This window comes from Ovis canadensis, chromosome 14, assembly GCF_042477335.2.
Source record: "Ovis canadensis isolate MfBH-ARS-UI-01 breed Bighorn chromosome 14, ARS-UI_OviCan_v2, whole genome shotgun sequence".
In the NCBI taxonomy this organism is placed as follows: domain Eukaryota; kingdom Metazoa; phylum Chordata; class Mammalia; order Artiodactyla; family Bovidae; genus Ovis; species Ovis canadensis.
Window position 1 is genome coordinate 72,778,085 of NC_091258.1, and position 72,089 is coordinate 72,850,173.

General features: G+C 41.6%; 1 protein-coding gene and 1 pseudogene across 7 annotated transcripts; one reads left to right on the forward strand and one right to left on the reverse strand.

Annotated features, from left to right (window-relative positions):
• Positions 1–17,474: 17,474 nt before the first annotated feature.
• On the forward strand, positions 17,475–55,946 carry LOC138419202 (zinc finger protein 665-like). Of its 7 annotated transcripts, XM_069551622.1 has the most exons (8): positions 17,475–17,594; positions 18,383–18,469; positions 25,346–25,404; positions 36,939–37,014; positions 37,484–37,570; positions 38,303–38,385; positions 43,565–43,691; positions 52,669–55,946. In XM_069551622.1, exons 6-8 carry the CDS (start codon positions 38,371–38,373, stop codon positions 55,113–55,115), a joined length of 2,589 nt encoding a protein of 862 aa, XP_069407723.1. In that variant the 5' UTR covers positions 17,475–17,594; positions 18,383–18,469; positions 25,346–25,404; positions 36,939–37,014; positions 37,484–37,570; positions 38,303–38,370; the 3' UTR covers positions 55,116–55,946. The 7 variants fall into 7 exon arrangements, with proteins under 7 accessions (XP_069407723.1, XP_069407721.1, XP_069407722.1 ...); XM_069551620.1 differs by lacking the exons at positions 17,475–17,594; positions 18,383–18,469 and adding an exon at positions 23,074–23,208; XM_069551621.1 differs by lacking the exons at positions 17,475–17,594; positions 18,383–18,469; positions 37,484–37,570 and adding an exon at positions 23,077–23,208.
• Positions 42,331–42,728, reverse strand: LOC138418518 (ATP synthase F(0) complex subunit C2, mitochondrial pseudogene; annotated as a pseudogene).
• Positions 55,947–72,089: the final 16,143 nt, after the last annotated feature.

Here is a 72,089-nt window from a genome sequence, read left to right on the forward strand (position 1 = left end):
TATCCTCAGATATGCAGATGACACCGCCCTTATGGCAGAAAGTGAAGAGGAACTAAAAAGCCTCTTGATGAAAGTGAAAGAGGAGAGGGAAAAAGTTGCCTTAATGCTCAACATTCAGAAAACTAAGATCATGGCACCCTATCCTATCACTTCATGGCAAATAGATGGGGAACCAGTGGAAACAGTGGCTGACTTTATTTTGGGGGTCTCCAAAATCACTGCAGATGGTGATTGCAGCCATTAAAGTAAAAGACACTTGCTTCTTGGAAGAAAAGTTATGACCAACCTAGATAGCATATTCAAAAGCAGAGACATTACTTTCCCAACAAAGGTCCGTCCAGTCAACCCTATGGTTTTTCCTGTGGTCATGTATGGATGTGAGAGTTGGACTATAAAGATAGCTGAGCACCAAAGAATTAATGTTTTTGAACTGTGGTGGGGAAGACTCTTGAGAGTCATTTGGCCTGCAAGGAGATCCAACCAGTCCATGCTAAAGAGATCAGTCCTGGGTGTTCATTGGAGGGACTGATGATGTTGAAGCTGAAACTCCAGTACTTTGGCCACCTCATGTGAAGAGCTGACTCATTCGAAAAGACTCATGCTGGGAGCGATTGAGGGCAGGAGGAGAAGGGGACGTCCCAGGATGAGATGGTTGTATGGCATGACCGACTCAATGGACATGAGTTTGGGCGGACTCCGGCAGTTGGTGATAGACAGGGTTGCCTGGCGTGCTGCGGTTCATGGGGTCGCAGAGTCGGACACAACTGAGAGACTGTACTGAACTGAACTGCCCGCTGCGGCAGGACGCTTTGCCCCCTGCGCCGAGTCGCCTCTCCTCAACGTGCCGCGCCGTGCCCTGTCGAATCTCCCGGCCCCGCCGGCTGAGTCGCAGTGCCCAGGCGCGCCGGAACGCTCCGCCCCGCCCCTCCTGCCAATCCGAGACGGCCCGCCCCTCTGCTCATGGGGTTCCGCCTCACATTCCAAAGGTCCGGCTGGTCAGGCTTCTCTGTACCACCTACTCCCGGACGGCCAGGCCCTGCCTGCAGGCCTTGCAGCTATCTTTCTGCGCGTGCGGCACCGTGACCCACGCGAAAGCGGAGAGCGGCGAGTGGAGGTCCCAGAGCAGCGTGAGTTTCTGTCCTTGGAGTCAAACCTGCCTCTCGCAGTCTCCTTTCTTTGTACCCCGGCTCTGAGGGTGGTACTGACCCTAAATCCCCGCTCCCGCCCCACCACGCTCAGCAAATTCGAACATCTCCGTAAGCGGCGAAGGGGCGCCTGCCTTTTGGTTTAAAGTCCGCACTGAAGCCGGTTCCTGCTTTTGGAACACTGAAACCCTGCGTTTCGCATTTTTTCTGGCTTAACGCTGTTTACTGACCTCACGGACCCCTCTATCCTTTTTGCACTACATACAGTTCTATTAGGCGAGGTGGTTTATTCGCTCCAAGTTCTTCAGCCTCTCCTCGGGCCCTGGAGGCCTCGCCGGCCGCCCCGCTCCCGGAGAGGCCGCGTTCTCTCCCCGGTCCTGGGATTCTGGAGAGCTCTCCCCGCTCTGAGACCCCTCTTCCCCCAGCCCCTCTGTTCTCAGGTCTCCTCAGGCCGGTCCTTCTGCGCTTCAGAGTGACCTTTCCCCTGATCCCTGGTAGGGGGAGGTGACCTGAACCAGCCACGTGACGCCCATGGTTCTTCGGCCCCAAATACCACCCGCTGGAATTTGGCTCTTGCGGGAGGGCCTTTCTTATTCAGTCTCGTACCCTGTTAATAGTGGGCGGAAGGCGGGATCAGAAGAAGCAGAGACAGCGACTCCTAGAGAACTGGAAAATTGAGAATAGCATGTGGGACAAGCGATGGCAATGAAGAGGATTGTGAGGAACTTGAAAGACAGCTTCATGAAAGAGAATGAGCCTTGAAGGGAGCGGGTGGGGAAAGGAGAGAAATTCAGAGAAAAGTAGGATCTCCAGAGCGTTAAGGGTGAGCAACATAGGGAGGTGTGGTTGTTCTTTCCGACTCTGTGAGTCTTGTATCTCCCAGAGTTTTCTCAAATCCATGTCCGTTGAGTCCAGGGATGGTATCCAACCATCTCATCCTCTGCCGCCCTCTTCTATAGCCTTCAAGGGAGAGCGTCTGTAAATCAGGGCGACAAAGAGGGCGACAGTGGAGAGGCAGGTTACACAACCCGCAAAGGGGACACAAGAGTTGGGACCAGAGCCACAATATCCTGCTGGGAGAGAAAGGGGACTTCTAGAGATTGGAGGAGCTGAGAAAAAAAGCGAGCTGAAAGGAAGCATAACCACTTGGGAGTGCCAGAGAGTTGGGAGGGAGGGAGGGCAGAGGTGGAAGAAGAAAGGCAGAAATACAGGGAGATTGAGGATCATCAGGGAGGATGAGAGAAAGCAACTTGAAGGCGAACAGATGGCAGAGAGAGGCGGGATGGGAGGCAGGGAAGAAGTAGAGAGGAGAGAAAAAGAGACAGAGAAAGAAGTAGGGAAACAGATCAACCAAATGGAGTGGAAACAGCTAGTGTGCAGGTGATGGTGGGGACTAGATCCAGAAGAGTGCTGAGTCAGTTGAGTAAGAATTATTAAGTCATTATGCATTGATTTTTGGCTTTAAAATCTAATGCAAATCTTGCTTCTTTAAATTATACAGATAAGAATGAGAACTGCAAAACTTCTGTCTGTGAGGCATGTGTATTTTGTAATAATTTGTATTCAAAGATCATCCATGTGTAGAGCCTGTTGAGGTGGGGGCTGTGGCAGTGACTTGATTCTCTCAGCTGTGGGTCACCCCCTTCCCTATTCCTGGTGAGAGCAGAGATGAAGAGAGAAGAAATGGGACAAGAACTGGACTGACTCTTACTACATGATGCCTTTTCAAGGAACTTTAAACATGTTCTTTGTGATGGTTTTACTTTTGGCTTTCTGCTTTCTTTACATTTAATTATTTTTATAGCTTGGGATAAAGATTTGTTCGTTCAATAGCAACTTTCCTGTAAACAGTTGTGGAGATGTGTCTCACTTGGGACAACTTGGATGAATGTAGAGAATATCATGGTAAGTGAATTAAGACAGACAGGGAAAGACTGGTATGTCCTTCCATTATATGGAATGTAAAAAAAAAATGAAACTCACTAGTACCAGAGCGTAGGATGGTGGTCATCTGGGGCTGGGAGGTGGGGAAGATGGGGAGATGTTGGTCAAAAGGTACAGATTTTGAATTGTAAAATGAATGTGTCCTGAGGAGGTGTGTGCAGCATGCTGACCGTAGTTAATCCTGTTCTGTTACTGCATGCTGGGAATTTGTCAGGAGAGTGCGTCTTCAGTGTTTTCACCACACACAGAACATGGGAATTTGGAGGTGATGGATGTGTTCCTTAGTGGTTTGTGATAAATATTTCACAGTGTACACGTGTCACATGGTCACAGGGTGTATGGTATGTATACACACACTCCTTTGGTTAGTCGGTTCTCCCCCATCAGACATGTTCCTCAGGATCTTGTGTGGGGCCTCGCCCCAGGAATGTGCAAAGAGCTGCAGATGATTCAGGTCTGGATCCTGCATTGAGCACCAGGGCTCTTAGCCTCCACTTCTGAGACTGAGTTCAGGCCCTGGGGGAGGGGAGGGCGCTCTGCTCTGAGTGGAGCTGGACCAGGGCCTGCTGTGTGACCTGAAGGGCATCTTGGGTCAGCAGAGGTGCCCCCTGCCACTGTGTACATGAGGCCTCACCAGGAGAGGAGTGTGATCCAAGGAAATTGTGGGAAAGTCCTGTGTTGGACTCTATGCGGGAATTGACTGTCCTGAGTCCCTCCTGAGACAGTGGCCACAGAGGACTGTCTGTTCCACACAGTGAGGGCTTCCCTGTGTGTGTGTGGTTGGGGCTCAGGAAAGGGATGTGTTGACTCTAAGCATTAAAGAGTGTGTTTTCAACTTTCATGATAGAACTGTGAAGACTCATGGATGAAGAAGCCCAGAAGAGGAAAAAGCAGGAATCAGGCATGCCTCTTTCTCAGGTAGGGTCATATTCTCAGTGAATTCTCACACTGCCTTCCTGAAATGCCCTTCTCAGGACTCACTAATCATGTCTGACTCTGGAGTGTCCTGTCTGACTACTGTACATGCACACTCACCTAGGGCCTTCCCTCAGGGCCTGTCGTCTCCACTTAGATCCCGTCTCCTCATGACCTGGTGACCTGGCCCTTGTGAGGAGGCTCCCCTGGGCACCATCCTGGGCAGGGCTTTTCACCCATGGGTTGGAGACGGGGTCTCGGTGCTGTTGGGCAGCAGGGACTGTTTAGGGCTGATCTGGATGCACTGTCTGCTCTCAGTCAATAGGGTAAAGAAGCTATGTGTGGACCTCAGGTATTAACATGTACAGTACATGGTAAAATCTGTAAAAGAGGCCAATGAGTGGAAATCAGTTCTTACTTTTTATAGTACATTTAAAACTAAATGAGCACCTCCTTGAAAACTTAAGTGTTTGGGAATGGAATGGAAAGTTCAGAAAGAGATCTCAGGACTAGATGGTGTTTCATATCATTGTCTGTTTTATCTTTTTTCTTCTTTTTCAGTTTCTTTTTTTTTTTTTTAATTCTTTTCATTGTTTCTAGTCTTTCCATTGTCTATTTAAACCATGAAATCAAGTTTACTAATATTTTTTGTCTTTCTTTCTTGGTTGCAAGTTGCGTCTTGCAGGGCAATTGAACGTAAAACCCCTGCAGTAGAAATGCAGGGTCTTAAGCACTGGACCACCAGGAAAGTCCCAACTTTACTAATTTTGATTCATTATTTATTTCAGAAACAATATTTAATGTAGGCAATTAGAGACCAAGAATTGGCTCCAAATAGCTTTCCATTGATTTATCAGAATATTATTTCTACTGAAATGATCCTTACCTCTTTTTCTTCTTCTCCTTTTGTGTGAAAATAAAAACTCTGCTCGGGGCCTATTGGTGAAATGTATTTTCATATCAGGGACAGTTGACCTTCAAGGTTGTGGCCATCAAATTCACTCCTGAGGCATGAGAATGCCTGAACCCTGTTCAGAGGGCCTTGTACAGGGATGTGATGATAGAGACCCTCAGAAACGTGCTCTCTGTGGGTAAGAATAACTTGCCTCTGAAGTTTGGGATCTGCTCTGGGGGTGTGTCTCTGCATTTTCTCTGTATGCCTCTTGGTAGCCCGTTTTTAGTGACTGAGCTCAAAGCCCTGTTGACTCAGACATGAAAAACCTCATGATTGGCATTAGGAATTTAAACTTGTCCTCTCTTCAGGTGATCTGCCCACTACATGGTACACAAGGAGTATTTCCAGAGCTTAAGTATTTATAAAGTTGATTTCAAACTTTTGAAATATCCAATTTCCTATTTTCTACCCCTATGGTCTTGGTTTAGTAGTTCTTTAAAAGTAATAGATATTTGCATATTGTACTATTCCTTATGCATTCAGAAGGAGGTAGAGAGGGAATGAATTTGTGAAGTACTGTTCTTTCCATCTTTAATGCTTTAATCAATATTCACACCTTGGAATTCATCAGAGAATTCATACTGGAAAGAGATGTAATAAGTGTGGCAAAGTCTTTAGTTGGAGTTGGGGCCTTATAATTCATCAATATATAACGGACAGAAACCATAGAAATGTAATGAGGCTGGGAAACCTTTAGTGCACGTTTAGTCTTAACTGACCATCAAGCAGTTAAGACATATAGGAGAGAAGCTCTTTAAATGTATGTGGCAAAACCTTTAGTTACAGATCTTATTTTTACAGTTCATCGGAGAATTCATACTGCAGAAAAACCATATAAATATGTTTGTGGCCAGTGCTTTACTCAAAAGGTGAGCCTTGGAATTCTTCAGAGAATTCATACTAGAGAGAAAACTTACAAATGTAATGAGAGTGACCAAGATTTCAATGCATGTTGAGCTCTAACCAACCATCAAGCAGTTCATACAGGAAAGAAATCGTATAAATGTAATTTATGTGGCAAAGCCTTCTGTTACAGGTTTTATATTACGGTTCATTGGAGAATTCATACTGGAGAGAAACCATATAAATGTGATGTGTGCGGCCAGTTCTTTACTCAAAATGCGCACCTTGGAATTCATCTGGGAGTTCGTGCTGGAGAGAAACCGTATAAATGTGATGTATGTGGCAAAGCCTTTAGGCAAAATGGACACCTTACAGTTCATCAGAGAATTCATACTGAATTCAGTTCAGTTCAGTTCAGTTGCTTACTCGTGTCTGACTCTTCCCAACCCCGTGAACCGCAGCATGCCAGGCCTCCCTGTTAATCACCAACTCCTCGAGTTCACTCTGACTCATGTCTATTGAGTCAGTGATACCATCCAGCCATCTCATCCTCTGTTGTCCCCTTCTCCTCCTGCCCTCAATCCCTCCCAGCATCAGGGTCTTTTCAAATGAGTCAGTTTTTCACATCAGATGGCCAAAGTATTGGAGTTTCAGCTTCAACATCAGTCCCTCCAACAAACACCCAGGACTGATCTCTATAGGATGGACGGGTTGGATCTCCTTGCAGTCCAAGGGACTCTCAAGAGTCTTCTCCAACACCACAGTTCAAAAGCATCAATTCTTTGGTGCTCAGCTTTCTTTATAGTCCAACTCTCACATCCATACATGACCACTGGAGAGACCATAGCGTTGACTAGACAAACCTTTGTTGGCAAAGTAATGTGTTTGCTTTTGAATATGCTGTCTAGGTTGGTCATAACTTTCCTTCCAAGGAGTAAGTGTCTTTTACTTTAATGGCTGCAATCACCATCTGCAGTGATTTGGAGCCCAGAAAAGTAAAGTCAGCCACTGATTCCACTGGTTCCCCATCTATTTGCCATGAACTGATAGAACTGGATGCCATGATCTTAGTTTTCTGAATGTTGAGCTTTAAGCCAACTTTTTCACTCTCCTCTTTCATTTTCATCAAGACGCTCTTCTTCTTCACTTTCTACAATAAGGATGGTCTCATCTGCATATCTGAGGTTATTGATATTTCTCCCAGCAATCTTGACTCCAGCTTGTGCTTCTTCCAGCCCAGCGTTTCTCATGATGTACTCTGCATATAAGTTAAATAAGCACAGTGACCATATACAGCCTTGACGTCCTCCTTTTCCTATTTGGAACCTGTCTGTTGTTCCATGTCCAGTTCTAACTGTTGCTTCCTGACCTGCATACAGGTTTCTCAAGAGGCAGATCAGGTGATCTGGTATTCCATCTCTTGAATAATTTTCCACAGTTTATTGTGATCCACACAGTCAAAGGCTTTGGCATAGTCAATAAAGCAGAAAGAGATGTTTTTCTGGAACTCTCTTGCTTTTTCCATGATCCAGAGGATGTTGCCAATTTGATCTCTGGTTCCTGTGCCTTTTTAAAATCCAGCTTGGACATCTGGAAGTTCACAGTTCATTTATTTCTGAAGCCTGGTTTGGGGAATTTTAAGCATTATCTTACTAGTGTGTGAGATGGGTGCAATTGTGCGGTAGTTTAAGCATTCTTTGGGATTGGAATGAAAAGTGATCTTTTCCAGTCCTGTGGCCACTGCTGACTTTTCCAAATTTGCTGGCATATTGAGTGCAGCACTCTCACAGCGTCATCTTTCAGGATTTGAAAGAGCTCAACTGGAATTCCATCACCTCCACTAGCTTTGTTCACAGTGATGCTTCCTAAGTCCCACTTGACTTCACATTCCAGGATGTCTGGCTCTAGGTGAGTGATCACACCATCATGATTATCTGGGTTGTGAAGATCTTTTTGTACACTTCTGTGTATTCTTGCCACCTCTTCTTAATATCTTTTGCTTCTGTTAGGTCCCTATCATTTCTGTCTTTTATTGAGCCCATCTTTGCACGAAATGTTCCCTCGGTATCTCTAATTTTCTTGAAGAGATCTCTAATCCTTCCCATTTTATTCTTTTCCTCTATTTCTTTGCATTGATCACTGAGGAAGCCTTTTTTTTTTTTAATCTCTGCTTGCTATTCTTTGGAACTCTGCATTCAAATGGGTATATCTTTCTTTTTCTCCTTTGCTTTTTGCTTCTCTTCTTTTCACAGCTATTTGTAAAGCCTCCTCAGACAACCATTTTGCTTTTTTGCATTTCTTTTTCCTGGGGATAGTCTTGATTCCTGTCTCTTATACAGTGTCATGAACCTACATCCATAGTTCATCTGGAACTCTATCTATCTACTGGAGAGAAACCGTATAAATGTGATATATGTGGCAAACCTTTAGTCAAAGTGCAAAGTTGTAGTTCATCAGAGAATTAATACTGGAGAGAAACCATATAAATGTGATATTTGTGGCCAGTGCTTTACTCAAAATGCCAACCTTGGAAGTCACCAGAGAATTCATACTGGAGAGTAACCTTACAAATGTAACATGTGTGACAAAGCCTTTAGTCAGATTTCTGGCCTTATAGTTCATCAGAGAACTCATACTAGAGAGAAATCATACAAATATAATTAGTGTGCCAGAGCTTTCATTGCACATTCATCTATAACTGACCATTAGGGATAGCGATATAAATGTAATTTATATGTCAAAGCCTTCAGTCACAGAAATCGTTTTGCAGATAATCAGTGAATCCATACTGGAGTGAAACCTTACAGATGTAATAAATGCAGTTAAGTATATCATCCTTTTGACCTTCAGAAAAGTCAAACTGTAGGAAAACTGCACAAATACAGTGGGTGTGGCAAAGCTTTGGATTCTGAGTTCAGAACAAAATAACCGTCATGTAATGAATTCTGAGATCTTGCCCATGTAGTGATTGTGGCAGATGTTTTAGAAGGCATTCAAACCTTATAAATCATGAAAAAAAATCATCCTGGAAAGAAGCCATACATTTAGAGTGCAGTAAATCTTAAGGGGACCATAAGGTCACCTGTACATGAGAGAAAGGATGTAAATGTAATATATGTGACCAGTGCTTCAATATAAGTCTCATTAGTCACATCATCAGGGAATTCATAATCCAGAGAAAGGAAATGTAATAAGTGGGGCAATGCACCAGGTAGCATTCAGCCCTAAAAAGACATCAGGTGATCCATACGCAAGGGACCTTACAAATGTATTCACTGTGGTGAGGCTTTTGTCAGGTGATTCCATTTAGGCTTCATGAGAAAATTCATACCCCAATACACAGAAGCTATGTTGATGTAATGAGTGTGTCTTGACAACAGTCTTATAGAGAGCTTATAGACAACAGTCTCAATTTAATATTCCGTAAAGAAGTCATTCTGAAGGAAAAGCTTACAAGTGATAATGAATGTGTAAAACCTTCACTCGGGGCTCATATCTCACCAATCATCAGATGATCCATACTAGGGAGATCCTTACAAATGTATGTAATGTGGCAAGGCTTCTAGGTGCTGCCTTAAACTCAGGATTTACCAAATACTTAGAAATGCAATGACTATGGCAGTTTTTACAATTGCTACTCACTCTCTAGGTATGTAGGAATATGTATCCTGGAGACAAGCCACACAAATGTGTTTGTAGGAAGGAGTTTTCTGAAACAGCAAAGTTTGGGGACGATACTAGAGCAATGCCCTACAGGTGCAATGGGAGTGGAAAAAGTTTCAGCTTGAGTTGAAGTATTATGCAATAAGAGTCCATATTGAAGAGAAGTCATGAACTGTGTAGGCAAGGGCTTTCTCAAGACATCAGAGTGTATTAGGCTTAAAAATATATGTCTTTCAAAGAAACCACACAAAAGTTGTGTATGCTATTTCCTCTGAAATCAGGAAGAAGACAAGGGTGCCCACTCTCACCACAACTATTCAACATAGTTTTGGAAGTCCTAGCAGTGAGAGAAGAAAAAGAAATAAAAGGAATGCAGATTGGAAAAGAAGTAAAATTCTTATTGTTTGCAGATGACACGATCCTCTACATAGAAAACCCTAAAGATAGCACCAGAAAATTACTAGAGCTAATCAATGAATATAGTAAAGTTTGAGGATATAAAATTAATACTCATAAATCTCTTGCATTCCTATATACTAAGAATGAAAAAAGAGAAACTAAGGAAACAATCCCATTCACCATTGCAATGAAAAGAATAAAGTACTTATGAATAAATTCACCCAAAGAAACAAAGACTTATGTATGCAAAACTATAAAACACTAGTGAAAGAAAGATGACACAAATAGATGGAGCAATATACCATGTTCGTGGATTGGAAGAATCAGTATAGTGAAAATGAGTATTCTACCCAAAGGAATCTATAGATGGGAAGATGTTAATGTGTGAACTTTGAGTTGGAAAATGAGTAAGTTCTGGGGAGCTATGTGCAGCATTCTAACTGCAGTAAATTCTTCTGTGTTACTACATACTTTAAATTTGCCAGTAGAGTAAATCTTAAGTGTTCTCACCATACAAAACATGGAACCTGGGAGTTGATGGATGTGTTGATGACTGGATTGTGATAAATATTTCACAGTGTATACATCTGTCAAATGGTCATATCATGCATGATAAGTATACACATATCCATTTGATTAGTTCTATTTCAGTAAGGCTGGAAAAGAAGAAAGTAGGAGGTGGGCTGAGTTTGCCACCTTTAATGGTGTTCAACCCATATTTCCCATGAGATCCATGAAGCATTTTGCAAAACCATGTATGGTACCCCCTGCCCTATCAGACGTCCTCAGATACTTGTGTGGGTCCTAGTCCCAGGTATGTTCACAGTGCAGCAAATCTGATCTGGATCCTACATTGAGAACCAAGGCTCTTAGGCTCCACTTCTGAGACTGAGAACAGCACCAGGGATGAGGAGGCCACTCTGCTCTGAGTGGGGATGGACCCGGGCCTGCTGTGTGACCTGAAGGGGATGGTGGGGTCAGCAGAGGTGCCCCTGGCTGCTTGGTACGTGAGGCCTCACCAGGAGGGGAATGTGATCCTAGGGAAAGTGTGGGAAAGCTCCTGTATTGGTCTCTGTGCCGGAACTGACTGTCCTGAGTCCCTCCTGAGACAGTGGGCACAGAGGACTGTCTGTTCCCCATGGAGGACTTCCCTGCATGTGTAGTTGGGGCTCAGGAAGGGGGAATGTTGATTGTAGGTATTAAACAGCCATGTTTTCAACTTTTGTATCAACCTCTGCAGGATGCCTGAGAAAAAACCTGGAAGAGGGGAGAAAAAGAGTCAGGAATGGCTCTTTCTCAGGTGTCATATTCTGAGTGATTCTCAGTCTGTCCTTCCTGAAATGGCTTTCTCTGGACTCGCTAATCCTGTCTGACTCTGGAGTATCCTGTCTGTCTCCTGTACATGCACACTCACCGGGGGTCTTCTCTGAGGGCCTGTCACCTCCACTTAGATCCCATCTCCCCATGACCTGGTGACCTGGCCCTTGTGAGGAGGCTCCCCTGGGCACCGTCCTGGGCAGGGCTTCTCAACCACGGGTTGGAGACACGGTCTCAGTGCTGTTGGGCTGCAAGTTTGCTTAGGGCCCATCTCGATGTGCTGTCTGCTCTCTGTCAACCAGAATCAAGAAGCTGCACGTGGACATGAGGTATTAACACTCACAATATGTGGTAAAATCTGGAAAAGAGGCCAATAAGGACAAATCAGTCCTGACTATTTCTAGTACATTTAAAGCTAAATGAGGACCTCCTTGAAAATCTTGGTGTTTGAGAATGGAATGGAAAGTTCAGAAAGAGACCTCAGGGCTAGGGGGATTTTCATTCCATCATCTGTTTTTCACTATGAAGTCCAGGTTTACTGATTTTTTGGTCTTCTTTGTTACATGGTGCAGCTTGCAGAATCTTAGTTCCCTGAGTATGGATTGAACCTGAAACTCCGGAAATGGAAGTGCGAGGTCTTAACCACGGGACTGCCAGGGAAACCCCCAACTTTACTAACCTTGGTTCATTGTTTTATTGTGGAATTAACAAATAAACTTTGGTTTTTGTTAATAACTACATACCTAAAATTAACTGCGGATAGTCATTTTTTTAGAAAATTATTTATTTAGGTGTTCTGGGTCTTTGTTGCTGCTTGGTCTTTTCTCTAGTTGCCAGCCGTGGGGGCTGTTCTCTAGTCGTGGTGCACGCGATTCCCATTGTGGTGTCTTGTTGCAGAGCATGGGCTGTATGATGCTTGGGCTTCAGTAGTTTCAGCACTTGGGCCTAGTAGTTTGGGCTCTTGGGCATTACAGCACAGGCTCAGTAGTTGCATCACTTGGTCTTAGTTGCCCCGAGGCATGTGGCCTTATCCTGGAGCAGAACCCATGTCTTCCGCATTTGTGGGTGGATTCTTTACCATTGCGCCAAGAGAGATGCCCTCATATTATTTGTGAAGACCGGTATTTTATAGAGATTGGATTCAAAGTATTCTATATATGTTTTTTATAAGACTACTACTTTTTCTTTTTTTAAAACTAATATAGTATTAGAGTTGAGATGTCCCTGTTGGTACAGTGGATAAGAATGTGTCTGCCAATGCAGGGGATATGGGTTGGATCTCCCTGGTCCGAGAGGATTCCTCATGCCTGGGAGTAACTAAGCCCATCCACCACAACTACTGAGCCTATGTTCAAGAGCCTGTGAGCTAAAACTACAGACCCCATGTGTTGCAACTACAGAAGCCTTGTGCCTGCAGTTCACCTACAACCTGTTCTCTGTAACAAAAGATGCCATTGCAGTGAGAAGCCTACTCACCACAACTACAGAGTATCTCCCCCTCAGTGCAACTAGAAAAAGCCACACAAAGTAACAAAGACCAGCACTACCTAAATAAATAAACAAGCTTTTTTAAAAAAGGTAATATTGACACACTTAAGTACAGTTGATTCATTTTCATGGCCCCAGAGATGCTGAAATACATATGACTGAAAAGTGATCATGGGAAAATGATTTAAAAATGTGTCAAGAGGCAACTCTTCATTTCAGTCAATCGTGTATTTACATGTGCATGCATGTGTGCATGGATATGCAACTCCATGGTTTTATTACAAAACATCATCTCATAAATAAGCCTGTATTTTTGAACAGTTGAAATTATATCTTAAATATATGTGTAGCCGTAAATTTTTTCTACCCTAGCACAGGAATGATTTAAATAGTAATAAGATTACTGATATTGTGTGTGTGTGGGGGGGGGAGGGGTTGAGGAGTGACCCTATACAATGACCTTTTAAGGCCTTCCATTGCTCTTCAAATTCCTTGATGTTATTTGAGGTTTCTCAGGGAACTCTTACTGATGGACTTTAATGCTCTGTCACCTAACTGTTTGATTCCTTAGGTTCAAAGGAATTTGACTTGACTTGACTCCATCCTCTTTTAGTATAAAAGGGGACTGAGTTCTAACTCAGATAAGATGGCTTTGGAGGTACAGTCCACCATATTTTCGGTTTGCTGACTTTCTGAATAAAGCCATTATTCCTGCCCCAGCAACTCGTCTCTCAATTATTGGCCTGTTGTGTGGAGAGGAGTAGAAGTTTAGAATGTGTACTAAAGGAACAATGCGGTTTTCATCAATTTTTAAAGATGTATTGCTCTTTTTGGCCACATGATGCAAAGAGCAGACGCAATGGAAAAGATCCTGATGCTGGGAAAGATTGTGGGCAGGAGACGAGGGTGACAGAGGATGAGATGGTTGGATGGCACTACCCACTCAATGAACACGAGTTTGGGAAAACTCTGGGAGATAGTGAAGGACAGGGAAGCCTGGTGTGCTGGAGTTCATGGAGTTACAAAGAGTCAGATTCGACTTAGCAACTGATCAACGAAAATTGCTCTTTTTAAAGCAATTGTTAGTAAACTTTTTCAATTTCAAAATAAAAAAAAGGTACTGACGGAAGTTCCCATCACATACCTTAGTCCTCCACTCTCACAGACTGTAGGTTTTGACCTTGTGTCTCTGGAACTGAGCCATGTGGAGGTTGGCCTTCCAGCTGAATGAAGAACAAAGAGGAAAAGTGATACAGGATGTCACTGTAAAATGGCACGTTTTCCCCAGGCATAGTTTTGTATTTCTTAATTTAGTTTGCAGTACAGAGAGAAATCCAGAAAATTTTCTTGTTTTCTTAAGATGGTTAAATTATTCTAATGTTCTGCATCCAACCACTGCCCTACAGGAACTCTTTGGAGACTCAGATTCTCAACCTCTGAATCGCTAGGAGCAGGACAGGCAAGAACCTGCTGATAAAACCATTTATTTATTTATTGCACTTGAAAATATGTGGGTTACTTTCAAATACTTTTGGTGTTGATTTCTCACATAGTTTCACAGTAATAAGAGAGCAGGCCCTGTATGATTTCAATACTCGTTATTTAGGCCATGAAACTTCTGCACCTTGTTTTACAGCACGTTCCAGTATCTCCTGGTTAATAGTCTATGGGGACTTGAATAAAATTTGTATCTTGCTCTTGTGTGAAAATTGTATAAGTCTTAATTATGTTGAATTGGTTCACAATTCTTTTCAGGTCTAGTATATCCTACTTTCCTGTCCATTTTATTAATTTTTGAGAGCTTAATATTGAAATTCCAACTAAAACTCTTAATTTGTCCACTGAAGAAATTGTAATATATAGTGGAATTGTCTGTAACTACTTTCAAAGCCTCATGTAAATGTGTTGTCATACTTTCATAATTTCAAAAAATTTTAAAAAGGAAAATAAAATCTTTATTGAAACTTTTCTACTTGTTAGGAGGACATATCCTAGTTTCCAACATACTGGTCTCCAAAGTTAGAAGCTTTTGCCTTAAAAGTGTAATGGGATGACACAGTGACCTGGGAAGGCCGGCCGCCCCTGCCTGCATGGCCCGGTGGAGCCCCGCCGCAGCAGTGCCTCTGGTCCACGGAATCCACCAGCTTCCTCCTCTCTACTGTACCCAGTGCATGTTTCCCTCACATCCTGAGGGGGGAGCTCAAAGTGACCCAGTTCAGTTCAGTTCAGTTCAGTCGCTCAGTCATGTCTGACTCTTTGCAACCCCATGAATTGCAGCACGCCAGGCCTCCCTGTACATCACCATCTCCTGGAGTTCACTCAGACTCACGTCCATCCAGTCAGTGATGCCATCCAGCCATCTCATCCTCTGGTGTCCCCTACTCCTCCTGCTCCCAATCCCTCCCAGTTCAGAGCCTTTTCCAATGAGTCAACTCTTCGCGTGAGTTGGCCAAAGTACTGGAGTTTCAGCTTTAGCATCATTCCTTCCAAAGAAATCCCAGGGCTGATCTCCTTCAGAATGGACTGGTTGGATCTCCTTGCAGTCCAAGGGACTCTCAAGAGTCTTCTCCAACACCACAGTTCAAAAGCATCAATTCTTCGGCGCTCAGCCTTCTTCACAGTCCAACCCTCACATCCATACATGACCAAAGGAAAAACCATAGCCTTGACTAGACGGACCTTAGTCGGCAAAGTAACGTCTCTGCTTTTGAATATGCTATCTAGGTTGGTCATTATTTTTCTTCCAAGGAGTAAGTGTCTTTTAATTTCGTGGCTGCAGTCACCATCTGCAATTATTTTGGAGCCCCCAAAAATAAAGTCTGACACTGTTTCCACTGTTTCTCCATCTATTTGCCATGAAGTGATGGGCCCAGATGCCATGATCTTCATTTTCTGAATGTTGAGCTTTAAGCCAAGTTTTTCCCTCTCCTCTTTCACTTTCATCAAGAGGCATTTTAGTTCCTCTTCACTTTCTGCCATAAGGGTGGTGTCAGCTGCATATCTGAGGTTATTGATATTTCTCCCAGCAATCTTGATTCCAGCTTGTGTTTTTTCCAGTCCAGCGTTTCTCATGATGTACTCTGCATAGAAGTTAAATAAGCAGGGTGACAATATACAGCCTTGACGTCCTCCTTTTCCTATTTGAAACCGGTCTGTTGTTCCATGTCCAGTTCTGTTACTTCCTGATGTGCATACAGATTTCTCAAGAGGCAGGTAAGGTGGTCTGGTATTCCCATCTCTCTGAGAATTTTCCACAGTTTCTTGTGATCCACACAGTCAAAGGCTTTGGCATAGTCAATAAAGCATAGATAGATGTTTTTCTGGAACTCTCTTGCTTTGTCCATGATCCAACGGATGTTGGCAATTTGATCTCTGGTTCCTCTGCCTTTTCTAAAACCATCTTGAACATGAGGAAGTTCACGGTTCACATATTGCTGAAGCCTGGCTTGGAGAATTTTGAGCATTAGTTTACGAGCATGTGAGATGAGTCCAATTGTGCGGTAGTTTGAGCATTCTTTTGCATTGTCTTTCTTTAGGATTGGAATGAAAACTGAACTTTTCCAGTCCTGTGGCCACTGCTGAGTTTTCCAAATTTGCTGGCATATTGAGTGCAGCACTTTCACAGCATCATCTTTCAGGATTTGAAATAGCTCAACTGGACCCGTGTCCTCAAAATTTCCAGGAGGCTGTGGGGGAATGTATAAAATTCAAATTAAATCGGAAGAATTTAAGAAGAGAACTGTCTGGCAGCCAACAGGCACTAAAAGAAGAAATCAAAGGTAGGCACGGATTGCAGATTTTTAGATCTGTCGCCAAACACTGACCATACCCTGGCTGCTTAGATGTTGTTGCTAAAACACTGGATGAATCTTACTAACAGGGGCTTCCCTTGTGGCTCAGCTTGTAAAGAATCAGCCTGCAATGCGGGAGACCTGGGTTAGATCCCTGGCTTGCAAAGATCCCACGCAGAAGGGAAAGACTACCCACTCCAGCGTTCTGGCCTGGAGAATTCCATGGACTGTATAGACCCTGGGGTCCCAGAGTCGGAAACGACTGAGCGACTTGCACTACTACCACTGCTCTTTTCTCAACATATGACAAAAAGTTTATTTTGTTCATCGACATTTCTATATTGTAATTATAGAAGAATATGCTATCTATTTAGATGTTAAAGGCAATAAATTAGGAAAAAAGAAAAACCAGACTGTAATTTATGGGGCATCACAGGACTGTTAAACACCTCCCGGCCCCTTGCCCCGCCTAGCTCTCGCTCTGCAGACCTGGACGCTCCTCGCCCGGCCCCTCGCTTGCAGAGATCCGCACAGCCCCCGACCCGGAAGCTCCGCCTCGGAATCCGCGCGTGCGCAGTTTCCTGCGGAAGCGGAAGGCCGCGAGAGAAGGGCGCTGGATGGCCCTTCACTTTTTTTTCTCCGAGTGTAAACCTGTGCTGCGCGCTTAGCCGTCCAACCCGCCCTTGCCACGCCCATCTTTAGGGTCCCCGTGGTTCTGCAGCAGTAATATCCCAACACCCCTCCGTCCGCCCCAAATAAACCGAGAGGCCGTGGTTGCCGGTCGAGTGTTCGAAATCGCTCTGAGGCTTGTCCTTGTCGTTTGCTTTTCGGCCTTAGGCCCCAGAGACACCGCCTTTCGGGATATTTTCCTGCTTAAAACTTAACCGTTAGTACCTACGCCTGTGCCTTGTAAAGTCCCCGGGCGCGAGGGGGATTCGGGCACGTCCACCTCCACCGCCTCACCCTGTCGGCCCCTGGAGGTCGCGTCAGCAGCCCCGCTCCCGGAGAAGCCGCGTCCACTCCCCGGTCCTGGGATTCTGGAGAGCCCGCCCGGCCCGAGACCTCCTTGGCTCCCAGCCTCGCTGCCCATGTCTCCTTAGGCTGATCGTTCTGCCCCGCAGGCCTCCCTTCCTGGTCAGTCCCTTTTCCTCACCCCTGGGCTGGACGTGTGACACCCAGTGTTTTTCCGTCACGAGTCCCTCTTGTTGGAAAAGGTGCTCTTTTGTTAGGCGGGCGTTTCATTTACTCATCATTTCTGTAGATACGTGGGCGAGGGAGATCAGAAGAAGCAATGACTGAGAGTGAAAGGCAAACTCAGAAGTGGAAAACAATGAGAGAACCCACGGGGTCGCCCAGGATGGCTGAGGCAGTTGCCAAAGGAATGTGAAATGAAATAGAGTTAGCCTTTAAAGTAGCGGGTGAGTGAAAGAATAATGGACAAAGGCGTGGGATCTCCAGGAGTTGGAGACAAGGAGACAGGGGCCCCGCGTCTGCGGTAGGAGGGCTGACAGGGGTGATCCTAGGAGAGAAACAGGGATAGGTGTTGACAAGAAGAGAAGAGAAGGAAGTTAGCCTAGACACCTGCAGTGCCCCAGAGTGGGCGTGTAACAGGGAGAGAAGGGGTGTGACTAGAAAGCAGAGAGGGTGCAGAGTTGGAGAAAGAAAGAGACATATGTATAGATGTTTAGGACAATTAGAAGGGTGGGGGTGGGGAGAAGAGCAGCAAGAGGAGAAACAAGTTGCCAAGGGGGACGGGACAGGTGTGAGGGAAGAAATAGGAGGGCAGAAACAGCATCCCACCTGAGGCAGTGGACACCAAAGGACTGTTCCACATAGTGAGGTCTTCCTGTTTTTTATGGTTGTGGCAAACAAAGGGGGGATGTTGATATTAAGCCTTAAGCAGCCTGTTTTCCACTTGCCAGATCAACTTCTAAAAACTTAGATTGTCTGAGGAAGAAGCTGGGAAGAGGAGGAAAAAAGGCAAGAAAAGAGGAATGGCTCTTTCTCAGGTAAAATCATGTTCTCAGTTGATTCTCAGTCTGTCCTTCCTGAAATCCCTTCTTTGGACCTACTAATCATCTCTGACTCTGAAGTATCCTTCCTGACACCGGTACATACACACACTCACCAGGGAACTTCCCTCAGGGCCTGTCATCTCCACTTAGATCCCAGCTCCCCATGACCCAGTGGCCTGGACCTTGTGTTGAGGGCACCATCCTGGGCAGGGCTTCACACCCACAGGTTTAAGAAAGGGTCTCAGTGCTGTTGGGCAGCAGGGATTGCCTCTGGTCCTTCTGGCTGTGCAGTCTGCTGTCAATCAGGATTAAGAAGCTGTGGGTGGAAGTCAGGTGTTACCATGCACAGTACCTGGTAAAATCTGGAAGTAGACCTAAAAAGGGAAATTTGTTCTAAGGTAATTGAAGCTAAGTGAGTGAGTCACTGACTTCAAAATCTTGATTGGAAATGGGATGGAAAGTTCAGAATCAGGTATCAGTGATAGAGAGTGTGCTATTCCATCATCTGTTTGAAACTGTGACATGAATCTGAATCTCTGAGAGCTGGAAATTCACTGTCATTGCCTTCATTGTTCAGATTTTGTCTTTTCACTGTGTTCATTTTGTGGTTTGAAACAGAGGTGTTTTTACTTTTGATGCAGGTGAGGTTTCCTCTTCATTGTTTAACCCATAGATTCACCATTTGTTATGGCAGCTGTCTTTTTTCCACTGGGTTTTCTTAGATTTTACGTATATGCAAATGGTTATTTCTGAACATTCCCTTCTGTTCCCTTGGTGTATAAATCCGTGTTTATGCCAGTACTACACCATCTGGATGATATTGTGATATGGCTTGAAATTTTTAAAAGGGTGGCCTTCATCTTTCATCTTTGTACTTATTGAAGAGTATTTTTGCAGTTTGTAATCCCCTTGAGATTCTTTATGACTTCTGGCAAGTTTTTTCTATTTCTACCAACATTTCTATTGTACGTTTCATAATGAATTGATTAAATCTGTGGAACACTTTGAGTAACTTGGAAATATAGAGTACTGGAATTTCCAGTCCATGACTACTAGATTTATTTGTTTATTGTGGATTTCTTTTAGAAATGGTTAAGTAGTTTTCAGTGTATATGTTTCACCTCCTTGGTGAATTGTTCCTAAGTATTTCATCCATTTTTAATATAATAGTAAGTAAAATTTTTATGTGATTTTCTTTTCACATTGTTCATTGTGTATAGAAGTGCAGCTGATTTGGACGTTGACTGTTGTATCTTGCAAGTTTGCTAAAATTGCTATTTGATGTGGCAGGAGGTTTTTTTGTGTCTGTATGGAATCAACAGTTTATACACAAAAGACTTTACCCTCTAGGGAAGAAGGTAACTTTCTAATTTTTCACTTTGGAAGGTTTTGATTTCTTTTTCTTGTGTAATTGCTCTGGTTAGGGGTTTCAGTCCTTTGTTGAACAGTGATGCAGTGTGCACATCCTTGCCTTCTTCCCAATCTCAGAAGAAGTTTTCAGTCTTTCACCATTGAGAACAATGTTCAGTTCACTTCAGTTCAGTCCCTCAGTCGTGTCCAACTTTTTGTGACCCCATGAATCGCAGCATGCCAGGCCTCCCTGTCCATCAGCAACTCCCAGAGTTCACTCAGACTTACATCCATCGAGTCAGTGATGCCATCCAGAGCCATCTCATCCTCTGTCGTCCGCTTCTCCTCCTGCCCCCAATCCCTCCCAGCATCAGAGTCTTTTCCCATGAGTCAACTCTTCACAAGTATTGCAGTTTCAGCTTTAGCATTGTTCCTTCCAAAGAACACCCAGGACTGATCTCCTTCAGAATGGACTGGTTGGATCTCCTTGCAGTCCAAGGGACTCTCAAGAGTCTTCTCCAGCACCACAGTTCAAAAGCATCAATTCTTTGGCGCTCAGCCTTCTTCACAGTCCAACTCTCACATCCATACATGACCACTGGAAAAACCATAGCCTTGACTAGACGGACCTTTGTTGGCAAAGTAATGTCTCTGCTCAGTACAGAGTTTAAACGGAGTTGTTTTGTTGTGTAATCATCAGCTCTGGGATTAAAGAAAACAGTTTGTCCTTTTCTCCTCCTTGATAATTCCAGACCGCTTTCTATCCTCCTCGAGAGCCCCAGACCCCTTTCTCCTCCTGGGGTACCCTAGACTTCTCAACCTACCTAGGAATTGACTCTCTCAGCTCTTTGCCCAAAGAGAAGTTTGTTTATTAAAGTCCCAGAGGAAGCTTAACCTTTCCCCGAGTCCTCAGCCTGTCCTTCAACATGTATCATGTGTTCTTTCACCCGCCAGTGGTGCTGCAGCTCCATCAGACACAAAGGCAAGGTTTGTATCCACAACACTCGCCATCTCCCTGCTGTGAGCTGGTTGTTCTTGAGTGTGAGGAGCATGAGGTGGGCTGCCTTGCCCCCTCTTCTCTCTTTGTGGGCTTGGATATATTGGCTACTCAATTCTTAGTCCATATAGATCAGAGCTGATGCCCCAAGCGTCTAACCCCTGATCCAGTGCTGGTTACATCACAGTTGTCATATTTGGAAGATAGAATCAGAAAATAGGAAAGTACTGGCTGCTCTTTAATTTTATCTGGCACCTCAGAACCTGTAATGAACTGTCTTAGTCCCTGTCTGCCTCTTGAGATCGCTCAGCCATTTCTGCTGTTCTCCTTTTGCTGCCATACATGTCAGGGTGTGTGGAATAAGCTGGTGGATTGGATCTTCTGTGCCTGTTACTTAGGAAAACTGTAAGGACAGCAGTCGAACAAAGGGAATATGTGTGAATCTTTCAGGCTTTTAACTTGGCATCTCTGGATGGACCAAATAGTCCCATCTCAAGGTCTTAGGCTATGAGACCCCCACATCTCATAGTTTTCCACTCTTGTACTGGTCTATCTAGTCTGGGAGTGTAGACTCTTCCTGACTTTGCGTTCTCCTTAGTTTGTATAATTTTTCCTTTTAAATTTGATTTGGAAGTATGTGGCTCTAGGGTTCGAAGTCATGTCCAGTTTCTTTGCTGTGGTAATCCGCCTGTGTTTACAGGGCAGCTCCTCCTGGACTCTCTGTGGTGTGGGTTTACTGGGTAAGAGGAAATTTTTAAAGGAGAATCCTTTCCCTTATTGGTTGTAATATTTTCCTGCTGCATACAGAATTACCACTTGAAGCTACTTAGTATAGTGGTCATCGTGTTCTGTGATATTAGAAAGTATCTGAAGACCTTGACCTGTACATCTTTTTCTGGCTTTGAGTGATGTCAGAGAAGCGTGCGTGAAGGGCACTGTGATAGTGTTTTTCACGTGTATTATCACCATGCCCTTTGAACCTCACCAAGAGGTGTAGGAACTTCTCCTGACAAGGGTGCTGTCCAGGTTCACACCCTCATATTTGTGAGCCTGTTGACTAAACTGTTGCTGATGCTACATGCTTGTCACCTCGGTGCTATTGATCATTCTGCCTCCAGACTTAATTTTGTAGCAACTTAATGACAGAGCTTATGTAGTGGAATGATAACTTCAGTGATGAACCATCATTTTTTTTTTTCAAGGCATAGCTACTTTCTTTTTTTATATTTGTATGCATTATAAATGATTGTCTTTTATTTTTGTCATTAAGTTTCTATTTTATGTTACTCTTTGTATTTTATTTACAATATGTGGGATGGTTGGTTAAGAAAGCTCCCCCATCCCTGTGGTGGAATTGGTGATCAGTACTTTGTGGAGTTCTTTATGTATTCTTAATGTTAAACTATTATTGAATATATGCTTGGCAATTTTTTGGTCTTATAGTGTACATTGTTTTTTCACTGCTGAGGATGGTTTACTGCACAATATTTGATAATCAGGATGTGTGCAATTTACCTTTTTTATTTTGTTGGCATGAGCTTTTGGTGTTGTATCTGATAAATCATTGGTGAATCTACTGTCAAGAATCATTTTTAGGTTATCTGTATGAAATTATGGATGCTAGGCAAACTTATTGTGATAATCGTTTCACAGTATACGTATCAGTTAATTTTTTCTCTGTAGCTTAAACTTACACAATGATATTTGTCATTGTAAGAGTTGCTTATAAAACCCCTTTATGTCACTGTTTAAAGAGTTGGGTTTAGAAAGGGGAAATAATTAAAACACGTTGGATAAAAGAAACAATAACGCAGTTTATAATCATTTAAAGTGTCTTGCTCTTAAAAGGCTGTGGTTAGTGACCCAAATGATCACATCCCTTAAGTCCTCCATCTCAGACACCCAGGTACTGACCCTAAGTTTGCTGTTTTGTAGGGTATGAGTAGGGAATAGCCCGTTTCTACCTAGGCAGAGTTTTGTATTTGTAATATAGAGACTAGTCCCATTCTTGTTTCTTAAAACTGCCCAAGTTCCCAGATCCCTGAATTGCTTCAGCCTCACTAGCAGGATCTGAGCACAACATGCTGTGAAAAACAGTTTTTATTGAGAATAAACCCTTTTAGACTTAAGAGGAAGTATCTTGGCTTCCGACATAACTTGAAGCTTTTACCTGAGCAGTGTTACAGACGAAAAGTGAATGCTGTCAAGGTAACAGGCCCCGCCCCCTCCACGCCCCGCCCCTCCCACGAACGGTGCGCACAGCGGGTGCTCGCCCCGCCCCTGGTCGGAAGCCGCGGCTCTAAAACCAAGAGCCCTTTCCCACGGAGCCGGAAGCTGGAGAGCGCGGAGCCGAGGTCCCCGAGTGGCGCCTAAGCTTTCTTCTAGAGTAAGTTTGCAGAGCTCGCCACCCCTCCAACCCCTACCTCCGCGCCCGCTCACTCGTCCTCATGGTGTGGTAAATGCCAGCGACCTGAACACCCTGGCACCCGGTGCTCGGCCTCGAATAAACGCTGCCACTGCCGTTTCGGCCCAGTTATCTTTTCGTTTGGGTTTTAAGCGTTGCTGAGGCAGTTTCGGCCCTCGGTGTGCGTAAACCCCGCCTCTGGCGACATTTTCCTGCTTAAAACCCTTTTTGACCTTTGGCCTCGCCAAGCAAAGCCCTCTCTCGCTAGTTGGAGTCGCGCCCGCCCCGTCGCCTTCTCGACTGCTGGAGGCAGAGCCCTGATAGGCCGCGCGCTCTCTCCCGATTCCCGGGATTCCGCAGAGCCGGCCCTGCTCCTGAGCCCCCTCCCTCCCAGCCTTCTGTCCTCGCGTCTCCTGAGGCCAGTCCTTCTGCCCCGCAGCAGCCCCCTTTCCTGTCAGCCCGTCCCCTCACCCCTCATAGGGTAGGTGACCTGGGCCAGCCATGTGACAGCCAGTGCTGTTCCATTCCCAGTTCAACTCGGTCGGAAAAGGTGCCCTTCCGGTCCGGGGGCGTCTCGTTCTGTCGCCCACTCAGTAAATTCAGGAGGCAGGAGGATCAGGAGAAGCAGAGTCAGAAGGACTGAGAGAAATAACTGAAACTGAGGAGAAAAGCATCAGGGAGAACCAGTGGGAAAACTGAGACTGGCTGAGGGATTTGCAAAGGGATAGTCAAGTCAAAGAGGTTAAGCCTTGGAAATAGCCAAGTGAGTAAAACAGAGAAGTATTAATAAATCAGAAAGCCAGATCTCCAGGGACTGGAAAACAGCATAGGGAGAACTGCCCTGTCTCAGTGATGGGAGCGGGGAGGCGAAGGGCGATGAGGACGTCTGAGATGGAGAGTCCCTAACTGGGTTTTGGCCGAGTTTGAGTCAGGCTTCTTGGGTTAGAGTCCCAAGTGGTGTTTTCACCTGGTTGGAGTCCCGCCACAAGGGTTCAAGTCTCAATCTGAGGTGGCCGGTTTTATGGTGCTGGCAGAGAAAGGTAGGAGCAGAGGAAGAAAGGGCTGGAAGGAAGCATAGCCACATGGCCTGCCAGAGAGTGGGGAGGAAGGGAGAGTCACAGCGAGAGAAGAGAAGTAATCTGGAGCGCAAAGAGGGAGCCGAAATGGGGGAAGAAAGAGGCAGACATAGGTATGGATTTTTGAAAGACTCAGGAAGGTTGGAGAGAGAGAGCATTTCGAGGGGGAACGAATTCCATTAGCCTGGGACAGGACACGTGTGAGGGAGGAAATAGGACAGGAGCAGCAGGAGAGCAGAGGGGGAGAAAAAGAGACACCAGACCCAGATGAAATAGGGAGCTAGGTGAACAGAGGGGTAAGCTCGATCCAGGTGTGGCCAGTTTTCGGATACAGATGATTTTTTTAGTTATACAGAGGAGAATGAGAATTTCAAAACTCCTGTCTATAAGGCTTGTGTCTTTTTTTATTAGTTGTGGCAGAAGATGACTTTCATTTGCAAACCCTGTTGAGCCTGGGGCAGTGGCTTGATTCACTGAGTTGTGAGTAACCCCCTTCCCTGGTCCTATCATAAGATAGAGATCAGGAAAGAAGAGACCTGGAGCAAGAAATGACCGTCTCTAGAGTGTCGCACTGTAGTAGCTTTTTTTTTTTGGATGAATTTTTTTGGCTGTGCTGTTCTGTGGGCTCAGGAGCTGTGGCTCCCAGGTTCTAAAGCACAGGCTCAGTAGTGCACAGGCTTAGTTGCTTGCACTTGTGGGATCTTCCTGAACCAGGGATAGAACCCATGTCCCCTGCATTGTCAGGCAGATTCTTATCCACTGTATCATTATTGGGTAGCATTTTTAAAGGAACACTTTTTTTTTTTTTTTAACGGATTCACATTTTCTCCTTTCTTTATGTATGGTGCTTTTTGTAGCTTGGAATAGGTCTTAATTCATTCAGTTCTGTACTCATTTTTAACTTCAGAAATAAGCTTTTTTAGTTTCCAGTATTCTACTCTTATCATCCTTTTCTAAAATGATTATTCTCCACAATTTTTTAAACTTTGACACCAGGTTTTTGGATTAAAAATTATTCAGTTTTTTTTCCAAATTTTTTTCAGATTCATTGCTTGCCTGAGTGCTTTCTTCCCTTCATCTCATACATTTGAAATCTTCTTTGGTAAGTAGTAAATGTTCTTAGACTATTTTGCGCCATACTTAGCAAAAATGTCACCTCGTTTATCAGTTCTAATGAGATAGATGAACCTAGAGTCTATTATACAGAGTGAAACAAGTCAGAAACAGAAAGACAAATACTGTATATTAATACATATATATGGAATTTAGAAAGATGGTACCAGTGATCCTACATGCAGGGCAACAAAGGGAGACACACATGTAAAGAACAGACTTTTGGACTCAGTGGGAGAAGGTGAGGGTGGGATGATTTGAGAGAATAGCACTGAAACATGTAAATTACCATATGTAAAATAGAATGATCAGTGCAAGTTCAATGCATGAAGCAGGGCACCCAAAGCCAGTGCTCTGGAACAACCCAGAGAGATCTGGTGAGAAGGGAGGTGGAAGGGGTTCAGAATGGGGGGTGGCTGCTTCTGCTGCTAAGTCATCTCGGTTGTGTCCGACTCTGTGTGACCCCATAGACGGCAGCCCAACAGGCTCCTCTGTCCCTGGGATTCTCCAGGCAAGAATACTGGCATGGGTTGCCATTTCCTTCTCCAGTGCATGAAAGTGAAAAGTGAAAGTGAAGTTGCTCAGTCGTGTCTGGCTCTTAGCGACCCCATGGACCGCAGCCTACCAGGCTCCACCATCCATGGGATTTTCCAGGCAGGAGTACTGGAGTGGGGTGCCATTATAGTCACTGCTACTGCTAAGTCACTTCATTTGTGTCCGACTCTGCGCAACCCCATAGATAGCAGCCCACCAGGTTCCCCCATTCCTGGGATTCTCCAAGCAAGAACAGTGGAGTGGGTTGCCATTTCCTTCTCCAGTGCATGAAAGTGAAAAGTGAAAGTGAAGTCGCTCAGTCGTGCCCGACCCTCAGAGACCCCATGGACTGCAGCCTTCCAGGCTTCTCTGTCCATGGGATTTTCCAGGCAAGAGTACTGGAGTGGGGTGCCATTGCCTTCAGTCTGTCAATGAAAGAACAGAATGTTTTAAAACTCAGAATGGCACCAGGCCCCTCATCCATAAGATGCATTTTGGGATAATCTTGGCACCAGATGATTCATCCCAGGCCAAAAATGATTAATTTGAATCTTCTAGAAGGGCAGATTACCATGCAAATAGTTTTGTTTACATAGATTAGGGGGCAGTATCTGAGTATAACATACTGGTTTGTGAAGTAGGTTCTGAGCCATTAGGCGGAACAGACTTGAAGACAGTCTGGGGTAAATGCACAGTCCATTCACATAGCTTGAGACAAAGATTTCCATAAGAAAAATGCCTTGGTTAACTCAAGGTTTGAGAATAGTTAACTTCAGGTAAAACCAGGTGTCATTATGGAAACAAGGTATGTTAAAAGAAACCTCCTTTTAAATTTGTATAGAGAATGACAAAAGTATCGCTAGTTTGTTTCCTCCTGCCGCTTAAGAGAGAGAAAAATGTCTGACACTTACAGCCTATTTCCTCCATTTGGAGACCCCTGGCCTTCCTGCCTGTTACCCTCTCATTCCCCTCTTTTTTTTTTTTAGAAGAATTATGTTGCCTAGGGACAAGGGGCATTGTTCCTGTTCCATAACTGCTTCTGAGCTGAAAATGGGCATTATCCCTAAATTGGTGAGGCAACATGTTCTCCTAACCCTCATACCGAAGATGTCTGATCCAGGGCCCCCAAATAGTAGTTGGAAGAAGCTGCAGCAGTAGCAGGAGTTTGAGCAACTATTGCAGGAAGGGGGACCACTTACAGGGTCCGAAACTGAGCTCTTGTCTAACACTCGGAAATGCATTGCCCGAGGAGACATATGTGCTGACAAAGCAAGAGATTTTATTGGGAAGGGCACTTGGGTGGAGAGCAATAGGGTAAGGGAACCCAGGAGAACTGCTCTGCTGGGTAGCCCACAGTCTCGGATTTTATGGTGATGATATTAGTTTCCGGGTGGTCTTTGGCCAATCATTCTAATTCAGAGTCTTTCCTGGTGGCGCACGCATTTCTCAGCCAAGATGGATGCTAGCGAGAGGGATTCTGGGAAGTGGACAGACACTCCATGTCTCCTTTCGACCTTTTTGGAACTCTTCAGGTTGGTGGTGGCTCATTAGTTCCGTATTCCTTATCAGGATCTCCTGTCATAAAACAACTCATGCAAATGGTTACTATGGTGCCTGGCCAGGGTGGGGGGTTTCAATCAGTGTGCTTACCCTAACACAGCCATTTGTAACTTAAAAGCTTTCATGCAACTAGAAACAAATCCAGTTACACAGTTACAGATGCAGGGAGCAAACAGCAAAAACAAAACAATCCGAATCATTGTAAGAAAGATAGTTTTCCACCATGGGGCACTAGTTAACATCTCCCAAAATGAGGCAGTTGAGGCTTCAGGAATATCCATAGCCCCAATCATCTTGTTCATGTGTTTAGTAAAATGAATAACATTAGGGCTCATATCAGGTATATATGTACAGCATTGGGTATGAATAATGGCACAAGTTCCCTCCTTGCGCAGCTGTCAGAATATCTAAAGGCAATCTGGTTTGTAAAACCACCTTTCTAATTTGTGCTTGTTCAGCATTAAGAGCTGAAATAGCTTTTTGAGAATCTTGTAATGCCTGTTGAGTAAAATTAGTCAAAGCATCCACTTGTAGCATAACATCTGTAGTTCCCAAAGAGGGAACAAAGACTGCAGCCAAATAATGATACCAGTGAAATACAGACCTTGCCCACCGAGTTTTAAGGTGGGGTAAATTAGCAGGCTTTTCTGGGAGCTCTGAAAATATAAAGCCGTGAGTAAAGGCTAGACCCAGGGTGCATCTCCCTATCCAACCAAGGGGAAGCCATGCCCATAAGTAAGAGCCATATATCCAATAGGTCCCGTTTGGAGCAAGCCATCCAGTCCCAATTAGTGCCTGGCCAGACAAAGGGAGGACCTGAATTGGGGTTGGAAAACACAGGAATGATTACGTTGCATACATCCTGAGGCAAAAATCCCAATCATTTCCAATCATTGTAATTAAGTTGTTGGCTGACTTTTGAGGATGGCTCTGTTTGTTCCCAGCATAGAAGGGCAGTAGATACTAGACGTCCTTTTTCAGGAGTTAGCCATATAACCTCATCCCATATTTGATTAAATGTCAGGTAAAAAACCATTAGATCCAGACCTATTTGCCTTATGTGTAGTGAAATAGTCATTAAACCGAGATAATGTATAATCAAAATTAAAAGTCACATTATGTCCATAGTTAAAGTACAAACTGTTGCACCAGTCCAATTTAGGGTTGGTAGATGTCATCAGATGTAGAAGAGGCATCACATATGATTGCTGTCGAAGGTATTCGCAGACTTGGAGAAAGTCTTTTTCTTGAAGTGGAGATGTCCACCACAGGAAGCCTTTCATGATGAAGAGGGGAGTGCTCCACAGACCCAGCAGTTAGACCAATTGTGGAATGCAGTGGGGTGAGCCCAGGACAGGAAGTCATTGTCTTGAGGATCAAACGGCACACTCAGGATTTTTGGAGCCAGCAGAAGTAGGCTCACATAGATTATCAGGCCCATCTGAAAGGTACAAAGTCAGAGCATAGAAAGTAAAGACATAAAATGAAGTCACTTAGTTCTGGTCAGGGTGCCACCTCTTAACTCAAGTGTGATGTACCCATGAATCAATTCCTGGCACTTTGACAGCTGTGGAAGAAGAAAGAATTACCTGGTAAGGGCCTTCCCAGAGGGGCTCGAGGGATGGGCCCCCAGATCCCAATGTTTTTATGAGGACCTCGATTCCTGGCTCAGAGGCTTGCTTGACTCAGAGGCTGGGTCAGGAGTCTTCTCTCGGAGTTCTGTTAATGCCTGTTGAAAAACTCAGAGCTGAGTTATGTAACTAGTGAATTCCAAGGCTTCAGGGTCTGTAACTATGTTTGTGCATAAGAAAGGCCTTCCATAAATACATTCAAAGCTGGACAGTCCTTCCCTTTTGGGGGCAGTTCAAGCCCTTATTAAAGCTGTGGGTAGGACTTTAATCCGGTTGTCCTATGTCTCTTTAGTTAATTTGCGCAGATGTCTGTTGATAATGTCATTAGATTTTTCAACCTTTCCTAAAGATTGGGGTCTCCAGGAACAGTGTAAGTCATACTCTATTTATAGAGCTTTAGTTACCCCCTGAGTTACAGCAGCTTTAAATGTGGAGCCATTGTCACTCTGAAGGCTCTGTGGCAGCCCAAACTTGGGGATAGTTTCATGGATTAGAATCTTTATAACCTCCTTAGCCTGCTTACTACAAAAGGAAAAAGCCTCAATCCATCGAGTAAAAGCATCTACCCAGACCTGTAAGCAACAATATCAATTAGCTTTTGGCATATGAGTAAAATCAATTTCCCAGCCCTCTCCAGGATGCTTTCCACTTCGTTGTAATCCAGATATTGCTAGCTTTTCAGTCTTTGGATTATTTTTCTGACAAACCTCACACCTTTTGATAATGTTCTTTAAAGTTTTCATTGCATTTTTACCTTCAAACAAACGAGAAGCAATCTGGTAAGTACTCTCTGCACTCAAATGAAAACTCTGGTGTAAACCCTTAAGAATTTTCCATTGAGCATTTTCAGGAAGTATTAATGGTCCATCCTGGGACTATAACCATCTTTTATTTGTAATCTTAGTTCCTCTTTTCTCATATCTTTCTAATTCTTGCTCGGTATATTATGGTTTTTCCTGTTTCTCAGGACCTGTCTAGATCAAAGGCGTCTGCAATGAAGGGGTTTCCTAAAGTGCCAGCTTTCCTGGCTTGAGAGTCAGCCAGCTGATTACCTTCAGCTGCTTTACTCCCATCCCTGCTGTGCCCTTTGCAGTGCATAACAGCTACACAATATAAAGCAGTTAAAAGTCTCTCAATCTCTCTGAAATGCTTCATAGGTTCTCCTGTTGCTGTTTCAAACTGTCTTTCTTCCCATATTGCAGCATGAGAATGTAAAGTCAAATAAGCATACTTAGAATCCATGTAGATATTTAATTGCTGCCTTTTGCTTAACTCTAGAGCTCGGGTCAGAGCCACAACTCCGCTAACTGAGCACTGGTTCCCTGGGGGAGAGATTTTGTTTCTGAAACCTGCTCAGCAGTCACCATGGTGTAACCTGCTTTATGCTTTCCATCCCGAACAAAAGAACTGCCATCTGTAAATATTTCCATGTCAGGATTGTCTAATGGGGTATCCATTAGATCCTCCCAAGCTGTATAGTTTAAAGTTAGAAATTGGGAACAATCGTGATCAGGTGTTTCATTTTCCTTCTCAGGAAGGAAAGTGGCAGGATTTAAATGTCCACACACTTTAAGCTTAGGTACTGGTCCTTCTAACAACAATGACTGATTTTAAGAAGCCTACTGTCTGTCATCCAAATATTAACCTTAGAATTTAAGATTCAATTCACATCATGAGAATTCAGGACAGTAAGATTTCTTCGATTAATTACTTTTAAAGCTTCAGGTGGTAATAAAGCCGCTGCCCCAATTACTCTTAGGCAGTGGGGCCACCCACATGAAATTACATCTAATTTTCTGCTTAGATGAGCAACAGGTTGCCAGTGAGGCCCTTGGGCTTGTGTCAAAATTCCCAAGGCCACACCTTTTCTTTCAGTGACAAACAAATTAAATCCTGACCCTGTGGGCAAGCTCAAAGCGGAAGCTTGCAGGAGGGCAGTCTGAAGAAACTTAAAAGCCTTTTGAGTATCTGGAGACCAAAGCAGTTTGTCTGTTTGGGCCTGCTGAGTTTCAGCTATAAGTTTATATAAAGGCCGGGCAAGTTCCCCATAACCCGGAATCCAAGTATGACAGTAGCCTGTGATTCCCAGAAATCTTCTCAGTTCTCTTAAAGTCATAGGTAGGGGATGATTTGGTATGGGTTTAATTTTCTCAGGGCCTATGGGCCTAGTCCCTTCTGATATGATTAGGCCCAGATATCTAACAGATTGTTGACAAAGCTGAGCCTTTTCTCTTGATGCCTTATAACTTAAGCCTGCCAGAAAGTTAAATCATCTGAGGCTCCTGAACAAGCTTCCTCTGTCTCAGCACAGAGCAAAATATCATCTACGTATTGTAACACCACCACTTCGGAGCTATTAAAGTTTTGTACATCCCGTGACAAACTTTGTCCAAATAAGTGAGGACTTTCACGAAATCCCGGGGGCAAAACTGTCCAGGTTAACTGAGAAGCTGGCTGCTTAGGTCTTCAAAGGCAAATAGAAATTGACTTTCCTCCACCAAAGGCACAGAATAGAAAGCATCTTTCAAATCAATTACTGAGAAATATTTGGCTCGTTCAGGAATTTCAGACAATAGAGTATAAGGATTAAGCACCATGAGGTGTAAAGGAACTACAGCCTCATTTATTATTTGTAAATCTTGAACTAGTCTCCATTTACCATTTGATTTCTTTATATTCAAAATACTGTTGCATGGACTGTTACAGGGAACCAATAGTCCCTGCTCCTTTAAAGTTTTGATGATGTGTTTTAACCCTTAACCTCAGGTTTCAGTGGATACTGCTTCTTATGTGGAAATAAGTGGGTCTTTGAGTTTGACAACTACAGGAATAGCATTTTGTGCTCGACCCACAGATTTTCCATCAGCCCATACTCTAGGATTTACAGTTTGTTCAACTAAAGGGAGAGAGAGGGAGGGCTCCATATTTATGAAAACAGAGGCATGGACCTTGTTCAGTATATTCCTCCCCAAAAGGGGTGAGGGAGACTCTGGCACAATCAGAAACTCGTGTGAAAGTAACACAGAATCTCAGTTACAACGTAAAGAATAACTGAAATAATACCCTTTGGCCCGTCCAGACAGTCCCATTATGTAAGTGAATCGAGAAGGAAGTGGGCCAGGGGCTTCAGTAAGCACGGAGTAAGTTGCCCAGTATCTAAAAGGAAATCGGCGGATTGGCTCCCCACAGTTATTAATACCCGGGGTCCCTCAGGTGTAATTAAGACAGGAGCTTGTGTGGGGACCGCCAGGCACCTTCAGTCCTGATTGTCTTGAGAATCTGACCCCAGGTGTCATTATGACAACCCAATATTTTAAGAGAAACCTCCTTTTAGATTTGTATAGAGAAGGAACAAAATATCGCTAGTTTGTTTCCTCCTGCTGCTTAAGAGAGATAAAAATGTCTGACACTTGCAGCCTATTTCCTCCCTTTGGAGACCCCTGGCCTTCCTGCCTGTTGCCCTCTCAACATCGTGTAATAAAATAGACATATTTTCAAGTGTGGTTTTACCAAAGACATGAATTGTGTGTATGTGTTTATGTGTGCACACACAAATAGATATTTCTGGTCTCAGCTCTTTACCAGAGGATAAAGGAGGTATGACATTAGATCTTGTGAAATTAAAGGCATTTCTTTGAGAAATGGGAAAATAAAAGAACATTTAACATGGTAAAACCACCAAAATGCTTCATTCTTTCCTTTCAAAAAAAGAAAAAAAAAAAACCCAGTTTAACTAACCAGTTTAACTGGTTAGTCTAATGGTCTGTTTTCTCCATTTTCTGTGATCAGTGAAAAAAAGTGAGCTGTGCGGTGATATGAAGATATTTCCCTCAGGTCCCTTTGTGACTTTTCTGTGCAAATGGGGAAGGATGGGCTGGATTGACCTGGAACCTTTCAACAGAGCCTCTCTCCTCATAATGAAAAAGATTGCTCAGATCCTATTTCCAAGCTGACCCCTTACAATGTTTTTTGTACCAGTGGATATATATTTGCAATTCTGTATTTTTAAAATATTTTGCTGCAGTCGTATAATAAAGAATTACCTGCTTGGTATCAGTTTGACCCAATCTTGAAAGAAAAGTTTCTTTTGCTCAGATACATGACAGATGTTCCTGGTCTTAAATGGGATGGGCAATAAGGACAAACTTGGCCCCCTTGCCCTTCAGCCTCCCATTTCATTATTCAGGTATACCCAGTTCTCTTCACTCAGCTCAGACCTTCTCATAAATGGCTTCTCTCTGGGCCTGAGGAAGCCAACTTGTAACATGCAGATGAGAGACTAGAGTGGAATCTCTGAGCGTGAGCAACACTGGCCCCTGAAATGATTAGCCAAATTGGCTGTGTGTCTGTGTGTGGCAGTTCGGGTTTGGAGGGAGTTTCTGGTGGTAATTAGAATTGTAAATAGATCCCAGTCCTCCCTGAATGAAAAAGGGAAAGGAAAACTGTATGATGGAGGCAGGATCACAGGCTCAGAATTAGATGACTTCTATGAATAAGGCTAAATCTGAAGGGAGGTTTTTTTTGTTTTTTTTTTGTTTTTTTTTTATGTCCTGAAGTTCAGACCTCCACTGGCTTTCATTTGTTGGATCAAAAGCTTGACTCCTCGCTGTTTCTCCACAGCCCTCTGTCAAGTTCAGGGCCCTGTCAGTGTCTCCAGCCTCATCCTGGGAGTTGACCCTTTGCTCATGGTTCAGCCTGTCCTGATCTCATTTGCTTTTTCTCTGTTTCCAAATACCAAAACCATTTCTGTCTGACATTGTAGTTCCTTTTCTCACTATCAGGCCACCATGCATCAGGCCCTTTGTCACCCTTCAAGTCTAGGCTCAGAGAGGTCTCCCCATCCCCTCCTAACAGTCTCTCTCATGTTATCCAGGTTTATTGCCTCTGTATCAATTGCCATCAGCAGAAATTAATGCCCTTCTTCATGGGTTATTTTGAGTCCTTCCTGGTTCCCCTCTTTTTAGGGCTCATAGTTTTCCTCTTCTTCCCAGCGTGGCTGCAGTACCTGATACTGGAAATGTCTGTAGATGACAGGACTATGGGTTGGGCTGAATAATCCTCCGGGAAGATCAAGAGAACAGGGCAGCTGATGAAGATGTTTCCCATGTTCTGGACATTTCAGCTGTAATTGATTTTTACCCCACGTGACTACTTAATTACTCAAAAGATGAGCCAAGAAATATAGGAAGTCCTGAAAAGCCCTGCAGAACTGGTGTCCTCAAGCAGTGGGCTAAGATGTCCCCATGTTTCAACTGCTGGGTTTCATCCTCTGCAGCCCCCAGACCTAAGCTCTGTCCATCCAGGACCAGTCATCATTGTGGACAGCAGCTTTGCCATCTAGGAGTTCATGTGCTTAGTGTCAGCATTGTGAGTTCAGTGCGCTGAGGATGATCAGAAATCCAAAACCTAACGGAGCAGGAAGGAGACGCTGCCCCCTGCGCCCTGCAAGAGCTAGAATATCTTCCAAGTAGGTGTGGGTGGAGAAAACAGGAGACAGTGAAACCTGGAGACCCTTGCATTGAGACTTACTCATCTCAAATGCCTTTGTACGTGGACTCCATAATGTCCACAGGTGGTGGCAGACTTTTGCAGGAGGGCCAGTCTCTTAATTTTCATACTGCATTGTGCAGTGTCCTTTGGGTGGTAGCTCGTGGGCACTCCTCTTGTGATCCCCTTTGCCAGGAAACCCCTGTGCGCTTTAGTCTTGCTTAGTCCAGTCATCAGGGAGGAGAGGTAGACAAATGGGGAAAGCGGAGGGAGCCTGGTGGGGTCTGCAGGAGGGTTGTGGCAGTACTTGGGAGCATCAAGGTGAGCCCAGTGAATGGAGCGTGTGCCCATCCCAAGTGTAGTTGCAGGGACAAGGGGTGTGTGGATCTGTTGGAAAAGAATGTCTCCAGCCTAAACGGAGACACCTGGCACCTGGAAGCGGGTTTGTTGGAGAGCCCACATGGAATGGTTTGAGGTTCTACTGCCTGAGCTCGTGTTCCCCAGGACAGCAGTGCTGAGACTGACATGTGCCTGCACAGGTTTGATTTGACAACTCATGACCACACGTGAGCAGCAATGAAGGACATGGAATTCAGCCAAGAGAAGTCTTTTCCACTGTTAGAATGGTGGCCTGGGCTGAGCCCACAGGCAGCTGCAGGTGCATGAGGATGGGGGCCTTGGGCTTGAGGGGCTGGTTCTAGCAGATGCCCCCAGCATCCACTCCATTCCCTGGCTTTTGTTGGCTCTTTTAGCAGGCAGGCACTGTAGAGTAACATGGAAAATCTCAGGTCATTTTTTTGCATCAACTTTGGTATCATTGTGTACTTGGGGTTGCCGGTGCAGAAAGGTTCATGTGCATTTGGGAAGATACCAAGAGAATCTGGAGTGTTTCCTTGGAAGATGCTGAGGTCTCACTGGGCCATGTGCATCATTGGAGTTATCCCTCTTTTTCATAGTCTTTGGAGATTTCGATGTTTGACCTGCATCACTCACTGTAAATGAAAATATGGTGTCTTGTGTCTGTGGATCCTTGGGTGTCCTCTTTCGTATTTTGCCTCATGCATGAGCAATCAGGGCTTGGAATGCTTTGTGTTTGTATAAGAGGGTTAGAGGCTTATTATGGGCTCTGTGGAGACTCTGTTGGATACCATGAAAGTTTGTAAGTTTGTTTGTGTCCCGCTGGGAAAACAGAAGTACTAAGGTTAAGATCACAGAATGCTTGTTATAAGGTGGTCCTGCTCGGTAGGGATCTCTGGGCCCAGCCTGAGAAGAGTCATAAAGTCCTGTGACGTCGGGGAGGATGGCTCCGAAAAATCAGAGGGCAGCGATGCCACAGTGATCTGCAGCCTGGAGGCTTGTCCTCTAGAAGATGCAGCTGCAACTGTCTTGCTGCCAGGCTGGGTTCTGTGTTATCCACTCCTGTCCCTCCAAAAATAAGCACACATACAGCACAGTACAGAAACACGGAATCTTAACTGCACTCTTGGTGGTAATGTAAATGGTTCTGCTGTGTTGGAAAATAAAATGGACGTTCCTTAACAAATCAACACAGAAGAGGCCTACAGTGTGTCAAACCCATTTCTGACAGATACCCAAAGGAAAAGCAATCAGTTTTTCAGGGATATGTCCGCAGTCCCATGAGTGTGACTGGATTTGCAGTAGCCAAGGCATAGACACAGCCCAGATGTCTCTTGGCAAAAGAATAGGTTACAAAAGTGTGGTATAGAAATATTTTTTATATACTGTATATTCATGAACTATTTTTTCTCTGTATATAAATATAAAAATCAAGAATCCTGCATTTATGCCAGAATGAATGAACCTAGAGAACATTATGCCAAGTTAAATAAGCCTGACAAACGAGGACAGACACTATGTGGAAACTAGAATTGTCAAACTCATAGAGCCATCGAGTAATAAGGCTTTTACCAGGAGCTGGGTGGAGGGGGAAATGGGACACTGGTAGTCGAAGAGTAGAGATTTTCCGTTGTAAAATAAGTAAGTTCTGGGGATCTGAGGTGCTGCATGCTGCCGGTAGTGTTTCTATATCCTTGAAATTCGCCCAGAGAGAAATAATGCAGTGTAGTCATAGGTGGAAGTGTAACTTATTCGACTATATTAATTATTCAGTGTATGAGTCTATCACATTATCACTTTGTACACAGTACATTTATACCATTTTTGTGAGTTACACCTTAGTAAGGCTAGGCAAGAAAAAGAGAGTTGGGGGAGGGGGGGGGGCGTGCTTTTCGCCTCTGAATGGTGCTCAGTCCAGGCTTCACGTTTCATTGATGACATATTTTGCATACAGATGTGCCGGAGTCCAGCTCCAGCAGCCTGAAGAGATGAGCGGTATCGGCGGAGAATGACGCAGCCTCTGACTCAAGGTACGGGACTGCATGTTTATTTCAGGCTTCAGGTTCGCTCTTATACTTTAACAAAATCATTAGGTCAGATGTTTGGCATTTTCAGTTTTCCCCTCACCCAGATTTATTGTCTCTATAAAACTTTGTTGCCCTTCAAACAGAGTTTCTGCTTCAGTGATTCTCTCAGAATCCTGGTTACTTTAACTTGTGATTACACTGTAACTCATGCTTATGTCTGGGCTGTATAACACATTCCTCAGTTTATTTCTTATCTTTCTAAATCCTGTTTGCCCTTAGCATCCTAAGTTCACTATCTCCTGAGAAGGCTTTAGCTATTAATATCTCTGAAATTCCTAATCTGTGTAAGCTATTGTAAAACATGCTAGCACTACCACATTGCTTAAATTTTTAGCTTCTAACTATTCTTAATTATTCCAAAACCCTACATTCAGCAAACTTCCTTTGCCATAAACATTTCCCTCACAAATAGGTCTCAGATGACAATCCTTCCCATGGCCTCAAGCTACGGCCTACTTGCTCATCCTGGAACACTCTTTGTAAAGATCCTTGAACAAAGGTCAGTGGTTAACTATATGGATTATTCTCTGGGCACAACTACAGAAGGCTTTGTGCCTTCTCATGCTCCTCTCAAGGACAATAAGCACCTTAACCTTCTTTTCAGTAACGCAACCGAGGAAAGGAAAAAACAATCAGAATCACAAGACCTAACTCCTTCATTCCAGGTCCATGCCTGCGAGACAAGGAGAGGGGGTTAGGGCCGTGCCTCTATTTTGTCAGTAATGTCTAATGCAGCTCCCGACACACATGTTTTGTACCCTCTGACCAGAGATTCCTCTTCAGGTAGTTTGTGTTGGTCCACAGCTCGAGACTGTTTAAGATGCCCCAGTTGATTCCAGTCTGGATCCCTCACTGAGCGTTAGGACTCTTGAGTCCTCCCAGTCCTGAGGGCTGATGTCTGGGCTGAGGAGGGGATGTTCCGTTCTGAGTGGGGATGGATTAGGGCTTGCTCTGTGACCTGAAGGAGATTGCCTTGTCAGTGGAGGTGCCTCCTGCTTCTGTGTACATGAGGCCTCAGCAGGAGGGGAGTGTGAGCCGAGGGAGAGTGTGGGAAAGTCCCATGTTGGTCTCTCTGCAGAAGTTAACTGTCCTTAGTCCCTCCTGAGACATTGGCCCAGGGGCCTGTCTGTTCCTCATGGTGAGGGCTTCCCTGTGTGTGTGTGGTTGGGGCTCAGGAAGGGGATGTGTTGACCCTAAGCATTAAACAGCATGTTTTCAACTTTCATGATAGATCTCTGAAGACTCATGTTGCCTGAGGAAGCCCTGAAGTTAAGGAAGAGGAAAGAAAACGAGTGAGGCATGGCTCGCTCTCAGGTAAGGTCATATTTAGTCTGTCCTTCCTGAAATGCCCTTCTCTAGACTCACTAATCATGTCTGACTCTGGAGTGTCCTGTGTGACTCCTGTACACACACACTCACCTGGGGCCTTCCCTCAGGCCCTGTCGTCTCCACTTAGATCCCATCTCCCCATGACTCGGTGACCTGGCCCTTGTGAGGAGGCTCCCCTGGGCACCGTCCTGGGCAGGGCTTCTCACCCACGGGTTGGAGAAGGGGTCTCAGTGGTGTTGGGCAGCAGGATTGCTTAGGGCCTATCTGGATGCACTGTCTGCTCTCTCAACCAGGGTAAGGAAACTGCACGTGAAAGTCAGGTGTTAGTATGCACAATAGCTGGTTAAATCTGGGAATCAGATCAATTGAGCCTGTCCTTTGCCTTTTGTGTATCTTGACATCCTTGTGAATATACCTTACATATACACAAAGAATTATTTCTGAGTACTGTGTTGTGTTCAGTTGGTTTATTTGTCTGTTTTTATACCAGTACCACGTCACCTTGATTACCTTGTAATAGGTGTTGAAATAGAAAGACCTCCATCTTCCTTCTTCAAGAGTTTTGCTGTTCGCTCTTTGAATAATTCTGTGACTTTCACGATGTTTTATTCTGCTTCTACAAAGATTGTCATGGCAGTATTGATAATGAGTTAATTGGTTGATTGACCCTTTGTGTGGTTATTAAAGAATCTGTTTTGATGTAGCATGTTTAAATCTTAATGTTTTCTACTGATGAAACTTTGTCATGTGGGAAAGAAGATCTCATCTAATTGCTCTAAGGGTTTCAGTGCTTTGTTGAACTGCAGTGCAGAGTGTGCATCCTTGCCTTCTTCTTGATCTCAGAGGAAAAGCTTTCATTCTTTCCCCATTGCTATGCTCTTTTCATAATGGCATTTATTATGTTGATGTTGGTATAATTTATTGTTTGTAGTTTGTTGAGAGTTCCATCTTGAAAGATTGTCAAATTGTTGTCAAATGGTTTTTTTCTGTATCGAGTTGATCCTGTTTTTTTTTCCCCCTTTAATCTGTCAATGTGGTGTGTCATGTTAATTGATTTTTGTGTGTTGACTTCTCCTTGCCTTATATGAATGAAATCCACTTGGTCATGGTGTCAGATCTTTTTATTTTTTTATTGAAATTATTTTAATTGAAGGATAATTGCTTTACAGAAGTTGTTATTTTCTGCCAAACACCGACATGAATCAGCCATAGGTATACATATGTCCCGTCCCTTTCATCTTCCTCCCTATCCCACCCGTGTAGGTTGTTAGAGAGCCCCTGTTTGAGTCCCTGAGTCAGTCACCAAATTCGCATTGGCTCTCTACTTTATATATGGTAATGTAAGTTTCCATGTTACTCTCTCCATACATCTCACCCTCTCCTTCCTCCCCTCCCACCTCCATCTGTTCTCTGTGTCTGTTTCTCCAGATCTTTTTAATATGTGTTGAAGTGGGTTTGCAAGTATTTTAATTTTGCATCAGTATTCGTCAGGGATATTGGTTTCTAGTTTTCCTTTCTTGTGTCTTTGGGAAATCGGCAAACTATTAGAATCATGCTTGCTCCATAGAATTAGCAGGATTAGTGGTAATTCTTCTGTAAATGTTTGGTAGAATTTGGTCCTGTATTTTTCTTAGAGGTTTCTGACTACTTTTCAAATCTAGTTATAATGGGCTTCCCTGGTGACTCAAATCATAAAGAATCTGCCTTCAGTGCGGGAGACCCAGGTTCTATCCCTGGGTTGGAAGATTCCCTGGAGAAAGGAATGGTTCTCTAGTCCAGTCTTCTTGTCTGGAGAAATTCCATGGACAGAGGAGCCTTGTGGGCTACAGTGCATGAGGTCACAAAGAGTCAGACACGACTCAGTGGCTATCACTTTCACTTTCAACACTTCTCAATTTTTTTATTTCTTAATAAGTAAAATAGTTTGTTTCTGAGAATTTGCCAGTATGTCCTGTATTCTGTCATTTATAGGCATTATTGGTCATAGTTCTTCCTTATCTTTTTGACCTCAGTTGTAATCACTCCTGTTTCATATCTGTTTTTAGTTATTTGAATCTTTTTTTCTCTTTTCCTTAGTCAAGGTGGGGGTTTTCCTATACAGTTTTTTCAAAACATCAACTGATGGTTTGTTGATTTTTATATTTTTCTACTTTCTATTGTATCTCTGGTTTAATCTTTCTTATTTACATTTTTCCTTCTGCTAAACTTGAGTTTAGTTTGTTTTCTGTTTTCTGCTTCCTAGATGTCTAAAAATGTATTTCAGATTTAAGATCTTTTCTTTTTTTTTACTATAAGCATGTAACAGTTCAGACTTTCCTTTTAGTACAGTGTTCTCTGTGTGTGATAAATTTTGTAATGTTGTCTTTTTGTTATTATCCATGTATTTAAAAATTTCCATGTGATTTTTTTCTTAGACCCATTTGTGGTGTAAGAGTGAGTTGTTTAATGTTCACATTTGAGGAATTTTCTTGTTTTCTTGTGTTTATTTCGTTGTTGTTAGGGAAGACACTTTTATGGTATCACTCTCTTAAAATGGTTAATTTTGGCCTAACATGGTCTCTCATAGAGAATGTTTTCTGTGTCCTTGAGATACATGTGTTTTCTGCTTTTCTTGGGCAGTGTGATCTGTACATGCCTGTTCAGTATTTGCTTCATTTTTCTGAGATATCTAATGTTAGATGTATATATATTTTTACTTGTTACAGCTTTTTGGTAAATTGACCGTTTTATCGTTACACAATATTTATCTCATTGCACTTTTTTTTCCTTCAGTTTATTTTGTCTGATATAACAGTCTCCCCTGCTCTCTTTAGGATGAACTGTCTTTTTCCATCCCTTCACTTTCCACCTTTCCATGTCCTTAGATTAGTGAGTACTACCTGTTTCAACTCTCTGACAAACTCTGTGTCTCTTGCCCTGGTTTTTTCCTCCTGTTAGTTCTTCTAGTGGCCCCTGCTCCTGTGCATCGTATGGTGGTGAAAAACAGGCACCCTGGACAGCTCCTTTCATGCCACTGTAATTTCAGAAGGAATGTATTGAATATTTCCTTCCTATCATGATGTTTCTTGAGATAGTCTTGCTTAATAACAATATTTTTTTTCCATATTCTTTTTTGCCATGATTTTTAATTCTCCAAGAAGTTTTTTACTTGATATTGTGATATTTTATTTTGGTCATGATCTAATGACTCTTCTAATTTCAATCACTGTTTTATTGGAAATGGAAAAAAAGGCAAAGAAAGTCTTTGGCTTCTGTTAATGCCTTGCTATGTAAATCTAAATGGATAAAATTATATTTGTATCTTTGTATGTGGTAATTTTATTATGAATTGAGTTCAATTCATAATTGTTTTTAATTTTTTACCAGTTTTCTTTTGGTAGCCTAGTATAGAATCCTGTTGACAAACTCAGCTGAGTACAAAGGATACATTTTTATCATCTGAAAGATGCTGAAACACATGTGAATAAAAGGATGATATAAAATTGTCCAAAAAATCTTTCAAAAGATGAATCCTCTCATGTCAGTTAATTTTTTATAGATAAGTATGCATGCATGTGCAAGTCTGTGGTTTAGATAGAAGACATCATGATTTAAAAACTACATATCACCTTTTTCTTTCAGTTGAAATTATGTTATCAGTATAATCTGTGGCCTTGAAATTTCTAAACCATCCTGTTTGTGTTTTAAGTAGTAAATTACTAACAGTTGTGTTTCTGTATTCACGTCTATAATGACCTTTCATGCCATTCCACACTGTTCACCTTGGACTTTTTTTTTTCATATTAATACAATATTTATTTGTTTTTCTTCCATCAAACCCTGAGCCCACCACTTTCCCCAGGCTCCCTGGAAAGGGAACATACAGGGCAGACACAGGAGAAAGAACTATGGGAGGTGCAAAGAGCTCCTTCACATCGTGAAGAAGATGAGCTAGACCACCATCAGGCAAAAGAGCCCCATGGCCTTTGAGAGGGCCAAGCCCATGGCGTAGAAGAGCTACTGTTTCAGAGCAGGGTTCCTGGCATAACAGTGATGAAGCTCCTGAACAAAGTCCCACTTCAGCCCCGTAGCCAACCACCCCTGCTGTGGCAAGTCCAGCTCCAGGGAACTTGGCTGCTGTGTCAAAGTCCTTTGAAATGGCACTGGTTTGGAAGCTGTGGCTAAGAATAAGTGAGATGGTCGGGGGACCTGGGGCTGCCAAGCTGCTGTGGCTCTCATCAGTCAGTGTCTCTGGTCCTTTACCACCACTACAGACAGTGATCACTCAACAGTGGGGAGGTTCTCCCAATCAGGGAGGGGGTAGAGACTAATTTGGCACAGGTGTCCATTTTCAAGGGGTGAAGCCCTGAGGCCCGAGAGCTGCTTTCCCTGCAGAGAAGACAGAGTGGCAGGGAAGAGGCTCACCTTGGACTTCTTTCAAGTTTTCTTTAAAAGCCCTCTGTCAAAGGACTTGTAATGTTCTCTGTATTACTTCACTGTTAGATGCTTAAGCTTCAGTTGCTGAGCCCAAGCTTCTGAGTTCAGGTGCTTCATGTAATATTTCTTACCTTCTTGATCTGAGTCAAGTTTCTCAGTGTCTGTGACACAGGTTTTCTTCTCTAAGGTGGGAACAGATGGTTCTTTAATGAGCTATTATATTGACGACAGATTCTTGCCTGTAAAGTACTTATTTAATGTTTAGAGTAATACTACAGTAATTTAGAACAACAGGAAGCCTTGAGACATTTGGTCCTTGCTGCTATTATCAACATCATAGCTGAAAATTTTGACCTTTCCATTAAAAGTGCCGTGGACTTTGTCATCTCTGAAGACACCACTCATGCTGTACCTCATCGAGATAATGAGTTGCACTCACTGGGTAGAACATAATATCTGACACTTCCGTATAGCCAAAACATTGTTGAGCTTTATTTTTATATATTGCATGGATTTTGAACAATGATGAAAAATCCATGTTAATTGGAGGATCTCATAAGGTCTTAGGAAAAAGCATAAGAAATTAAAATTAGAGATCCATAATTTCTCCAGATACAGATACCCCTACATGGATCTGTTAGAACACATACTTCAACCAAGTCAATCCGTACCCTTTACTACCCTTTCTCTTTTGCATGAAAATGAGAACTTTTCATGGCCCTTTTGCTGACATGTGGTTTCATTTCAGGAACGACTGACCTCTGAGGATGTGGCCATCAACTTCACTCAGGAGGAGTGGGAATTCCTGGACCCTGCTCAGAGGGCCTTGTACAGGGACGTGATGCTGGAGACCTACAGGAACCTGCTGTCTGTGGGTGAGGATGATTTCCTTCCAGAGCTGCCCTTGGGTATCTGCATTTTCACTGTGTGCCCCTTGGGAGGCCCTGATGTCTTTCATGTGAGAGTTCTGGTGACTGGGGCATGACACAGCTTCGCAAGGTTAAACTGACCCTCTTCAGATGCTGTGTCTGTTTCATGTCATATCTAAGGTTGTCCCAGAGCTTGATTATGTACAGAGCTCACTGGCAGATGTTTAAAAAAATACCTAAAAACCCGATTTCCTATTTTCTACCTTTTGACTTTTGCTCAGTGTTTGAAAAAATCCAGGTCACTTTAGATTTCTTTCTTCTGATAACACTCAATATCTATTTGTTTTTGTTTGCTTGTTTACTTTTTTTTGGCTGCACCATTCTGCATGTGGGATCTTAGTTCCCTGACTAAGGATCAAACCTACACCTCCTGCATTGGAAATGCAGAGTCTTAACCACTGGATCACCAGGGAAGTCCCAGAATTTCTGTTTCTGATCTCAATATTATCTCCATGTTGGAGCCTGAGAAAAAGCTCTGGACAGTGGGGAGTGATGTAAAAGTAGCCAAAACTACAACATATAAAGAAAAATGAGCATCTCAAAAGCACTGTTTTCTTCTATTTAGGAGTAGGATAAGTTGGTGGATTGAATCCTCTGTGGTTGTTACTTAGGAAAATGTAAGAGTGGGTAGAGAGATCGTCTTTTTGATCCTAGATCCTACGAGGGGAGCATACGTGAATCTCACATGCTCTTAGCTTGCCATCTGTAGGCTGAGTGCATGGCCCCACCTCAAGATGCTGTAATGTCTGACCTTCATGTTGTATTAGTTTTACTCTAGTGCTGCTCTACCCAGTCTGGGAATGTCAACTGTTCCTGATGTTCCATTCTCCTTACTTTGTATCATTTTACCTCTTCAGTTTCTTTGAAATATATTCTCGAGGGTCTGAAATTTTATCTGGTTTCCTTGCTGTGATAATCCACCTATGTTTAATTGGCAGCCTCTGAGTCTCTGTGTAGTGGATTTAGTAGGTAACAGAAAACTGTGATGGAGACACTATTCCTAATGTTATTTTCTTGCTCTGTACAAAGTCACCACTTGAAGCTATCCAGTAGAGTGATCAGTATGTTCTAGGATGATGAGAGAGAAAGTATCATGAGAGCCTGATACGTCTTTCCAGGTTATTTTCTGGCTTTGGAGACTCTGTCAAGGGCACCATGACAGTGTTGTTGATGTGTATCAAGGACCATATATTTTAGCCTCTGTAAATGATATGGGAATTTATCCCAGGACAGCTTTGTCCAAGTTCACATTCTCATATCTATGAGGCTATTGGCTGCACTATTCTGTGCATTGTAGGTTTTTTTTTAAAATTTTATCATTGAGTTCAAATTTCTGTGTTACTCTTAGTGTTTCTGTTTTGTATTTGCAATGCATTGGATGATTGATTGGGAAATAGTCCCTATGGTGGAACTGGTGATCAGTCCCTCTTAAAATTCTTTATATAGTCTTTGTACTCAACTTACTATCAGATGTACGATTTCTGCATATTTTCTCTTTTACTGTTGATTGTCTTTTCAAACTCACTGCACTTTAATGCAGAGTAGTTTATAATTTTGATATAGTTCAATTTATTAATATCTGGTTTTATTTTGTGGCCTGTGCTTTTGGTGTTATATCTAGTAAATCATTTGTGGGTCCAATTTCCAGAAACATTTCCTGCACATTTACTTCTAGGAGTTTTATACAGTTGGGACTTAGGTTTAGGTCTTTGAACCATTTGAGTTCGTTTTTGTCTGTAGTGTAAGATAATGTTCCAAGTAACTTCTTTTGCTGGTGGGTATTCAGTTTTGTCAACATGTCTTGTTTCATAGACTGCTTCCCACATTTAGTAGCTTTTACACCCTTGTGAAACATCTTTTGAACATCTCTGCAAGAGGTATTTTTGTTTTAACCATTCTTTTTAGGTATGCTGCTGCTGCTGCTGCTGCTGCTGCTGCTGCTGCTGCTGCTAAGTCGTGTCAATTGTGTCCGACTCTGTGCCACCTCACAGACGGCAGCCGACCAGGCTCCTCTGTTTCTGGGATTCTCCAGGCAAAAACACTGGCGTGGGTTGCCATTTCCTTCTCCAAGGCATGCATGCCAAGTCGCTTCAGCTGTGTCCAACTCTGTGCGACTCCATAGACAGCAGCCCACCAGGCTCCTCTGTCCTTGGGATTCTCCAGGCAAGAATACTGGAGTGGGTTACCATTTCCTTCTCCATTTTTTAAATATAGTTAATTTAGATTTGTGTTTCAGCAGTTTACAAGATACTCAGTGTAGTTCTCTGAGCTATATCATAGGTTCTTGTTGTTTTATCTATTTTGTATATACATTAGTTTGTAAATATTCAGACTGGTAATTTATCTCTCCCTTTCCTGCTCCCATCACCATCCTGTACTATTCCCTTTGGTAACCATAAGTTTGTTTTTTATTCTGGTGAGTTTATTTTGTGAATAAGTTCATTTGTATCATTTATTTCATTTCAACATATAATATCCTGTGATATTTGTCTTTCTCTGTCTGATTTCACTTAGAATAATCCCTAAGTCTGTCTGTATTGCTACAAAAGGCATAACTTCATTGTGTCTTATGCTGTGGAGGTGGCAACCCACTCCAGTGTTCTTGCCTGGAGAATTTCATGGACAGGGGAGGCTGGCAGCTGCAGGTCATGGGGTCTTAAAGAGTTGGACACTGCTGAGCTACTTTCACTTCACAATATTCCCTTGTATATATGTACCACATATTCTTTATCCCTTTGTCTGTCAGTGAACATTTAGGTTGCTGCCGTGTTTTGGCTGGTATAAATAGTGCTGCTAAAAACATTGGAGTGCATGTATCATTTTGAATTCGTTTTCATCCTTTCTGGATATATGCCCAGGATTGGAATTGCTGCTTCATGTGATAGCTGTATTTTTAGTTCTTTATGGAACCTCCATGCTATTCTCCAAAGTGGCAGTACCAATTTATGTTCCTTCCAACAGTGTAGGAGGGTTCTCTTTTCTCCGCACCCTCTCAAGCGTTTATTGTTTGTAGACTTTTTGATGGTGGTCATTCTGACCAGTGTGAGGTGATACATTTTTGTGGTTTTGATTTGCATTTCTCTCTTAAGTAGAGACATCAAACATCTTTTCAGGTTATTGTTGGCCATCTGTTTGTCTCCTTTGGAGAAGTATCTGTTTTGATCTTCTGCCCAGTTCTTGACTGGGTTGTTTGTTTGTTGGTTTGTTTTGATATGAAGCTGTATGAACTGTTTGTATATTTTGGAAATAAATCCCTTATAGATAGCATCATTTGCATAGTCTCCTAGTGCAAAAGTTGAATTTTTGTTCTTTTTGTTTGGTTTCCTTTGCTTTGCAAGAAGGTTTTAAATTTAATTAGGTCTCATTTGTTTGATTTTGCTTTTATTACCATGACTCTAAGAGATAGATTCAAAAAAATTTTGCTGACATTTATGTCAGTGTTTTGCATTTGTTTTCCACTATGAATTTTAAAGTATCTGGTCTTGCATTTAGATGTTTCACACATTTTGAGTTTATTTTTGTGTGTGGTGTTAGAGAATGTTGGAATTTCATTCTTTTTCATGTAACTATCCGTTTATCCCAGCATCACTTATTAAAGAGACTTCTGCATTCTATATTCTTTCCTCCTTTGTTATAGAATAATTGACTCTAAGTAAGTTGGCTTATTTCTGGGTTTTCTGTCCTGTTCTACTGATGTGTGTTTCTGTTTTGTGCCATCATCATACCACTTCCGTGGTGACTCAGATGGTAAAGCCATCTGCCTACAATGCAGGAGACCCAGGTTCAGTCCCTGGGTCAGGAAGATCTGCTGGAGAAGGAAATGGCAACCCACTTCAGTATTCTTGCCTGGAGAATCCCATGGACAGAGGAACCTCTAGTCTACAGTCGATGGGGTCACAAAAAGTTGGACATGACTGAGCGACTTCACTTTCACTTTGTTGACTGTGAGTTGGTAGTATAGTCTGAAACTCAGGGAACATGATTCCTCCAGCTCTGTTCTTCTTTCTCAAGATCATTTTAGATATCAGAGTCTTTTGTATTTTGGTACAAAGTAAGTTTTTCTTTGTTTTATGAAATATGTCATTGTTAATTTGAGAAGGGTTGCATTGACTATGTAGATTGCCTTGGATAGTATGGTCATTGTGACAGTGTCACTTTTTTCAGTCCAAGAACATGGTATATGTTTGTGCCATCTGTTTGTGTCATCTTTGGTATCAGTCATCAGCATCTTATAGTTTTATGAGTACAGTTCTTTTGACTTTTTAGGTAAGTTTATTCCTTAGAATTGTATTCTTTTCTCTGAGATGGTGAATGGGATTGTTTCATTAATTTCACTCTCTGGTATATCATTATTAGTGCATAGAAATGCAGCAGTTTTCTATATATTTTGTATCCAGCAAGTTTACTCTGTTCATTGATGAGGTCTAGTAGTCATCTGATGGCATCTTCGGGATTTTCTGTGTGTAGCATCATAGTGACAGTTTTACTTCTCCTTTATTTTTTTTTTACCTTGAATCCTTTTATTTCCTTTTCTTTTCTGATTGTTGTGGCTAGGACTTCCAAAAATATGTTGAATAAAAGTGGCAATAGTAAACATTGTTGTCTTATTCATGTTGTTAAGGGGAGTGCTTTCAGTTTTTCCCTGCTGAGTATGATGTTAGCTGTGTGCTTGCCATATACAGTCTTAATTATGTTGAGGTAGGGGCCATCTGTGCTGACTTTCTGAAGGGTTTTCATCAAATGGCACTTGAATTTTGTCAGAACCTTTTCTGCGTCTATTGATGATCATATGGTTTTAGTCTTCAACTGTTACTGTGATGTATCATAGTGATTAACTTGTGGATATTGAGAAATCTTGCATCCCTGCAATAAATCCCACTTGATCATGGTATGATCCTTTCATGTCCTTTAATGTATTAGTAACTGTTTGAATCTGCTCTTTTGAACTCAGGGAAGGTCTAGGAGAAAAAAGCCTTTTTCTACAGAAAAGAGTTGGATGCCTCAGAAAGGCTTTTGTAACTGGGAAGGTCTTCCAGAGTCAGTGTCAACCCCTCCTTTCCTTTGATACTCCTCGATCTTGAGATGACCATGTGTGGAAGAAGAAACGAAGTAAATGTCCAATAGAGAGGTTAATCCTACTTGGCAGAGGAACCCAGGTTTAGATAGCCTTTTCCTGGATTTTTCTTCTGATTTCTGCTAATGAGATTCTTACACAATATCCTGGAATATTGTGTATGCTTTTCTTGAATATAAGCATTCCATTGTAAGTTACAAAATCAGAGTTGGATACATTACATTGTAAATAGTATAACAGGTATTATCCTGCTTTCTCTATATATCATAATCACTTTTAAAATCTCTCTTGTTTCTGTCCCATACCCATAGTATAATGCCCATAAACTTGCTGAACCAGTTGTTTTCTTTTAAGGTCAGTATATTAGTTTGCGCTCTCAGTTATTTTCACAAAGACATGCAGTCACAAGCTGGTATCTGGCATAAACCTGTGTACCCTATGCTCTACGCAGACCCTTTCTTAGTCCTGACCAGTCCTCACATAGTACCTTGATATGGATGGAAACATTGTTCTTACCTATCACATCCCTCCACCTTCTACATACTCTCACTGTAAAGATAATCTCTGATCATTTATTGAACACGTTTCTCAGGACATGACCTAAATCACTCTGTGCATCCATGATGGCTCACAACCCATTTCGAGATGGGATGGTTGAATAATAGTTAAACAGACTTCTTTTGTCTTGTATCTTCCTTGATATTTTCCTTCTAAGTTTCTTGTATTATTTTTTGAAATATTTTCTAGTCTATTCATTTGTTGGGTGGTCATGTTTACAAATAATTTTTTTCAGTTGTCCCTGTAGGTTCAGATTCATATCCTGGGTCTCTTACCACTTTGTGGGCCAATTGGGTGTCTTCTGCTCTGATTAGAGAAAAACATGTTAATTTACCTCAAGCCTTTTAAAGCAAATTAGTGCTGTCAGTAGTACATGTTTTATAGTAAATACTCAAAATTTTATTTGTTTAAAAAAAGGTAATATCTATATTCTGTCATGTTCTTTATGATATGACTTTATCTACATTATATCTTTTTTAAAATATAAATTTAATTATTTTCATTGGAGGTTAATTACTTTACAATATTGTATTGGTTTTGCCATATGTCAACATGAGTCCACCACAGGTATACATGTGTTCCCCATCCTGAAGTCCGCTCCCTCCCCGCTCCCCATACCATCCCCCTGGGTCATCCCAGTGCACCAGCCCCAAGCATCCAGTATCATGCATCGAACCTGGACTGGCGATTCGTTTCATATATGATATTATACATGTTTCAATGCCATTCTCCCAAATCATCCCCCCCTTTCCCTCTCCCACAGAGTCCAAAAGCCTATTCTATACATCTGTGTCTCTTTTGCTGTCTCGCATACAGGGTTATCATTACCATCTTTCTAAATTCCATATATTGCTTTAGTATATTGTATTGTTGTTTTTCTTTCTGGCTTACTTCACTCTGTATAATAGGCTTCAGTTTCATCCACCTCATTAGAACTGATTCAAATGACTTCTTTTTAATGGCTGAGTAATACTCCATTGTGTATGTACCACAGCCTTCTTATCTATTCATGTGCTTATGGACATCTAGGTTGCTTCCATGTCCTGGCTATCATAAACAGTGCTGTGATGAACACTGGGGTACACGTGTCTCTTTCAATTCTGGTTTGCTTGGTGTGTATGACCAGCAGTGGGATTGCTGGGTCATAAGGCAGTTCTATTTCCATTTTTTTTAAGGAATCTCCACACTGTTCTCCATAGTGGCTGTACTAGTTTGCATTCCCACCAACAGTGTAACAGGATTCCCTTATCTCCACACCCTCTCTAGCATTTATTGCTTGTAGACTTTTGGATCACAGCCATTCTGACTGGCGTGAAATTGTACCTCATTGTGGTTTTGATTTGCATTTCTCTGAGAATGAGTGGTGTTGAGCGTCTTTTCATGTGTTTGTTAGCCATCTGTATGTCCTCTTTGGAGAAATGTCTATTTAGTTCTTTGGCCCATTTTTTGATTGGGTCGTTTATTTTTCTGGAACTAAGCTGCAGGAGTTGCTTGTATATTTTTGAAATTGGTTGTTTGTCAGTAGCTTCATTTGCTACTATTTTCTCCCATTCTGAAGGCTGTCTTTTCACCTTACTTATAGTTTCCTTTGTTGTGCAGAAGCTTTTAAGTTTAATTAGGTCCCATTTGTTTAGTTTTGCTTTTATTTCCAGTATTCTGGGAGGTGGGTCATAGAGGATCCTGCTGTGATGTATGTCGGAGAGTGTTTTGCGTACGTTCTCCTCTAGGAGTTTTATAGTTTCTGGTCATCTGTTTAGATCTTTAATCCATTTGGAATTTATTTTTGTGTATGGTGTTAGAAAGTGATCTGGTTTCTTTCTTTTACAAGTGGTGACCAGTTTTCCCAGCACCACTTGTTAAAGAGATTGTCTTTAATCCATTGTATATTCTTGCCTCCTTTGTCAAAGATAAGGTGTCTATAGGTGCATGGATTTATCTCTGGGCTTTCTATTTTGCTCCATTGATCTATATATCTGTCTTTGTGCCAGTACCATACTGTCTAGATGACTGTGGCTTTGTAGTAGAGCCTGAAGTCAGGCAGGTTGATTCCTCCAGTTCCATTCTTCTTTCTCAAGATTGCTTTGGCTATTTGAGGTTTTTTTTTTGTATTCCCATACAAATTGTGAAATTATTTGTTCTAGCTCTACAGTATATTTTCTTAAAATTTTATTTATTTTTTAATTGAAGGATAATGGCTTTACCGAATTTTGTTTTCTGTCAAACCTCAACTACATTATATCTTGTATGCATTTCACTTGCAACATTTTTCAGCAATATTGTGTCTGACCTTAGTCAATAAATACGCAAAGCACTCACTTTTTATTTATTATATTTTGGTGCCATTAAACTAGGTAATTAAGAATAGTGCATGGCTAGAGATTAGCCTTGCTTGGTGGCTCAGTGGTAAAGAATTCACCCTTTAATGCAGAAGATGCAGGTTTGATTCCTGAGTCAGGAAGATCCCATGGAGAAGGAAATGGCAACCCACTCCACTATTCTAGCCTGGGAAATCCTATGGATAGAGGAGTCCGGTTCACTACAGTCCACAGTGTGGCAAAGAGGCAAACACGACTGTGCGACTGAACAACAACATAGGTGGGGGTTGCATTGTTTATTGGCTGTTAGAAAACCGGTGAATATTTTACGTCTTAATTTATGTGTCATTTACAGATGATGGTCTTTTAGCGTGTATTCTGCAATACAGCTGACACATACCACTTGTTAACATTATAAAATGCCTTTTCTTTTTGGGTACATAGTTCTATAGCAGATTTAAAAAACTATGTTGTTTCAAAAAATTGTTTTAATGATATTCTTCATTTTCTTTTTTTTTTAATTGTAAACAACCAATTATGAAAAGTTAATTATTAGTTGTGTAAGCTTGGTTTTGGATTACTTACTGTTAAAATATATATTATATGTTTTGGAATTTATGTACAGTAAGTTTGCAGAATACAATGATAGTGTAATATTTTGTTTTCAATTTGAGACAGCTGTTGATTGATACGTTCCTAAGGGTTCTGGTAGAAAAACACTCTGAGAGTTGGCGTAAGATTGTCCAATGTCAGTGTTTGGCATATGGTTTTTAAAACTAGGCTACCTTAACAGTGAATTTATGTTATGCTTTCTTAAGTTAAGAATTCTATTCCTTTAGTGTTTCTAAAGACTTAAGGTGATCATTGTGGTGTTTCATAACTTGATGTATTACTTTTGGTGTAATATATATTCAACATGAAACATTAAGTTTGAATTATTGTGAGCAGGATACCTATGATTCTTTTTATCTTGTAGATATCTCTCCTACACATGTGATGAAGCATTTACAACCCAAAGCGAACAGTGATAAACGAGAAACATTCCAAACATTGATGCTGGGAAGCCCTGAAAGCTGTGAAATCAAACATTTTCATCTTTGGGAAAGTCAGGAAAATATGTGTGACTTTGAGTGTCAGGGGAGAGATGACAAAAGAAACTACAAAGGCACACCTGTAAGCCTTAATGGAAATGTGCCTGATGGAAGAGATTCGCATGATAGAAAGGATGCAGGCATCAAGCCCTTTGGAAAGAGGTTTGGATTTAACTTTCAGGATAAACTGCAGATGTTTCAAACTGGCGGGATAATTTCTGAATATAATCAAGTTAAGAGTTCTGTCAACAACAGTTTCTCATTTTCACCAGTTCAAAGAATTCCTCCTTGTGTCCAAACCAGTGTTTCTAATATATATGGGAATGATTTTATGAATCCTTCAGGAATAACACAAGAACTCAAAGCACACAGGGAAAAACCTTACAAATGTGATGAGTGTGGCAAGGCCTTTACTCACAGCTCACACCTCAAGAGACATAAGAAAATTCATACAGGAAAGAAATTATTTAAATGTGATATATGTGATAAAGTCTTCAGCCAAAATTCAAATCTTGCTCGTCATCAGAGGGTTCATACTGGAGAGAAACGTTACAAATGTGAAGAGTGTGGCAAGGCCTTTCGTGAAAAGTCAACCCTTTTAAGGCATCAGACAGTTCATACTGGTGAGAAACCTTACAAATGTGATGACTGTGGCAAGTCCTTTTGTGTAAAGTCAACCCTTTTAGGTCATCGGACAGTTCATACTGGAGAGAAACCTTACAAATGTGATGAGTGTGGCACGGCCTTTCGTCTAAAGTCAAACCTTTTAAGTCATCAGACAGTTCATACTGGAGAGAAACCTTACAAATGTGATGAGTGTGACAAGGCCTTTGCTCACAGCTCAGTCCTCAAGAGTCATAAGAACATTCATACTGGAAAGAAATTATTTAAATGTGACACATGTGACAAAGTCTTCAGCCAAAATTCAAACCTTGCTCGTCATCAGAGGGTTCATACTGGAGAGAAACGTTACAAATGTGATGAGTGTGGCAAGGCCTTTCGTGTAAAGTCAACCCTTTTAAGGCATCAGACAATTCATACTGGAGAGAAACCTTACAAATGTGAGGAGTGTGGCACAGCCTTTCGTGTAAAGTCAACCCTTTTAAGTCATCAGACAGTTCATACTGGTGAGAAACCTCACAAATGTAATCAGTGTGGCACGGCCTTTCGTCTAAAGTCAACCCTTTTAAGTCATCAGACAGTTCATACTGGAGAGAAACCTTACAAATGTGATGAGTGTGGCATGGCCTTTCGTGTAAAGTCAAACCTTTTAAGTCATCAGACAGTTCATACTGGTGAGAAACCATACAAATGTGATGAGTGTGGCAAGGCCTTTCGCCTAAAGGTAACCCTTTTAAGTCATCAGACAGTTCATACTGGAGAGAAACCTTACAGATGTGATCAGTGTGGCACGGCCTTTCGTGTAAAGTCAAGCCTTTTAAGTCATCAGACAGTTCATACTGGAGAGAAACGTTACAAATGTGATGAATGTGGCAAGGCCTTTTGTGTAAAGTCAACCCTTTTAAGTCATCAGACAGTTCATACTGGAGAGAAACCTTACAAATGTGATGAGTGTGGCAAGGCCTTTTGTGTAAAGTCAACCCTTTTAAGTCATCAGACAGTTCATACTGGTGAGAAACCTTACAAATGTGCTGAGTGTGGCAAGGCCTTTCGTCTAAAGTCAATCCTTTTACGGCATCAGACAGTTCATACTGGAGAGAAACCTTACAAATGTGATGAGTGTGGCAAGGCCTTTCGTGTAAAGTCAACCCTTTTAAGTCATCAGACAGTTCATACTGGAGAGAAACCTTACAAATGTGCTGAGTGTGGCAAGGCCTTTGCTCAGAGCTCACACCTCAGGAAACATAAGAAAATTCATACAGGAAAGAAATTATTTAAATGTGATATATGTGACAAACTCTTCAGCCAAAATTCAACCCTTTTAAGTCATCAGACAGTTCATACTGGAGAGAAACCTTGTGATGAGTGTGGCAAGGCCTTTACTGACAGCTCATACCTCAGGAGACATAAGAAAATTCATACAGGAAAGAAATTATTTAAATGTAATATATGTGACAAAGTCTTCAGGCGAAATTCAAAGCTTGCTCGTCTTCAGACGGTTCATACTGGAGAGAAACCTTACAAATGTGATGAGTGTGGCAAGGCCTTTCGTCTAAAGTCAACCCTTTTAAGGCATCAGACAGTTCATGCTGGAGAGAAACGTTACAAATGTGATGAGTGTGGTGAGGCCTTTCGTGAAAAATCAACCCTTTTAAGTCATCAGATAGTTCATACTGGTGAGAAATCTTACAAATGTGATGAGTGTGGATAAGTCTTCGGTCAAAAACCACATTTTCAACTTCACTGGAGAATTCATACTGGAGAGAGACCTTTCAGATGTAATGAGTGTGGCAAGTTCTTCAGTCAAAATTCACACCTTACAAAACACTGGAGAATACATGTAGAGAAACCTTTCAAATGTTTCGAGTGTGGAAAATCCTTTTCTCAGGTTTCAGCACTCACTAAACATCAGAAAATCCATACATGAGAGCAACTCATGTGAATGTGGTATATGGTAGAAGTTTTCAAAATTCACACCCTACAGTTGCTCAGAGAATTCATCCTACTGAGAAACCATACAAATATCATGAGTGTGGCAACATCTTAGGCTTTATGAGAAAATTCATACTGGATAGAAGCCAGATATATATGTATGTATTAGTCAGGTCTTTAGAACGTGAATTCATTCTAGAAAGATTCCTCACCAATTTCACAAATGTTAAAAATAATAATAATAATAACCCTATCCTCACATCTCACCAGTAGTATCAGAGTATTTATCCTGGAGAAAACACACAGCAATGTAACGTGTGTGGCAAGGATCTTACCCAAAAGTCACAAGATAGGAACGTAGGGGAGCCATACTTCCCAGACTCAGTGGTTGTGGCAAATCCTTTACCTTTTTCTCTATATGTATTCTCTGATGACTTTAGTTCAGGTACTCAGCAACTGTAGTAAGTCCATATTTGAAGAGAAGCTATAGAGATCTTTTCGTGTAAAAGAAACCCGAATTCTACCTCAGCAAATATGATTCTTTGGGACAGTAGTCCGCCATCTTTTTGGTTTCCTGGCTTTCTGAATAAAGTCACTATTCCTTTCCCAACAAGTAGTCTCTCAGTTTATTGGCCTGTTGTGTGGTGAGCTCTAAGAGCTTGGCTGTGGTAATACATTGATCAAATGCATTTGCTACATGCGTTTCAAGATGGTCTCTGGGAAGGAATCAGTGAGATGAAGGGATCGACTTCATTAGATACAATTCATTCACATCCATGTTCCCTGGAAAAACACACAGCCTGAATTACAAAATTCAATAGTGTGTGTGTGAATTAGCAATAGGGAGGGGAGAAAGTAACATAAAACTAGGACATGACTCATCACAGTCAGTAGGATCAGGAAGCCCTTCTGTACATAGTCCAGCCTGTTATAAAACATAATGTTCTACCAACTGACCTTGAAGAGAGTAGGCAAGATGTTAAAAGGCCTGGGCTTTTCGTAGGAGGAGAGGGAGAGTTACCAGGGACTGATGGTGTGCTAGGAACAAAGCATAGGAATAGGGTCATATTCTCCATTGGATAGAAATAACTGTTGTATATATGATTAAAGAAAAGTTACTCTTATTTGTGGAAATTGAAGACAGAGCTGTCATGGTCTTTGTAGACCGGGACCCAAGGAATGGAGTCTATGAGAAGAAGGAAGCAGGGGACCCAAGTCTCGAGTGAAACAAGTGTGTTTTATTTGCAGAAACGCATGTTTCTATATCTTCATTCAAGGCAGCTTTAGGCAGTAAAAAAAAAATTGAGGAAAAACAAAGCCAAGCAAATAACAATCTTGAAAGGGCCAGAAAGCATTCCATATCCTGAGGAAGAGGGGCATAACTGAACAGATTACCTTGAAGTAAAAGGTCACTGAAGGGAGTCACTGAATGGATTCCAAGCAGATGCTCTTTCTCATGACCTCAGTCCTGAGAACTGCGTGCAGCTCTGCTCATTCCTGTTTTCCAGGAACTGATAAAGAATAGAGTCCTTGAGAATCAGCACACAAAAGAAAAAAATATCATGTTGGATCCTTTAAATTTGAATGTGCCCTGACAGTTCCCTCTTTTTTACTTTTTCATAATTGGGGATGACTGTAGGTACTTGTGTGAAAAAGGCCCTGAGCAAGTGAGTTTGTTTAGTTTGAACAATTTTAGTTGAAAGGCATCAGTATGTTAAGATTATAATCACCAGGATAATTATCAGCATTATAGTTCCAGATCCAATACTATGTTTAATGCCTTGAAACCATCTTCGAGGGTCTAGCCCAGATAATTGATCAGCTAGCTGTTCAGCTAAGGTTCCCAAATTGTTGGAAGAGGGTAGACTCTTAGAGAAGGTTTCAAGGATTTCCTTTTGCAACAATTGTACATTTAAGGAAGCATTATTATGCATATCTTGCAAATGAAATTTGATTTTTTCCCAATTGTAAGCACTATGGTTGAACCGAAGAGGAGTGATACAAAATTAAGTAGAATTCCAATCACAATTTAATAATACTTATTTTTGTAAATCTATTAATTGATCTCCAACCCATTGGATGGCTGTTTTTATCTTGAACTTTTTCATCTTTCTGAACCTGAGTGACCCATATAGTACGAGCATCTTTAGTCCAATTTGGAATAAAGTTTTGTGTTTGAATTGAAGTTTGTAAAGCAGTGTCTGTGACAGTGGCAGTGGTGCAAATGGCTGTTAACCCCAAAATGCCAAGAATCAAGCATCTAATTCCTTAGCTCGTCAGAGTAATTTAGTGAGTAACTGGGAGGTAAGTCTTACGATGGGATCCTCTTTGCAGGGTCGTTGGAGATCTGCTGGCAACCACAGACTACGTCGTGATCGAAGAATCAAAAGGGATTTGTGTTTTTAGAGAAATAGAGGAATTAAGACAAGTATACAATTTGCAATCTATACAAGTCACAGAACGTAAAGTCTTATTGTAAGTTTCCTATGGCGATAACAAAAGGAAGGGGAACACAAGCTTGTATAAAATATGAATGATTATAATGGAAGGAATAGTTACTACGACTATGACTGGTCCCTATGAAATATCCAGTCCAGGTTCCAAGTTTTCAGTATTTGTAGCAAGTTTCCAGATGTCCCATTGTTCAGGGCCAATTTGTTTATTGAGGACAATTTGAGGGCGAGGAGGTGCCATTCCACCATCAAGCCAGCCAAGGAGTCCTTTGTCATGGAAGTGTTCCATTGAACTGTTGGTAATCTTCCATGTTACTTGAGTAACATAATCACACATGGTACTGTTAATATCATCTGAGCAGTATGATAACCACATACCATAGGGTCCCCAATCAACAATGGTGTAATTGGCCACAAACATGAATTTCCATGATTTAGCTTGACATCTATCTTAACAAACAGGAGTATATTTAAAATCCTTATAAGTAAACCCCTTACATTCCAACTTTTGTCCTTGTCCTAGAGTGTTGGTAGTATTGACATGGTTCTCATAAAAGGACAGGGCAGTAAACAGTCTAAGCAATGTGTGGAAATTCTTTTTTGGAGGCAGGATGAAAGCCCACGTCTGTCGACTAACATTAATACATAATTCTGCTGGGCCCATGCATAAAGGAAGGATTTTATAGCCTAGAGGAATGTTAATTAATCTTCCTTCGTCCTCAGGATGAGAGGGCCCCTCCAAGCTCCAAGGGGGAGGCATATGTACTGAGTCATTAATGGATACAACCGGTCCTGTGTCTCTCCATTCTACAACCTTCAGTAAAGGGGGGTTAGGTATATAAGCCCAATAACCGTGATTAATCAAGTCAGCCTGAGCGGGGGAAGCAAAAGCAAGCATAGTGACAAAATATTTTCAGGATTCCGAGGCATTCGCTGTTGAGAAACTAGATTTTCACCTTGATTAGTAAGGGTTTTTATCTGTCCCCAAGTGCGGAAATCATAAGGTCGATGACCTCAAGTGCAGTGTTTCTTGGAAATTTTCAAGTCGCCATGGCTTGTACTGGAAATTCCTCCTCCTGGGGATTTCGCCATTTCTTCTCTATCATGAATGCCAGTGGCTCCCCTGGGGCGGATCTCCCGAAGAGGGAGCCAGCTGATCTCGTTGGGTCCATCGGGAGAAATCCAAGCATACCCCTTTCCCTGTAATATTAATTTTTCAGATGTCCATTGTTTAATCCACCCGTCTTGATACCAAATGGGCAGAGGAAGGGAGATATCCTTCAATGCCTCAAAATGTTTTTCTGCTTTGTCAAAGTATCCCCTTGAGGCAAGTTTAAAAATTTTAAGCAAATAAAGCTGTATTAAAATCACTGCAGATAGTGATTGCAGCCATGAAATTAAAAGACGCTTACTCCTTGGAAGAAAAGTTATGACCAAGCTATATAGCATATTCAAAAGCAGAGACATTACTTTGCCGACTAAGGTCCGTCTAGTCAATGCTATGGTTTTTCCAGTAGTCACGTATAGATGTGAGAGTTGGACTGTGAAGAAGGCTGAGCGCTGAAGAATTGATGTTTTTGAACTGTGGTGTTGGAGAAGACTCTTGAGAGTCCCCTGGACTGCAAGGAGATCAACTCGGATTTCTTTGGAAGGAATGATGCTAAAGCTGAAACTCCAGTACTTCGGCCACCTCATGCGAAGAGTTGACTCATTGGAAAAGACTTTGATGCTGGAAGGTATTGGGGGCAGGAGGAAAAGGGGACAACAGGATGAGATGGCTGGATGGCATCACAGACTCAATGGACGCGACTCTATGTGAACTCTGGGAGTTGGTGATGTACAGGGAGGCCTGGCGTGCTGCAATTCATGGGGTCTCAAAGAGTAGGACACGACTGAGTGACTGAACTGAACTGAAGTGAACAATAGTTATAAGATTAAAGAGTATATTGTATTGGGATCTGTTGGGGTCCTTTAACAGACTGGAACCTGGTGGTCCGGAGTCAACGATAAAAAGTGAGAGAGAGAGAGAGAGAGAGAGAGAGAGAGAAACCCGGGCACCCAAGCTCTGATGGAGCAAAGGTGCTTTAATGATCTTTCTGTGAGAGTATATAGGCTGTTGTACAAGAAATTTCTTTTGATAAAAACAAACATACAGCAACCATTACCAAGGGAACAAGGGATTAATAATGGTCACAAGGTTAGGAGACAATCCATATCTCAAGAAAGAGGATCGAGATTAAGCAGTTTTGTCATAAGGAGAAAGTTTACTGAAGGCGTTTCAAGCCTGTCTCCTATGACCTCAGTCCTGAGAGCGGCGTGCTGTTCCACTGGTTTCTGACAACAGAAACTGATAACAGAGGATTTATGAGGAACAGCACGTTGGAATCCTCCTGTTAAACATTCCCTGACAATTCCCACTTATTTATATTTGTAAAAAGGGTTCTGACCATTTGAGTTTTTTAGTTCTAACAATTTTGCATGAAGGCAACGGTGAACGACAAATATAATTGTCAAGACAATCACCAAAATTACAGTTCCAGACCCAGTGCTGAGAGTAATGCTTTGAAACCATCTGCGTGGGTCTAATCCAGATAATTGATCAGCTAGTTGTTCAGCTAAAGTTTGCAAATTAGTGGAAGAGAGCAGATTTTTAGAAAAGGTTTCAAAGATTTCTTTTTGTAATAATTGTACATTCAGAGAGGCATTGTCATGTATGTTTTGTAAATGAAATTTGATCTGTTCCCCGTTCTAGGTACTATTATTGAATTGAACATGTGTAACACAAAATTGAGTAGAATTCCAATCACATTTTAGCATCACCTGTTTTTGTTCATGTATTAATTGATCTCCAACCCAGGTGATGACTGATTTTAGTTCCTGTATTTCATCTTGAATATCCTCATCTATCTGAGCCTGAGTGGCCCACATAGTATGAGCATCTTTAGTCCAATTTTGGATAAAATGATGTGTTTGAATTGAGGTTTGTAAAGCAGTGCCAGTGACAGCAGCAGTGGTGCAAATAGCTGTTAATCCCCAAATGCCAAGAATCAGCCACCCAATGAATCGTTTAGATCACTGGAGCAGTTTAGTAAGTAACCGGGAAGCAAGTCCAGCCATGGGCCCTTCTTCCCAGGGCCGCTGGAGCTTTATTGGTAACCACAGACTACGTCGAGATCGAAGAATCAAAAAGGGTTCATTTCTTAAGGAAACAGGAGAGTTAAGACAAGTATATAATCTGCAATTTATACATTACAGAATGTAAAGTCTTATTGAATTGTAAACTTCCTATAGCTAGAACAAAAGGAAGGGGAACACAAGCTTGTATGAAATATGATTGATTATAACGAAAGAAATAGTTTCTGTGACTACAATTAGTCCCTGTGAAATGTCCAGTCCAAGTCCTAAGTTCTTTGGTGCTCTCAGCAAGTTTCTACATGTCCCATTGTTCAGGCCCAATCTGGTTATGGAGGAGTATTCGAGGATGAGGTGGGTGCCATTCCACCCTAAAGCCACCCAAGAAGTCCTTTGCCATGGTAATGTTCCATTATAGTGTTACTAACCTTCTATGCTACTTGAGTAGCATAATCAAGCGCAGTGCTGTTAATATCATCTGAGCAGTTAGATAACCACATACCATGGGGTCCCCATTTGGCAATTGTATGATTAGCTACAAACATTAATTTTCCTGATTTGGCCTGACACTTGTCCCAATGAACCGGAGTATATTTAAAGTTCTTATTAGTAAACGCTGTGGATAGTGTTCTTTGTTCTTTCCCTAACTCTCCCTAAAGTTTCAGTAGTATAAACATGGTTCACAGACAAAGAAAGGGCGGTAAATAATCTAAGCAACATCTGAAAGTCCTCTTTTGGAGGCAGGGCAAAAGCCCAAGTTTGTCTGCTAACGTTTATGCATAATTTTGCTGGGCCCATACGTGAAGGACTTCATAACCTAGAGAGGTGTTAGTTTCACTTCTTCTTCAGGGTGTGAGGGCCCTTTAAGGCTCCAGGGAGAAGGCATATGTATGGAGTCATTGGTTAATATGATTGGCCCTTTCTCTGTCCATTCTACAACCTGAAGTAAAGGGGGGTTGGATATGTAAGCCCAGTGTGATTGATTAGTTCAGCTTGAGTTGGGGGGAGGTGCCAGCAAGCAAAGCAAACCGGGCAACAAAAACATTTTCAGGACTCCGAGGCATTCTCTATTGAGAAACCAGATTTTCAGCTTGATTAGTTAGGGTTTTTATTTGTTGCCCAAGACCGGAGATCATAAGGTTGATGCTGCTGAGGGCGGTGCTTTCTGGAGATCTTTAGAGCCACCATGGCCTGTATTGGAATTTCTTCCTCCTGGGGTTTTTGTTGTCTCATTTCTTTACATTGAAGGCCAGGGGCCCCCTTGGGTCGGATCTTCCAAAGAGGAAGCCATGTGAGTTCATCTGGGGAAATACAAGCCTGCCCCTCTATAAGATTAATTTCCCATATTTCCATTGTCCATTCAACCTGTCTTATTACCAAATGGGCTGAGGAAGAAGAGTCCTTCAATTCCTCAAAGTGTTTTTTTCTGCTCGTGTCAAGATATCTCCTTGCAGTAAGTTAAAAAAATTTAAAACAAAGCTATATTAACAATAGTTATAGGCTTAAAGAATATATTGCATTGGAATCTAGTAAAGTCTGCTCTGGATAAGGAAGATAAAAGTGTTCCTGTGTATTCCCCCGTATTTAATTTTTCATTTGTAGTTTCAGTGTGTCTTGTGTTTGTGGATTATAAGAAATGTCTGCATTATGTATAATAGAGGATGAATGTAAAAGTTGTTTGAAATGCTTAGGAATACAGGCAAGGTCATTGTCTGTTTTTATAGAATTAGGTGTTGTCATTATTGCAAAGTAAGCTAACAGGTGGGTTATAACGTGTAGTTTCATGTCGGAGAGCTGTGGCCCATATAAAAGAATTTGTGTTGATTGAGACATGTAAGAAGGAAGAGGAAGAAAGTTCAGAGCAATGAGTTCCATCCATTTGCCATAAAATTTTCATTTGTCAGAAACCTTTTTTATATGTTTGTATTTATCATTATGGCAAATAAAATATATATTTATTAATATTTTAAATCTCTAGTTTTTCTGTAAGGAAAACTTTTTGTAAGAGGAAGTTAGTGTTCAGTAATTAATTTTCTAAAATCTTACTTTATTTGGAAATGACCTAGCTATTTAATAAACTTTTCTTATTTTGTTTAGTACAATTTAATGAATTTAGGTTAACCCAATCCTAAGAGATTACTTTAGGTAGACATTTTGAAAATATAATTATTTTTATTAGAGTTTATCTAAAAGTTTTCATCTCATTTATATATTTATATATATATAGTGAGTTACTTTTTTGTTGACAAACTTAGTTTACCTTAAATCTAGGCACAATAAAAATATTATATAATGATGATTTAAGACATGTCTTAATTAGATTAGCAAATGATTATATTTATATTTAAATAAACATTAAATATTGAATATTTTTCAGTTGACATGAATTTAAATAGAGCTCATTAATTTCATATTATCCAAAAACAAAGATATACATTGAGACATAGATAATTTTAGATAGACAGACATCTTTTTCCACGACATTTAAAATATCTTTCTGATATATATATATATGTATATATATGTGTGTGTGTGTGTGTGTGTGTGTGTGTGTATATATATATATATATTTTTTTTTTTTTTTTTTTCCCTGAGTTCCACCAATTTGTTTATGTCTGGAGTCCCAGATAGAGTGGGCTGTGTATCCCAAGGACATGATAAGAGTTAACTTTAGGTTTTTTTTCTTAGGCCTGTTTTTGTTTCCGAGGCAGAATTGGAGCGCCAAAAAAGTATTTTAACAAGTTAACCTTTTCCTAACTGCACATGTAAGAACCGGTTTTGCAATTTCAAAAAAGATTTAATCAGTTTTTTCTGGAGTCTAAAGAATGAATATCATGGCCATTCAGTGTCAAAAATATCACTTCTCCTTTTTGTAGTTACAGTATATTACTAACGATATATGCATGAGGGACTTGCTGTCACATTGGATGTAAAGACTTGGCTACAAAATTTTGACAAATAGGACTGTTAAGTATACCTTGAGGTAACACAGTCTAATGAAATCTTTTATGAGGCCCGATGTGATTAGGAAAAGGGAGAGAGAAAGTGAATCTCTCTCCATCTAAAGGGTGTAAAGGCATATTTAAAAAGCAATCTTGTAAATCAGTAATAATAATGTGCCTATTTTGAGGAACAGTGGTAGGGGATGGGATCCCTGGTTGTAGTGCACCCATGGGATTCATAGATGCATTAACTTTTCTAAGGTCTGTTAAGAGATGTCATTTGTTAGATTTCTTTTTTATAACAAAAATAGAGTTCCAAGGAGAGTAAGATTCCTCAATATGTTTTAATTCTACTTGTCTGTCTGTAAGTTCTTTAGTAGCCTGTAATTTTTCTTTCGTAAGGGGCCATTGTTCTGTGCAAATAGGCTCATCATTCTTCCAAGTTAGTTTAATACTTGCTCTGTTTGTTAAATGAGCAGTGACCCCTAGGAAAAATGTGGAATGTATATCTGAGTCTGCCATTGCATAAGTAAGTCCCTTCCTATTAGATTAAGAGGTGCATCTAAAACATAAGGTCTTAATGTTGCGGGCTGGCCTTTCAGTCCTTCATGTGGGTAGATTTGAATATTTTGATAAATTTCTTATACTTTAGTTTGAGATATTCCTGCAATTTGGCAAGAGATTTTTTCTATAGGCCAGGTTTTGGGCCATAAGTGTTTGGAAATAATAGTAATATCAGATCCAGTGTCAAGGAGACCAGAAAGTCTTGAAGCATTAATTTTGATATTTATATTTGATCGGGCATATTGAGATACCAATGATGTCCATAAGGATTGTTTTTGATCTGCCAAATCTGCTTGTCTGTACATTATTAGAGGAGTTAATAGATATGTAAGGCAACAGAAGTAATTGAGCAATTTTGTCCCCCGTTTTGAATTGCCATAGAATCTGAGATGACATCATAATTTGAATCTCTCCTTTATAATCTGAATCAATTATTCCAGGGTGAACAGTAATTCCTTTAGAAGTCAAACTAGATTGGCCAAGTAAAAGACCGAAAGTTTGTGGGGGCAGGGGTCCAAAAAGTCCGGTAGGTACTGTAGAAGGGACTTGAGGGTAAAGGGAAAAATCATTTAGGGCTGGTATATCGACCGCAACACTGCCAGATGTTGAGGTTTGAGGGAAAAGATAGAAGTTGCCCCTGGTTTTTGTTGTAGGGGACCTGCGGGGGGGGGGGGCCCTGTTTGGAGTTTCCCGGAATAGGTTTTCCTTCAGTATCAAATTTAGATTTACAGTCTTTGGCCCAATGCATTCCTCTATGGCAGCGAGGGCAGATTCTTCGAAGTTTTTTATTAGCCTTCTTAGGGCAGTCCCTTTCTAAATGGTTTTTTCTCCACATGTAAAGTATCCTTCATTTCCCTTTCTAGAAGTAGCAGCCATTGTCTCAGCTAGCATTTGCATCTTTTGAGTTTCTGATTCTAGATTACAACAAGCCTTCAAATAATAATAGTCCCAGTCTCACGAATTGGAACCGTAGCTCTCTGACATTCCAGATTTGCATTCTCATAAATAAGTAATTTCTCTAGCTTTTTTTTTTTTGGCTTCTTCTCTGATTACAGTACGGGAAATAGCAGTTTCTAATCTAGCTAAAAAACCAGCATAACATTGATTGGGTCCTTGTAATGTTTTAGTGTAGCTACCTGTAGGCTCTCTTTGAGGAGTAATTCTATCCCAGGCTTCAAGGACCACTGTTTTCCATTGTTCATGCAATAAGGGAGGGCATTGTGTTTGAGCTTCTATGGTATCAAATTGCCTGGCGCCAGTTAACATTTCAAAAATAATTTGGTTTGGGGGAGTGCCAGCTCGAGCAGTCTTGTTAGCATGATCTCTGGCTATATCATGAAACCACATTGTCCATTGAAGATATTCTCCTGGTTTACGGAGAGCTTTTATTAAAGTTCGCCAGTCATAGGGAATAGCATTTCCAATAGAAGATGCCACAACATTTAGAAGCTCTTTAGTAACAGGCGAATGTGGACCATACATAGTTACAGCCTTTTTCATGTGTTGCATGTGAAAAAAGATTAATACCCTCATATTGAGGTATTATGTGCCCTTGAGCGTCAGGATTTCTTAAAACTGAGAAGATGGAGAAACCATCGGCATCAGAAACTTGTGATTGCAAAGCCTGTAATTCAGAGAGCCTCTGCTGCGGAGGAGAGTGAGTAAGTGCTGATTTTTTGCAAATATGAGTCTGTACCAAGGACTTTTTGTTCAGAAGAGCATAAAAGGTCTTTGCTGAACCATGCAAAGATCCATTCAGTAAAAGTATCCACCCAAACTTGTAAACAAGAATACCCATTAGCTTTTGGCATATGCGTAAAATCAAGTTCTCCATCCTCTCCAGGATAATTTCCACTTCGTTGTAATCCAGATTTTGCTAGCTTTTCAGTCTTTGGGTCATTTTTCTAACAAACCTCACACCTTTCAATAATGTTCTTTAAGGTTTTCATTACATTTTTACCTTCAAACAAACGAGATGCCATCTGGTAAGTACTCTCTGCACCCAAATGAAAACTCTGCTGTAAACCCTTAAGAATTTTCCATTGAGCATTTTCAGGAATTATTAGTCATCCATCCTCGGACTGTAACCATCCTTTATCCGTAATCTTAGTTCCTCTTATATCTTTCTAATTCTGGCTCAGTATATTGCGGTTTTTCCTGTTCTACAGGACTTGTCCAGATCAAGGGTGTCTGTAGTGAAGGGGTTTCTTAAAGTGCCTCTTTTCTGGCTTGACAATCAGCCAGCTGATTACCTTCAGCTGCTTTACTCCCATCCCTGCTGTGCCCTTTGCAATGCATAGTAGCTACTTCTTTAGGACAATATATAGCAGTTAAAAGTCTCTCAATCTCTCTGAAATGCTTCATAGGTTCTCCTGTTGCTGTTTTAAACTGTTTTTGCATATTGCAGCATGAGCATGTAAAGTCAAAAAGGCATACTTAGAATCCATGTAGATATTTACACGCTGCCCTTTGCTTAACTGTAAAGCTCAGGTCAGAGCCACAACTCCGCTAACTGAGCACTGGTTTCCTGGGGGAGAGATTTTGCTTCTAAAACCTGTTCAGCAGTCACCAAGGTGTAACCTGCTTCATGCTTTCCATCCCGAACAAAGGAACTGCCATCTGTAAATATTTCCATGTCAGGATTGTCTAATGGTGTATCCATTATATCCTTCCAAGCTGCCTAGTTTAAAGTTAGAAATTGGGGACAATCGTGATCAGGTGTTTCATTTTCCTTCTCAGGAAGGAAAGTGGCAGGATTTAAATGTCCACACACTTTAAGCTTAGTTATTGGTCCTTCTAACAACAATGACTGATTTAAGAAGCCTACTGTCTGTCATCCAAATATTAACCTTAGAATTTAAGATTCCACTCGCATCATGAGAAGTCAGGACAGTAAGATTTCATCTATTGATTATTTTTAAAGCTTCAGGTGCTAATAAAGCTGCTGTCCCAATTATTCTTAGGGAGTGGGGCCACCCACGTGAAGTTACATCCAATCCTCTACTTAGATAAGCAACAGGTTGCTGGTGAGGCCTTCCGGGTTGTGTCAAAACTCCCAAGGCCACACATTTTCTTTCAGTGACAAACAAATTAAATTCTGACCCTGTGGGCAAGCTCAGAGCAGGAGCTTGCAGGAGGGCAGTCTGAAGAACCTTTAAAAAACATCTTAGGAGAGTTGTTGTCAGAATCATTAGGTTCTAACAAAGGAGAGACTTCTGGATTTGTGCCTGCTGGCAGAGGAGGAGCATTTGAAGCAGCCAGGCAGGGCTAGTAGGAAAATTTTGAAAAATTTTATGTTCTACTTGGGCCTTTTGTAAAGTTTTATCATCTACTTGATATTCATGCAATAAGTGTTCTGTCTGTTGTCGAGTATTGGGAGGGCTAGAATTTACCTTGAAATGGCAGAATTACAGCTTTAATGGGAGCCCATAGCGGTCAGAAATCAACTGGAATATTTTTTCCCTGCTGGTGACTCATTCAACAATTTCTTTGACCCAGTGCCAAATTTCTAAATCAAAACGACCTTTAATAGGGGACCAAGGATTTCATTTAACCACTGTCTGAAAGCAAGCCTCTATTCATTGGCATGAAACCAAATGTCCCTGAGCTTTAAACAAATGGTAAAATAAAGTAGAGAAAAGATGGGGCTTTCCAGCCGTTTGACCCGTGTCTTAGTACTTACCAACCTCAATAGGTCTCAACCTCAATAGGCCCTGAGTCCCTCTGTCCGAAATGCCACCTATGCCAGAGTCCCTGTTCGGACGCCACTTTGGGTCCTTTAATGGATCAGAACCTGGCTGTCCGGAGTCGATGATAAGAAAGTGGAAAAGAGTAAAAGAGAGAGAGAAAGAAAGAAAGGCACGGAGACCCAAGCTCTGATGGTGCAAAGGTGCTTTAATATTTCTGTGAGTATATATAGACTGTTGTACAAGAAATTTCTTTCGATAATGATAAAGATCAGAAAACCAAACGTACAGCAACCGTTACCAAGGGAACAAGGGATTAATAATGGGCACAAGGTCAGGAGACAATCCACATCTGAAGAAAGAGGATAGAAACTAAGCAGTTTTGTCATAAGGAGAATGTTTACTGAAGGAGATTCAAGCCTCTCACATCTTATGACCTCAGCCCTGGGAGCGGAGTGCTGTTCCACTCGTTTCTGACAACAGAAACTGATAAGGAACAGAGGATTTATGAGAAACAGCACATAGGAATCCTGTTAAAGATTCCCTGACAGGAATCTAGTAAAGTCTGCTCTGGATAAGTGTCAGGGGACGTTCAACTTTAAGGGATCCAATATGTTGCATTTTCTTACTTTGTGTAAGTTCAAGGACTTTCAGTTTCGTGTCAGCAAATAGAAGCTTATCTCCAAATGGTGGTTGAACATAATCCCTGGTTCCCCGATGAAGGCAGTTTCAATTTAGAAATTTGGAACCAGATTAAAGAGAATCTTAAACGAGCCTCAAGATGGGGAAAAACTATTCCAGAATATTTCTGGCCCTTATGGGCTCTTATTAATAAAGCTGTGATTCTGCCATTTCAAGGTAACTCTAGCCCCACTTCTCCCCAATATTCGACAATAGGCAAAACACTTGTTACATGAATATGAATTAGATGATGAAACTTTACAAAAGGCTCAATTAGAACAACATAAAATATTTCAGAGTTTTCCCACCAGCCCTGCCCCAAGTGCTCCTCTTCCTCCTCTTGCAATGGGCACAAAACCGAAAGTCCCCTCAATTCAAGAACAAGATGATCTTGACGGTAATTCTTCTGAGGCTCTTTTTGGCACTAAAGCTGACAGTACTTTTCTTGATGACAATGATAAACCTTTGGCGAGCACTCGTATTTATGAAAAAAAAAAAAACTATCATGCTTCACGATGAAGGCTTTCTGAGTTACTAGCTTTGCAGTCTCGAATCACTGAGGCTGATGGTTTCTCTGCTTTTCCTGTTTTTGAGAAATACTAACACCCAAGGGCAAATAATACCTCAATAGCAAGGCATTGATTTTTCTCACATGCAACAAATGAAAACAGCTGTAACTATGTATGTCCTCATTTGCCTTTTACTACGGAACTTTTAAACGCTATGGCATCTTCCACTGGAAATTTTGTAACTTTATGATTGGCAACTTTTGATAAGGGCTCATCTTAAACCAGGAGAATATCTTCAGTGGACCATGTGGCTTCAGGGTGTGGCCCAAGATCGTGCCAATTCTAATGCTTGAGCTTGTATTCCCCAAAACCAAATTACTTTTGAAATATTAACCCATACAGGGCAATGTGATGCTATAGAATCTCAAATACAAAGTCCTCCTTGGTGGAAAACTAATTGTAATAATTGTAGTCATCTGGTTCTTGCTGTTTGCTTTTCTATCTGTAACTATATAATGAACTTTGTATCTAAGTGGCTTAGGCATCTAAGTTACAAGGGATTGTTCATGCTCTTGCAGTTTCCGCTACCTCCTCTAGCTATTACTCAGGGCCCCTGGATCAGAGACCCTCAGTATGAAGATAAGGAGAGTATGTTGCCTCAACAATTTAGGGTCTATGCCCCTTCCCAGCAGGAAGAAGTTACAGAACAATTTCTCCACCCTTTTCCCTGGCAACCATATTCTCCTAAAAGCAGGAGGAAATGAAAGAGTTAATGCTTAGGCAGGCAGTCCTAGGCCCTCTAAGGAGGAGGCAAACATTCTCACTCATGCTTTCCTTAAGCCTTGTGCAACAATGTATGTTGCTGGAGAACTGACCTTTCTTTAGGTCCAGAACTAATGATTACACAGTGAATGTCTTACTCATGGAAATGCTTTTCTTAGGCTCTATGGTAATAATTATAATTGTAACAAATCTTGCCTGGGAACCTATATCTCAAGACTTGTACCCCTGGTTACACAGCAACAGTATATCTTGCATAGAGACATTGTCTGGAACCTGTTCTCCCTGGCTAATCTTGTACCAAAGTTATCTCAGCATGTATGTCTTGGGAAATGGCCTAATAGACCTCTTACAACGTTGAGGTATTCTTTTTATTGTTCTCAGCAGCTAGTTGAGACGTATATAAGGTCCCACTTAAACTAATGAGGTGGATACTCTTTCTACCCCCACAAATCTTCTGCCTTTTACTTGGCCAATCTAGTTTGACTTCTAAAGGAATTACTGTTCACCCTGGAATAATTGATTCAGATGATAAGGGAGAAATTCAAATTATGATGTCATCTCAGATACTATGGCAGTTCAAAAATGGACAGAATTGCCCAACTACTCCTTTTACCTTACATGTCTATTAACTCCTCTAATGGCATCTGGACAGGTGGATTTGGCAGTACAGATCAAAAACAGTCCTTATGGATGTCAATAGTATCTGAATATGCACGACCAAATATTAATATCAAAATTAATGACAAAAGGTTTTCTGGTCTTCTTGATACTGGATCCAATAATACTATTATTTCCAAACATTTATGGCCCAAATCTTGGCCTATACAGAGAATTTCTTGCCAAATTGCAGGAGTTTCTCAAACCAAAGCACAAGAGGTTTATCAAAGTGCCAAGTATATCCATGTGAGGGACCAAAAGTCCAGCCTGCAACATTATGACCTTATGTGATAGATACATCCCTCAATTTAATATTAAGAGATTTACTTATGCAATGGCAAACTCAAATATATATTCCACATTTTTCCTAGGGGCCACTGGTCACTTAACAATCAATGCACTTATTAAAATTACTTGGAAAAATGACGAGCCTATTTGGACAGAGCAATGACTCCTCACAAAAGAGAAATTGGAGGCTACTAAAGAACTTATCAATACACAATGGAAATCACAGCATATTGAAGACTCTTATTCCCCTTGGAATCTCCTATTTTTGTAATAAAGAAATCTGGCAAATGGCATCTCTTAACAGACCTTAGGAAAATTAATACTATCTATGAAACCTATGGGTGCATTGCAACCAGGAATTCCATCACCTACCACTATCCCTCAAAACTGACATATTATAGATTTACAAGATTGCTTTTTTATCATGCCTTTATACCCTCTAGACCTAAAGAGATTTGCTTTCTCTCTTCCTTATCCTAATCATATCGGGCCTAATAAACAATATCAGTGGACTGTATTGCCTCAAGGAATGATGAATTCTCCCACCATGTGTCAATATTATGTAGCCAAAGCCCTTGAACCTGTGAGAAAACAATTTCCTAACTTTCTTGTTATTCATTATATGGATGATATATTGTTTTCAGCTCCATGTGTTTTAGAAACTCAACAAATGTTTGACATAGCTCAACAATTCTTGAAAGACTCTGGATTAATCATTGCTCCTGAAAACATTCAAACCTCTACTCCTTACCATTATTTAGGATCTGTTGTTAATAGACAACGTATTACTCCCCAACTAACAGATTCACGTTGATAAATTATCAACCTTGCTTGGTTTTCAAAAACTTTTAGGTGATATAAACTGGATTAGTCCCACTTTAGGCATTGCAAATGATCAACTGACTAATTTATTGAATACTTTGAAAGGAGATCCCTATTTAAATAGCCCTCGTTTAATACAAAATAAATTGCAAAAACAGTTTCTTACTCGTGTTAGACTTGATTTACCTCTCGAGTTGTTTATACTCCCTTCTCTCCATTCCCTCACGGGACTTCTT

What these genes read in the sequence shown, in the direction of transcription:
- LOC138419202 (XM_069551622.1), top strand. An exon ending in CAGGAACCTGCTGTCTGTGG is followed by an intron (nt 43,692 to 52,668) that starts GTGAGGATGATT and finishes TTTATCTTGTAG; the next exon opens with ATATCTCTCCTACACATGTG.